Source organism: Rhinatrema bivittatum, chromosome 9 (assembly GCF_901001135.1).
Source record: "Rhinatrema bivittatum chromosome 9, aRhiBiv1.1, whole genome shotgun sequence".
Taxonomy (NCBI): Eukaryota; Metazoa; Chordata; class Amphibia; order Gymnophiona; family Rhinatrematidae; genus Rhinatrema; species Rhinatrema bivittatum.
In genome coordinates, this window is record NC_042623.1 from 71,798,228 (window position 1) to 71,870,316 (window position 72,089).

Sequence of the window (72,089 nt, forward strand, 5' to 3'; positions counted from 1 at the left end):
GGCAAATTCAGCCCATGGTAACAGTTCGGCCCAGTTATCCTGACAGCAACTCACATAGGCCGGAATGAACTGTTTCAGGGTCCTATTCATCCGTTCTGTTTGGCCATTTGATTGAGGATGATAGGCTGATATATAATCTAGAGAGATGTCGAAAAGCTTGCACAAAGCCTTCCAGAATCTTGCCGTGTACTGTGATCCTCAATCTGAGACTATATGCTTCAGTACTCGGTTATTTTCACTTTTGAATAATAGAAGGACTAGGGGGCATTCCATGAAGTTAGCAAGTAGCACATTTAAGACTAATCAGAGAAAATTCTTTTTTGCTCAACGCACAATAAAGCTCTGGAATTTGTTGCCAGAGGATGTGGTTAGTGCAGTTAGTGTAGCTGGGTTCAAAAAAGGTTTGGATAAATTCTTGCAGGAGAAGTCAATTAATGGCTATTAATCAATTTTACTTAGGGAATAGCCACTGCTATTAATTGCATCAGTAGCATGGGATCTTCTTAGTGTTTGGGTAATTGCCAGGTTCTTGTGGCCTGGTTTTGGCCTCTGTTGGAAACAGGATGTTGGGCTTGATGGACCCTTGGTCTGACCCAGCATGGCAATTTCTTATGTTCTTATGTTCTTAAGTAGGCTGTGAAGGCGAAAGATGTGGGTTATGAAGAGCTTCGCAAGCTCCAAGGCTGAAGGTAAGCCAGGCAGTGCCACAAAATGGGCCATCTTGCTGAAGCGGTCGAATGTGACCCAAATGGTAGTCATACCTCCAGAGAGGGGAAGATCGACTATAAAGTCAGTAGCGATGTGCGTCCAGGGCTGTTCCAGAGCTGGAAGAGGTTGCAGTAATCCCCACAGTTGGGCAGAAGGAGGTTTGTGCTTGGCACAGTTGGCACAAGATGCTACGTAGGAAAGTGTATCTTCCTTGATAGTTGGCCACCAATAATACTTCTGTAGCTTCAGCAGGGTATGGCGTTGACCAGGATGGCCAGCCAGCTTGGAATCGTGTGCCCAATAGAGATGTTTCTTCCTGAGATGTTTAGGCATTATGGTTTTACCAGCGAGCACAGTATGAGTAGCCGCCAAGATGACTTTCTTCAGGTCGATAATATGCTGAGGTTCTTCTGGAACATCCACCGAGAGAAAGGAGTGTGACAGGGTATCAGCTCTGGTATTCCTGTCTCCAGGGCGATATTTGAGCATGAAGTCAAAATGGTTAAAAAATAAGGACCAGGAGGGAGAGAGAGAGGAGGACCGGGAAAGCAGCGTTTTGTTACCAACACCCCTGGCTGTGAAGCAGCCCTGCTCCCAGACCAGCTGGAACCGAGAGCTGCCTCTGACGTCGTCGAGGGGGCGGACCCGGAAGCGGCTTTAAGAACAGCCCTGCTGCATTTACCCTTGAGGGAGAGAGAGAGGAGGACCGGGAAAGCAGCGTTTTGTTACCAACACCCCTGGCTGTGAAGCAGCCCTGCTCCCAGACCAGCTGGAACCGAGAGCTGCCTCTGACGTCGTCGAGGGGGCGGACCCGGAAGCGGCTTTAAGAACAATCCTACTGCGGCGCGTAGCAGAGCCGGCGCGCGCTGAAGCCGTGCACGCTAAAGGGGCGTGCGCAGACAAAGGACTTTGCCGGACTTCGCCGGAATCGCCGGACTCTCTGGAACAAGTAAGCCTTATTTTCCAATACTCTTCTCCTTGAGTCAGCAGTTCGATTATAGATTGTTTGGCATATATAGAGTCTTAGTTGGTTTGTTCACTATTTGTTAATATGCCTCCGAAACGCAAAGGCAGAGTCAGAGTGTTCCCTACGCTACCGACTCTGCCAAGTATTCAACAAGAAATAACCAACTATATGCTCTCACCTATACCAAGAACAAGGGATACTGAGGACTTTGATGTATCAAGGGGTCAGGGAGGACTCCTTGATCTTGCAGAGGAGGCGTCCCTTAGCCCTAATTCAGGGCTACCGCCAATACACAGGGCGTTAGAGACCACTATGGGATCATCAGTTAGTGGGATTGCTGATGGAGATCTACGACCCAGAGTGGGGAATATTCGAGCCCTCACTCCGAGTCCAGTTAGGGAGAATGTTACGCAGAGTTCTCCCCTGGTAACTCCAGTAAATGGAGGAGAAAATACGATGCCAAATGTCCAAACAGCAGGAGGATTGACTCGCCCTGATACGGTAACGCTGGAAACGCTGTGGGAAATGATGGCAGCTATGACTACTAATATTAAGACATTGGAAGGGAAGATAGATATGGTTTATAAAAAAAATGAACAAGATTTTCAAAAAATTCAATCACAAATTAAAGAAACCAATGATAGGGTGGTATATCTGGAAAATCAGGAAAATAAATCTTTGGACTTCAATATGGCAGTGGTAAAAGACAGAGAGGCTTTGACAAGGCGTATAGAAATGTTGGAAAATAGTTCTAAAAAATTAAATTTAAGATTTTTAAATTTTCCAAGAGTTGTGGGAGAAGAACCTTTGATAACTCTGAAAAAAATGCTTGTGGAGAAATTTGGGTTTACCCTGGAACAGACTCCTGTAATAAATAATTGCTTTTTTCTTCCTATGAGAAGGGATTTACCAGAGACGGAGTTGTTTCAGGGGGACCTCACAAATTTTTTGGAGGACTCCTCAAACAACGTAATAAGTTGGGGAACTTTGTTGGTCTCTCTTCATTCTACTGCCGATGTTAATATAGTGATGAAAACATACTTTAGTAAATTTCCAATTTCTTACCAACAAAAACAAATTAAGGTTTTTCCAAATCTAGCTTATTCTACTCAGGTGAGACGGAAAGCCTTCTTGGCATTCCGTCCAGATGTGATATCATTAGGTTTATCATTTCAGTTACGGTATCCCTGTAAATGTATAATTAAAAGACAGGATGATGTTTTTATCTTTTTTGTTCCCGACCAACTAAAGAATTTTTTGAACCAGATTAGACAGCCCTCACTGACCCCAGCTACCAGTTAAGAAGAGAATGAGAAGGTATAGGATATGCTAATTGTGTTCTAGAATTAGATTACTTGAGAAATTCTCCCATTTGTTTAGAACTAAAAAAACCCTCCATTTGATTGATAGTTAATGGATCTCCTTTTTTCTTTAATGTGTGTAATATGTTTATTAACTTACTGATATTTCAATTATACAATTTGATGGATGTATAAATAATGAAACTGATAAATAAAGAATAAAAAAAAAAAAATAAGGACCATCTGGCTTGTCTATGGTTAAGACGTTGCACATGGTAGAGATACTCTAGATTCTTATGGTCCGTAAACACGGTAATTTGATGTTGAGCAGCTTTGAGCCAAGGCCACCATTTCTCGAATGCCAACTTAATAGCCAGGAGCTCTTTATCTCCGATCCCATAGTTCTTGTCTGCCGCAAAGAAACATCGCAAGAAGAAGGAGCAGGGATGTAAGAATTTGGAGTCTGCGGTTTGGCTCAATACAGCCCCCACACCGGCATCAGAAGCATCGACCTCCATGATGAATGGCTTGTCGGGGTCTGGATGATGCAGGCATGGTTCGGTGGAAAAGGCAGTCTTTAAATCCTTGAATGCGGAAATGGCCTCCACAGACCATTTAGAAGAGTTGGCCCCTTTCCAGGTCATTGCAGTCAAGAGCACAATTAAAGAAGAATAATTCTTTATAAAGCTTCTATAGTAATTAGTGAACCCCAAAATTCATCTCAGGGCCTTCAGGATGGTAGGTTGGGACCAATTTTTAATACTCTCTAAATTTTGGGGATCTATCTGGAAGCCATCTTTAGACACAATATAGCCAAGAAAAGGCACAGAGTCCTTATGGAATTCACACTTGGATAGCTTGGCATAGAGCTGATATTCTCAAAGTCTTCATAGTACTTGTTTGACGTCCTCTAGATGAGTAGACAAGTCCTGAGAAAATATCAGGATGTCATCTAGGTACACTACGACACTCTTGTACAAGTCTTGTACAACAAGTCCCGCAAGATGTCGTTCATCATGTTCTGGAACACAGCGGGTGTGTTGCACAGGCCGAAGGGCATTACTAAGCATTCAAAATGACCATCTTGAGTGTTGAAGCCTGTTTTCCATTCGTTGCCACTGCGAATGCGAACTAAGTTATAGGCTCCCTTCAGGTCAAGTTTCGAGAATATCTTGGCACCTTGAAGCTGGTCGAACATCTCTGAGATTAAAGGCAGGGGATATTGGTCTTTGATTGTGATCTCATTCAGACCTCGATAGTCGATACAAGGACATAAAGTACTGTCCTCTTCCCCACAAAGAAGAAGCCTGCACCGGCTGGAGACTTTAATGGTCTAATGAATCCTTTCTGTAAATTCTCTCCAGAGAAACGAACTGGAGCAGCCAGAGGTACCGTAGTCTTTATAGTTAATTCAGGTAACTGACCTTCATTATTGGAAACAGCGTTTGATTCTTCTGTGCGTGCAGCTTATGGAACGCAGAAGTGAGTTTCTCCAATGCGTCTTGTTGTTCAGCAATGCGCAGGGCCAGGCCCAGAATGGCCTGCAGGGCATTGAGCTGTACCGGATCCATGGAGTTAGCAATCTGTTATAATTAGTGAGGTTTGGGTGGACCCTTGGACACTGTGGCAGCTGACCATACCCTTGGGGGAAAATCCTGTTAGGGGCCATAGGTCAGGCTCAGCTCCAGAAACATAGAGATTATGGGGCGGATTTTCAGAGCCCTGCTCGCCTAAATCCGCCCAAAACCGGGCGGATTTAGGCGAGCAGGGCCCTGCGCGCCGGTAAGCCTATTTTACATAGGCCTACCGGCGCGCGCAGAGCCCCGGGACTCGCGTAAGTCCCGGGGTTTTCAGAGGGGGCGTGTCGGGGGGCGTGTTGGGGGCGGGCCCGAACCGTGCGGCGTTTTCGGGGCGTATCGGGAGCGTTCCGGGGGCGGGCCCGGGGGCGTGGCTACGGCCCGGGGAGGCCCGGGGGCGTGGCCGCGCCCTCCGGACCCACCCCCAGGTCGCGTCCCGGCACGCAGGAGGCCCGCTGACGCGCGGGGATTTACGCCTTCCGGAGGGAGGCGTAAATCCCCCGACAAAGGTAAGGGGGGGGCTTAGACAGGGCCGGGTGGGTGGGTTAGGTAGGGGAAGGGAGGGGAAGGTGAGGGGAGGGCAAAAGGAAGTTCCCTCCGAGGCCGCTCCGATTTCGGAGCGGCCTTGGAGGGAACGGGGGTAGGCTGCGCGGCTCGGCGCGCGCCGGCTATACAAAATCGATAGCCTTGCGCGCGCCGATCCAGGTTTTTAGCAGATACGTGCGGCTCCGCGCGTATCTACTAAAATCCAGCGTACTTTTGTTTGCGCCTGGAGCGCAAACAAAAGTAGGCCTATTCGCGGAGTATGAAAATCCGCCCCTATATCTTTATTTAAAGAGTTTGAGAAGCCACCAGAGTTGGCAGTAGTGAGTAGAAGATGTAGCCCAGCTGGGCTAGTATTCCCCAGGGCGCTGGAACAGCGGTTCCTCCGGTAGCAGTGCTGTAGTGGAGAGAACTTAGAAAATGAGTACAATAGAACATTCACAGAGTCCCAAATATGGAGAAGTCCTGAGATAGGGAGAGCTGGCCCTCAAGGAGCGAGTATCAGATCCCTGGGAGCAGAGAGATTTGTTGGCAAAGTACTCACACAGTGGTTCCACGTAGGAGACGGCACTGGCGCTGGAACAGAGGCAGGCCCTCGAGCAGCGAGTACCTGGTTCCAGGGAGACAGCTCTGAGGAGTGGATGATAGTAGTACTCACTGATGGTGTCTGTAGCAAATTCTTCCAAGTAGAAGAGGAGATAGAAGCAGGCAGCGGGTCAGGGAACATGGGCCCTCGAGGAGTGAGTATCTGTTACCTGATAGCGACCTGAAAGAAGCAAAAGAGGCCCCCAAGGAGCGGGTACCCCATTAGCAGAATGAGTCCAATGGAAGTTGGAAAGGCAGAGTCGCTGGGTACGGAGAGAGAATCCCATCCGTAAGAATCCCCCTGCTAACTCAACAGCTAGCAATAAACTGAAGGCTTAAATATCCAGGCAGCATGATGTCATCACAGGGGGACGCCCCTGAGGAACGCGCCAATGATGAAATAAGAATGAGGGCCGCGCAGCGCGCGCACCCTAAGGTACCTGTAGAACATGGTGGGAAGCACCGCCCAAGCTAGTCCGGGGACACTGGAGAGGGTGGCAGGCAGACGCCGCGGCAGCCAGGCATCCGTGAAGAGCAGGAAGAGCCGCAAAAAAGGAAAGGTAGGCGGAGTGAAGCCTTCGGGAAGTGACGGTCGCAACAGTCTCCAGACCAGCACACTGAAGAATACAGATTTAGATACCTTCACAGAGAGAAACTATCTCTCTCCTTTAGCTGTGCTTGCCAGCTTGATAAGCATATAAGTTTTAAATTTTAATTAAGAAGTCTGAAGTTACCTTTTGTTTGGGTAGCTAGATATGATTAATCTGAATTAAATTTGTGCTAAGTAGAGGACTAGAAGCTGTAATCTTGCTTAATAAATCTGTTAGTACCTTTAACTTTCTAAATCTCTTAAATGATCATTATATCCATCAATTATATTTTAGTTGATAAAAACTCTCAATAAATGTCTGTTAGATAAACTGAATGAGTTCTTGTTTAGATTAAAATGAATCCTAAAAACCATAGATGGAGTAATTAATAAATGTTTCAATTCTGGGCTTGGCACAGTGGAGATTTCAATATAATAATAACTCTATATTTTGTAGTGTGCCATTTTCCTTACAGTATATGAACACTTTCAGTTAATTTAAAAGTAATATACAAGAAGCAAGCTATACATGTCATAAAAATATGGACCCATATGTTAATATTTTAGTTCCACTCTGTTCAATGGTTTTGCAGAAAGATAATGTATGCCATATAATATATCATTTCTAAAACCTTGTAAATGAAAGAATTTTATATTATTAAGATCTATGTTTCAGTGTTTAGCCTGCATACAATTTATAGCTCAACTATGCTCTGTATATAAAAATATATATTCTGCCTTTGTAATAACTGAAAGCTAATATATACATATGACTCAATTCACCCAAATTCAAGACCTTGCAAAATTTACAGTCAAAAGCTATTCACTGTATTTTGGAGAATAGAATTAATCAAATCCAATGTTTGAAAAGTGGTTCCAAAGTCTTGCATTTGTCAGAAAACCTTTTGATTCCATATCATATTCAGTATGTCTTTTAGATTTATCGCACTGAATCTCTCACATACACAGGGATAATCATTTTCAAATTTACCCTGTTAAATAGTTATTTACTTGGTTAAACTAGCTTAGCTGAAAATTGCCCTTGCCTTTACTGTCTGGTTAACAGTTAAGCATGGGGTTCCATAGTTTGCATACTTTTAGCTGGGTTAATAAAAGACATCCCCATAGGTGTATTAAGGTCGGAGAAGTTAAATAGCAGAAGTACCTGATGTTATTAATAATACACTTAAGCGGTAACTTTCAAAGCAATGTGCATCTGAACATGTACGTGCATTTGATGGCGTGTGCACATGGATGCACTGATTTTATAACACGTGCATGTTTATGTGCGCATGTTATAAAATTGGTTACCCACTTGTACAAGTGAAAGCGAATGCCGTCTGGAGCTCATAAGTGGGAGGCATTTTAGTAGATGCGCGCAGTGACACATTAGGCCTATTTCCCAGTTCCTTCCCAGTTTGCCTTAGTAAAAAAGAGGACTTCCTAAACCCCCTACCAAACTAGCCTCCCTTTCATCCTACTAACCCCGACCCTTAAAACCCTACTAACTGCCTTTTTTAAAATGTATCTGCTTACACACAGCCCATAGCAAAAGCAAGTTAACGCTTGTGGGATTCTGGCGTGCTAGTGATTGTAACTGACTGCATGCTGCAGTCCCAGCCCATCCATGACCCGCCCGTGTCCCTCCCAGACCACGCCCTCATCCCACCCCTTTTTCCGCAAACCTTTTTTATCCACTTACCGGGAGATACATGTATGGTCGTGGACCTTTTAAAATCCATGTGGCACACGGGCGTGTGCGAGTCACACACATACCTTTTAAAATCTACCTCATATGTTATTACCCCATCTCAGATGGCTACAGATATAACAGGTGCAAAGTATGCACTAACAGACACTTTTAGCATGCATGCTTCCCACTTGCTAATTTTCAAAAGGAATAATGAAGCTGATGAGTTAAGAAAGTAAAACTGCAACAACACCTGCACGTGTAAAAGTCCAAAATGGAATGCAGCATGCTGTTTGAGAATATTATTTTGTCTCCATGGTGAAAAACATCTAAAGCTTCATTTTCCACTGGTAAAATTTTATTCAAATGAATAGTTAGAAGTAGATTTTAAAAGTGTTCCTCATGTAAAAATGCCCACATATGAGCATATGTAGGCTGCACGCAGTCCCTTGGATTTTAAAAAGCTGCAAAGTATGTGCGTATATACCGGTGCGTACATAAAAAATAAGAGGGCAGAAAAGGAGCAGGGCATAGGTAGAACATAGGCATTCTGGATGGGCAGACAGATCTAGTGTCTGTCTGCTCATAGTAATATGGTGCCAGGCTCGCTTCGGTGGCAGGCCTGGTTTGGCAGGGATGGGGGAGAGGGGGAGGGGCTTGGGTGAATGGATCCTCAATCGGTTAGGATAGGAGTTAGTGGTTTGAATTCAAACCACAGGGGAAGCAGGGAACGGATCGGTTCCCTGGGGCTGGGGTAGTCGGGTAGGTGGGAGGAGTTTGGGTCTCGTTGGGCATCAGGATCAGCAGCGCAAGCATTACTTGCCTGCCGTAGCCACCGCCGCTGCATCCCACCCACCCGTCCCTAATTTTCTTGTTGTATTTGGGTTTGGATTGTATTGTCGCAGTGGGGGAGGGAGCGAATAGCCCGAGCCGACTGGAATTCTGCATGGTATTGGTCGGCTGACTGACTTGACGGTTGTCATGTCAGGGATTCCTGGGGGAACAACTGGTGCAGTTGTTCCGTATTCGGCTCCTTGCTGGGTGGTGGACTGGGCCCCAGCATCGGGCCTGTAAGCAAGGCTCCATCTTTGGGCCTGAGCCTAGGCCCGATATACCACTTTTTTGTTTTCAAAACTAAACGTGATAACCAATGAAACTTCATCAAATTTTAAATCTTTTCACTTTGAGAATGTAATTAAATTAAATATGAAATTTCATTTCATTTTCTATTTTGTTTCTGCAAAATGCCCATCCCTATTCCAGATAAGAAGTTATGAATAGTTCTCAAAGGATTTAAAATCCATGGTCCTTTTTTATATCCTAATTCATTTTCTTTTCAGACCATACACTCTTGATCTTCCTTCCTGTCTTCTCTGGAGACTCAATTACCATATATGTGGTGAATTACAGCATTTTTTGTTACATGCTGTTGTCAGTTCTTGCTCACAGAGTTGGGTTCTTGAGTTTGAGCCCAGGATATGTACTATCAGGAACTGAATTTACACAATGATCCTTGTACTAAAGAAACAGTCCAAGTTGTAGCTTTTGTTATGAAGGATGCAGAGCTAGCTAAGTTTAGGAATTCCAGGTCCTGTTCAGACGATCTTCAAGAATGACTAGATAGGAGCACAAAGTGATTCTAAAAGATTAGGCATGTGGGAGAAATCTATTTGCAAGGATATAAGGTCTTTGGGTACAGGGGTTCCAGTGTCATTTATTCAATTAAGGGCCTTATTCCCTAAGCTGCATTAGGCCATTTATCATGTGAAAAACTCTTATTTTAACATGGTAACTGTTGCGCTGCGATGGGAGAGACTCTCCAGCATGGGACAAGAGTTGTGTGCTCTTGCGGAGAGACAGTCCTTCTCTGGGAACTGGAGAACTGGGGACTTCCACTGGACCTGCATGCTTCCATGAGGCTACCAATGCAAGCAATGGTGGTCTTTGAGTGGTCCTCCGACCATTCCAAGCCCTTTCAGACCTGCTGCTGGGTAACAGCAAGAAGCGGCAGGTCGGACAGAGGTCAAGGGCGGATGGAGACATCTGGCACAGTACAAGACTCAGGCATTGAGGAAGACAAAGACTCAGACAAGGCAAGGCATGGTCAGGCAAGGCAAGGCAAGGCAAGGCATGGCATGACAAGACATGGCATGGCAAAGCAAGGCAAGGTTAAAATCCAATAGTTGAAAATCTGGAACCTCCAGGCAAGCAATGTCTCTCTGGTGCCCTACACAGCCCAGCTGGGCTGGTCGCGGACCACACAAGAAGGCATCAGAACCACAGAAATCCAGAGACAGGATGGAGCTGAAAGGCAGCCAAAGTCCCTAAGGCGCCCTACACAGTCCAGCCAGGCTGGTCATGGACCATACTGAAGGATGGACCTGCCCAGAGAAGAAAGACATCAGGCTTATGGACATCAAAGCAAGGCAGACATCGGATATCAGGACATCAGGAACATCGGACATCAGGAACAGGCAGGTCTGACGAGGGATGAGAAGACTCCTTGGTGCTATCAGATGGAAAGACCCACCAGTACCCCCAGCGGGGGTGGTCGCAGACCACGAGGGATGGGTCAGAGTGTAGCTGAGGACATCTGGACAAAGACATATGGGACATCAAAGACAAAGGATATCGGGAATGCTGCGACATCAAGAAAATCTGGAACACTGGAAAAATCAGGAAAGATCAGAACATGGAACATCCAGAGAAGAGACCAGGAATGAAGAGGGATCCCAAGAAGAAGATGAATGCCAGAAGGAGCAGAGACCTGGAGTCCTCAGGAGACCAGCTCCAGGAGGTCAAGTTCCAGGGAGGAACTTGCTCCTTGCGAAGGCGGTGATGGAATGACGGCAGAGCCCTTTTGTAGGGCTGAAGGAAGGAGATGCCCAGGGAGGAGTCAGCAGGATCACTCCCTCACTGGCCCTTTAAGAAGGGCAGAAAGGCGCGACCCCACGCTTAGCTAGGAAGCAGGAAGAGGATGCAGGACCCTGGACAATGGCATCCTGCCGGCTCAGTGCAGGAGCAGGAGAAGGGCTGCAGGACAGGCCCTGACGTTAGCGGTGGCATCCGGCCACAAAGAGGAGGACTGAGGAGTTGCTCCAAGCTGCAGTGACTGTGGCCTCCAGACCGCAGTGAAGAGGAAGTCAGCGGTGACGTCTGAAGCAGGAAGCAAGCCTCGGGGTGAGCGGCATCTGCAGCCTCCTGCCGCATTGGAACCACGGCTCGGCTCCTGCCGTGCTGGCAAGATGACGGCCTCCAGCTGCGGATGGGAAGCCTGGCACAGCTTCTGCTGCGCCGGCACGATGGCGGCCCGGCCGTGAAGCTAAGAGCCCACTTGCGGCCCTGCTGCATGCAGGGTTACAACAGTTAGCTACAACTGAAGAGTTGTATCTAACTTCTACCGGGTGGATCAGGACATTAACGCAAGCCCAGATGCATCCAGGGCCCTGTCTTAAAGGGTCTGCTTAGCCCCTTGAAAGACCTCACAAAAGTAGTAAAAAAAACCCAGGGGTCTGCATTGACCCTTTGTCCCACACACTCCTCTCTGCTGCTGTGGTTTGGCTGTTGTAGCCAAAAAAAAGCCCTGCTCCCATATCCTTAACCTTTCCCCTTTACAATGTTCTCTCAACCTAGCTTGATGTTACCCAGGTAGAGAGTCCATCAAGCTAGTTTGAGAGAACATTGTACAAATCTCATCTTTGTGTGAGTTTCCTCACTCCGAAGGACATCAAATCTTCACAAGAGTGTACTATCCTGTTTGTACATCTCACTCTGAATGTCAAAGTGGCCCCTAACCCCTATACTACTACCTAAACCTCACCTCAATTTACTAGGTGAGCCTCATATAGAGGCATAAATACCTAACTACTAGCAGGGCCTTAGTGACTGACTGACTCTCTTTCTCTCTCTCTCTAAAATGCTATTTGTGAAAAGATTGCAAGCTATGATAAAGCCATATCACACAGCTTAATGAAAAAGGTATAGTTAAAACTGTGATATGGCTTTGTGAAGCCATCCCATTTGGACAGAACTCCACCCCCTTTTCCAAAATAGCATCGCACCATGCGTTATGGTGCTTTTTGCATGTAAAAAGCCTATAACGCGGCTTAGAAAATAACCCCCCTAGTTTGGTTTCTCCTATTGACATGTTGAAAACATTTTATACAGAAGTTTTGAATGTGCCCATTGAATCTTTTCCACCTATTGCCAAGATTTGTTATCTTCCTTAGGCTGTTTTTCAGGTCACTAACAAAAATTCAGAGAAGCTAGATATATCTTCCAAAAGTCTAGACTTAACTTTATAAGATTCTCATTTAGAGCTATTTGTGCAACCTTATTTGTTAGCTATGCTTTAGCACCAGACAAAGAATGAACTCTCAAATTGTTTTTTTCTTATTAAAAGTTGCATTTTTCTTGGATATAAAGTAGTGATTTTTCCTGATGTGGCAAAAGCCACTCAACAGAGATAAAAGTTATTTTTGTTGAAAAGGCTGAGAGTCTTTGCCCTTGTAGACAGTTTGTTCTCAGATTTCCCTGTAAGTATCAAGTTAACCTGACCAGCTTGAGATTTTTTTTGCAGAATAGAGAATTGCCCTTAGCTTTAAGCCATGAGTAATGACATATTACTGAATATGGTTACAGTATAAGCCATGTTACATTGACAATGTTTCTTTCTATCCCACCAATATTATGGTCTAAATGTATTGTATTTTTGTTTTCTCTTTATATTTTATTTCTTATAAACATTTACTGGTTTTCAATAGACTCTCTGGCTTGTATTTTTAAAAACTTAAGAACAATAAAACTAAAAAAAAGAATGGAAATAAGTGGCCTCATAAAACTCTTGAACCACAAAATAGTTGGTCCAATTAAAGGTATTACAAACTCTATGAACAATACAGCTACTAGGATGCTCTACTACAAGTTTCTTTAAACAGACTGATATTGCTTTCTTTCAAAATGCATACTCTGAAATTATGACTGATTGTCCAAATGGATGATGCATTCATGTGTCATGGTAGTGAGCTTTTCTTTAATTATGGTTTCAGTAATCAAACTTTAAAAGACAGAATTTTTTTTTTAATCTATATTTATAAACCTGATCAATTTATGAATTAATCTAATGTATACACTAAATATTTTGTATTCATTATGCTCTACATATATGCTGTACAATAATAAGTTTAACATTGTTATTTTCAGAACAGATTTTAATTTCTTTTGAACGATAAAGAATTTGTTGTTCTAATATTCCAACAATCTATTGTATCCAATGAAATTGCATTGCTGCTTCTTCAGCTTGTATTCTACTTCATTAATATCAATGAAAGCACAGAACATTAATACAGCAAGCCACAGTAAATAATGTGGATTTCAGAAATATTTGCATGAGCAACAGTTTATGTTAATGTGTATACAAAAAAATATTAATAGCATTGTCTATATGCATATATTGATTTATTTTATACTATGCAAGTACATTTAAAACAAATTGTATTTGTTCACCACTATTTTATTGTATTAGTCTTATTTTCTACAGTTTTATTTAAATGAAAATAAACTTTCATAAAAACATGATTTTTATTGTCTCATTGAAACTATTAGTGAGGAGCCAGCTCAGATTATAATGGAAAACAATTATAAGACATACAATCTAAAGAAGGGTGCCTGATCTCCAATTCCCCCTTAATTCAGTCAATTTTCCTGTTTGGCACAAATAGATTTTAAGTCAACAGAAGAACCAATTATAAGTTCAAATTGTATTTACTGAAATGTCACTTGCATAAAAAAACCGTCTAGACTGCATCAAACTATTAGATAGGGAATGCCTTGGAAAAGTCAAATACATATCTGGTCTGGCAAATCCCATGGGTAACTTTAACGTACAAACAGTACTGCTGGGACTCAGTGTGCAAAATGTGTACTTGCAGGCTCACTGGTGGAGCTGAACTTGCCAGTAGTTAAGAAAAAAAAGAGGCCTAGGGGTCACTGATGGTGCCCAACCCACTAGTAGCTAAGAAAAGAAAGGGGCAGATTTTAAAACATATGCGCAGGCGTAGATTTGTTCGCGTAACCCGGCGCAAACAAATCTACACCCGATTTTATAACATGTGAGCGCTGTGGCATGCATGTTCTAAAATCCAGGCTCGGCGCGCACAAGGGGGTGCACACATGTGCACCTTGCGCACGCCAAGCCCGAGGGGAGCACCGATGGATTTCCCCGTTCCCTCCAAGGCCGCTTTTTTTTTTTTTTATTTTTTTTTTTTATTGCATTTCAATTATTTTTACACTTAAGTATAAACATAGAATAAGTTACAGCAATTGTTTTCCCAATTCAACATTGACACCTTACATTTTATAACTTCATTCTATACTTAGGGAATAAAATAAGTAAACTAGAGATTCAATTTACTGCTAAGAATCAACTTGGAGCGATCCAAAAGGAATAACTTAAAGAAATACTTATTGCTTGTCCGCATATTTCCCTGCAAGGAGAGGGTCATTGTTCGAGGCCCAGTTTTCCTATTATTTTCTTACCTCGTGGAGCCGGGACGTTGTTTGGAGGCCGGGGCATCTTGCAGCGATCGCTTCCTGCATCCGGGGCCAGCCAGGTGACGTCAGGAGGAAGAGCCGGGTAGGCATAAAAATCAGCCTACGCCGGCACGATGCTGCCGGTGCGCGGCTTGTTCCGGCTTAGCCCGGTGCAGAATGGCCTGAACGGGGATCATCGGCAAAGCAGTCCTAGAGTTCAACAAAGCTAAGTATTGTCTCTTATTGCCCTTCTGAAGCTGATCTGTCTGGTTATTTCTTAGCTATGCCTCATACAAAGAGGAAAGCTAAGATTAGAGATGTTTCTTCTACTTCTTCACCAATAAAAACAGTACAACCCAGAATAGCTGAGTGTTTCAGAAGAGTTTCCGCATCAACCCCGGTGGGGGCCGCTAATGATTCGTTTGTGGAGCGGGAAAAGGATCAATTGGCCACAGAAACATCTTTAACCCCCGGGGCCTCAGAGAAGCCAGAGCCCCCTCCAGCAATGTTAGCTGGAATATCGCCTGTAAAAGATCGTAACACCTCTATGGGGAGGGCTTTGAACAATGTCAAACCTATAAGTTTGGACAGTTCTGGAAACATGGACTTACAAACCCCCCAATTGGTATCAGGCGAGGAGGGACCCTTCAATCCGCATAAACCAGAAGATCAAGCAGATGGACTTGAAGATATATCTGTTATAATACCCCAAAAGTTTTCCCTAGAAGAGCTGGGATTAATAATGTTAAAAATGCAAAAATCAATTAATTGCTTAATGAAATCAGTACAAGATGCTTTAAAAAATGATGTTAGTACTAAGGAGAAAATGACTAAAATGGAGACTAATGTAAATGAGTTGGGGAAGAAACTAGAGGGTGTACAGGAAGTACAAATTAATGTAATAAAACCTATTGAGGAACATCAAGGGAAATTAGAGAATTTGGAAAATTTAAATAGGAGAACGAATTTGAGATTTCTGAACTTTCCCAAAACTCACCTGATAACATCGGGGGAGTTAGTTAATAGTTACTTAAAAAATGTATTATGATATACAGATAACTCTTTGCCAACTATTCTAAAGAGTTATTACCTTCAGCAACCGCAAAATGGAGAGTTAGGGGAGAGTAAAGAAAATTTAGATTTGACAGAATTTATTGAGAAATCTTTTGAGTCAAAAATTAATGTAAGATCTATTTTATTAGTACAATTTCTATCTCCAGTAGAAAGAGATACAGTACTGAGACTACATTTTAAATATCAGAAAATAGATTTCTATGGATCCCCTATTAGGATCTTCCCGGATGTGGTACGCACAACTCAATTACGTAGAAGAAAATTCATTGAAATGCGACGTGAAGTCATCGAGAAAGGTGCTCAATTTGTATTAAAGTACCCTTGCAAATGTCATATTAGATCTGGGAAAGACAAATATATCTTTAATGATCCAAATCAGCTTAGGGTGTATTTGGATACACATGTATAATGATGTGATAAGATTGAAGGCGGGGAAAGTTTGAAATATGTACTTTTTTTTTTTAATCCAAAATCTCCCTAACTCCAGCCCCAGTCATGCCTCTGCTCAGCTAGGTAAATGTATGTGTAAACCACTCTGGTCTAGAATTATCTATTGCACTGTCTTTGTGAATCTGATGTTAAATAGTGTTTCCTCAAAGGTGTTCAATTCCTTAGATGTTAACCGATTGGATCCTGGATGTGTTTACAATTGAGAAAAAAATAATTTTTAAAGAAAGACACTTGTTAAACAGTTACATTTTTATTTTAGAAATTATATTTAAGAGAATTATGCTAGTATTAAGCATAAGTAAAATAAATGTAATAATTCTTTAGGAAATAGTTTTGACAATAATGTTATTGCTTAGCACATAGACTCAATTAATTTTTAGCAATATAGCAATATTTCTGTATGTTTGGTTTTTAAATAAATTCTAGAATATCCCTTAAGGAAAACAACAACAAGCAAGAGAGATCAATAAAAAAATACAAGAAAGAGCCAGTTCTTTTGAAAGATTGTTACTCAGATAAGTCATAATTACTTTTCTTTATATTAAATTACTCTGAGTTGTCAAATATAATTAACACCAATTCTTAAGGAATTGATCCTTTGTATCTTTCAGGATTTTTTAAAGAAGACTATGCAATATTAGTCCTCTGGAAAGTGTTGTTGTTTTTTTCTTTCTCTGTTTAAATATATTTCTACTTTATTTTTATTTATAAAAGTGTATATTCCTCCCTCTCATCAGATATACTGTTCAAGGCACATTATGACATAATAAAAAAACAATTGTAGATACAAACTAAAATAATATTATTATCAAAAAAATTATATGAAATCAAATAAAAGCATAATCAATCAAGAACACAATCTAATCAAAAGCCTTGCTGAACAAATGTGCCTTTAACACCTTCCTAAAACATTTATAATGTGATTGTAGCTGCAAACTTACTAAAAGACCATTCCAAAGAGAGGAGGACACAATAGAAAAAGTCCATAGACAAATACCCTTCAATTGTGTGTTGGAAACTGCCGAATGCAGAGCAACTGCTGGCCCACAGACCATAAAGATCACTGTGGTTTTTATAAAGACAAAAATAAATGTGGGGCTATTATCATAAATAACTTGGTATTCCAAAGACAAAATGTTAAATGTAGCTCTTTGTTCAACAGGCAGCCAATGAAGCTCACGCAGTATTGGCGTGTTATGGTCATGTAAAGAACACCAAACTACCAAGTGAGAAGCTGCATTATGCAAAAGTATCAAATGTAGGTAACACTTTGGCAGCCCAACATAAAAAGCATTCCCATAATCCAACACTAAAAGGACAAAAGATTGGAATAATGTCCTAAAATTATTCTTATCCAAAATGTAACGCAACCGGCATACCTTTCACAACTTAAAAAAGCCTACTTTTACAATCTGCAACAATTAATGCTGAAAAGACAATGATTCATCCAAATATATCCCTAAGTCATGAACCACCTTCCCTGGTGCAATTTCTATGCCATTGGACAAAAATCATCCATAAATGAGACAGGTAAAACCTCTGTTTTATGAATATTTAACACTAAACCATTTTGCTTAAGCCAGCAATTTATCATCTCTACAGAGGTAGCAATAAATGTACTAACGTCTTCTACAGAAGTGTGCATTAGGAATAACAATTGCAAGTCATCTGAATACAGTCGAAAAGTAATCCCCAGCCATCCAACATATGACATAGAGGGCTTAAAATATTTTTAATAAAACTAGAGGCAAGGCAGATCTCTGGGGTATCCCTAATCTAATCAGTATTCAACTTGAACTCTGGTTCCCTGCCCATACTAGTTGTGAATGACCAACTACAACTGATGTAAACCAGTGCCCAACTTTTCCTTCAATTCCATACAATCTTTGTAAAAGCAATATATCAGGAATAGAATCAAAGGCTGCTGACTCATCAAGGAACACCATTATAACTGCAGTATCCTGATCCAATTCTTTCAACACAAAGTTCGCCTCAGAACCTAACACAGTCTCAGTACTATGCCCCTGCTGAAAGCCACTTTGAAACTCATTCAGAAGGGCATGGTCAGCGACAAAATCTGACAGTTGAAACTTTCTATGTCTCATGTGTGTTTCTTTCTAGTTTGCTATGTTCTATAACAAATGTCTCTTAAGGTCATTTTTCAAATCGCGTTATGGCGTTTCTGCATGCGTTAACGTGTTTTCGCATGCAAAAAATGCCTTAACACATGCAAAAATGCCTTAACATATGCAATAAGTACCATAACGCATGGTGCGATGCACATTTTTAAATGGGGAGGGATTGGGGTGGAGTCTGGGGTGAGATTTCTGAAAAAGTGGGCTGTCTTTGCAAAGCCATGGGGTAGATTTTCAAAGGGATACTGCGTACCCCCCGAAAACCTACCCCAAACCCCCCCTGCGCGTGCCGAGCCTATTTTGCATAGGCTCGGCGGCGCACGCAAGCCCCGGGACGCGCGTAAGTCCCGGGGCTTGCATGGAGAGGTATGCCGGGGGGCGGTCGTGGGCGTGGTGGTCGTGATGCGGCGTTTCGGGGGTGTGGCGCGGGTGACGCGACGTTTCAGGGGCAGCGCCATGGGCGTGGTTTCGGCCCGGGGGCATTCCGGGGGTGTGGCCGTGCCCTCCAGAACAGCCCCCGGGTCGGGTGATGGCGCGCCAGCAGCCCGCTGGTGCGCGCAGATTTACATCTGCCTCCGGCAGGCGTAAATCCGGCGATAAAGGTGGGGGGGGGGGGGGGGGTTAGATAGGGCCGGGGGAGTGGGTTAGGTAGGGGAAGGTGAGCGGAGGGCGAAAGAAAGTTCCCTCCCAGGCCGTTCCGATTTCGGAGCGGCCTCGGAGGGAACGGAGGCAGGCTGCGCAGCTCGGCGCGCACAGGCTGCCCAAAATTGGCAGCCTTGCGCGCACCGATCCCGGATTTTAATGGATACGTGTGGCTACGCGCATATCTATTGAAATCCTGCGTACTCTTGTTCGCGCCTGGTGCGCGAACAAAAGTACACGTTCGCGCTAAATTATAAAATCTACCCCTAGTGCACAGTTTTCTTGTTCATTTTAAGTGGTTTACTTTTTTCTTTAAAACATTATTTAGGTAAATCTATGAGGTCCATATTCAAAAGCCCACTGAGTGGGTAAGATATCCAGATAAAAGTGGAGATAAATATACTGTATCTGGATAAAGTTATCTCTATAACGTTAGACCTGCTGTTTGTCTAATAAGAGGTGTCCGAGTAACTTTGATTGGATGGCATTGAATATCAGCGCTGTGTGGCTAAAGATGAAATAGGCCCTGGAAACACCTTAAGTGTCATTTCTTTTTATTCAGCTAGATTTGATATATGCAATAAAATTTAGCTTGACTGCAGGGAAGGCGAAGGAAAGGAAGAGATAATTAAAACAGCAAGCTTTGTCCTATTAACTGCTAAAGTTAGCCAAAAAAAAATTCTGAAAATCATATTCTATGCTTTGTACCCTACTGAAGACACCTCATATTTTTTTTATAGCAGTCGAAGCTTGAGAACAATTTTAAATTCCATCCTTCTCACATAGGGCTGATGTAATAAGATCCATGGTGAAATCGGTGCTAGCTGTCTGTGAGTATTTTTTTTAGGTGTCTCCTTGAGATATAATAAAATACATGTATGTTAATGAGATGCAGGCAGAAAATCCATGCTGATGTGAAACCCGTGAAGAAAAGCATGCATAAACATGCACTCACAGCCCTATTTAATATACTGTGCACAATATACAATATAATATACTGTGGAGAAGCCTTCCCCTTTCAATAAAACCATGAAGAAATTAGTGGTCAGGAGTGGAACTGAAGGTGGGTAGAGCAATGTCTATAGCTTTCAATTTCCGTCGCCAACCAGGTGCAAGCTGTTCCAGCAGAGGCCGGTAGGCATGGGCAATGCAGGAGTGAGCAGAATGAAACAAACATCTGGAAAAAGTGAAGGTAATCCATGATTATCTCAGAGCTGCACAGACAATGACAATAATGCCAGCAAAACCAGTCTCCAGACACACACTTTATTTAACTCTTGCCCTGACTCAGGTACTAAAAACCACGTACAAAAGCCCACACTAACCGATGTGCAAAGAGGTGAATAATTTGCCTTATTCCAATGCAGTAGCACTAAACCAGCTGCGTGTTTTTAAGCAGGTTTCTGCTTGTGTATTTCCTGTATTGAATATGCTATTGCCTACCCGTTTTAAGGCTAGCTTGGGACAAACACATGCAAAAACCAGCGGCAGCTTTAGCGCTGCTTATTACATTGGCCCCATAGAAAGAAGTGCATATGAATCTGAAAGGTATATCACATATTGAGACCCAATTAAAGTTTGCCTACATATAAGAAGTTAGAATTATTGTCGGTGCATGCATGTTATAAAATACGATATCCGCGCGCACATGCGCACCGTACTTTAACATCCACGCGCGTATGTGTGAGCAGCCTACAACTCACGCGCCATGGGGGGGAATATTCTAAAGTACACACGGCAACGCGTTTGGGCCTTTGCCCAGTTCCCTCCCAGTCCGCTCAAATTAAGGAGCGGACTGGGAGGGAACTTTCCTAGAACCCTACCTACCCTTTCTCCCTTTTCCGCTCTCCTCCCCAATCCCTAAACTAACCCTACCTATCCCCTCTTTTTTTATTTCAATAATTACTTCTCCTCTGGAGCAAAAGTATCTTCCGCATGCCAGCAGTTGGCAGCATGTGCTTTCCCGGCCCACTCCTGCCCCTCCCTGCCCAGACCATCCCCCCCCCGGGCCACCCCTTTCAGACAGGCCAGAAATGTGGCACGTACTGGGGGATATGCACATGGCCAGGCCTGTTCTATAATGCACATGGCGCGTGCAAGGCCCAGCAACATGTGTAACTCCCTAATTTTACACATACAGCCCTTTTAAAATCCGGGCTATACTGTATATGCTATATTTTACACTTACAACATTTTTGAAGTTCACCTTTCAGTATGTTATCTGCACAAATAAACATGATTAATGTGTATAAATCATGTTCCCTATACATAAATTCTAAATACAAGACCCCTGCACCACGAACTCCAGGTTCATTCCCATAGACTTACACTGGGCACAGAAACTATAATCCACCTCTGACAAAGATTTAAATTTTGAGAGTTAAGAAAACAACCTATCTGTATTGAGTAGTAGTAGCTAATGTCTTGATTAACAGAGGATTTGTACGTAAGAACATTATTTATTTATTTATTTATTTTTAGTTTTTATATACCGATATTCCTGTATAGTATACATATCACCTTTAAATTTTCAGCTTACCCACGGCAGCTCCAGCGCCGACCACGAGGCTGCCCCGATAAAAACCGCGCCTCTCCTCCGCCTCCTTCCTCGCCGGAACGAATCATCTGTTTCAGCCGCACAGCCAATCGGGGGACAGCCCCTTTGGCTTAAATCGTCGAGCGGCACAAAAACAAAATCCTTTTCGCTGCAAAAGGAGCTTCGGGATCGCTGAGGGCCTGCGCATTCGGCGCCGAGACCTGCCGGGGTAAGGCCTTTAAATTTTCAGCTTACCCACGGCAGCTCCAGCGCCGACCACGAGGCTGCCCCGATAAAAACCGCGCCTCTCCTCCGCCTCCTTCCTCGCCGGAACGAATCATCTGTTTCAGCCGCACAGCCAATCGGGGGACAGCCCCTTCCGCTTAAATTGATAGGCGGTAGCTAGGCGCCGTGCGCCGGGCGTCGCGCGCACGAAGGAGCGCGACAAAGGGGCCTGCCCCTTTGTTTCGCCCCTTCGGTTCACCCCGAGCAGCACCCCACTAAGCTTCCTAAACTGGTTCTAACATTTTCACTAAAGCTAAGAACACCCCACCAGAAGCAGCCGCCAGAGACAACTACCCTCACCAAGAGAACCACGATCTTCAAAGACAAGCCTCAGACCGTTTGCAAACTCAGCCCTACCAACACCTTTGACCTCACATCAAGCGCATCACACCTAACTGTGTCTCCTTCAGAAGACTTTCACATGACCTTATTGACTAAACTCATAGCGTAAAATACGTAACAGTATCTGAATATTACAAACCTCTTTATCCATATGCCAACGTACTCTGTTCTATTACTTTAAGTATGACAAACTGCATTAATCTTTTCTACTGCATTCCTCTGGTAAAGTGCTGTACCCTGTACTCTGTTAAATTGGTTATCTTCCGCTTCAATTGCATTATTCCGGTCAAGTACTCTAATGTTGTTAAACTGCATTAACCTATTCATTTGCACCACTGAAGCTACATCTGTATCAATCTGCTACAACTGCATTATTCTGTTCAATTGCTTTACTGTGTCTGCAGCTCACAATTCTCCTTCTCCACGACACTCCCCTGCTAGCCCTCTACCCAATAATGCCCCCACACGCTCACCCCTGTCCCCCCAACTATCTAATCGGACACCCCTCAAAACTTTCCCTCCCCCCTTTCTCCCACCACAACACTCTAAAAAGGCGTCTGACCTCAATCCCCATTTCTCTCACCCCGCAAGCCCTCACCATCTCCCTCATCTCCCTTCTACTCATTAATGCCCAATCCCTAAGACAAAAAACTCATCTTCTCCATGATATCTTAACTGACTCCAAACCAGAAATTCTTGCTGTTACCGAAACCTGGTTCAAACCCTGTGACACCCCACTTATTAACCAACTTCCTTCTGAAACCTATGACATTTTTTCCATCCCCCGCAAAAAGAAGAGAGGAGGGGGCCTACTCCTCATAGCTAAAAAGGAATTCAAGCTTACCTCACAAACCTGCAATATTCCCAATCAATACGAAGTAGGCCTTTTCAAATCGCAATCTTTACAAATCTGCCTTATCTATACCCCCCCTGGCCTTCTAGAAAAAGACCCCTCCCCCCTCATTGAATTCCTCACCACCTCCCTCTCTCCCGACATCCCTACGATACTCCTCGGCGACTTTAACCTCCATGTTGATTCCGTTCCACAATCCCCACCATGCGAAGCCTTCATCTCTTCCTTAGACGCAATGGGCCTCACCCAACTTATCCACTCCCCAACCCACAAAGCAGGTCACACCCTCGACCTTATCTTCACCAACTCACTCATCAATGTCATCCACTCCCCCACATGCCTCCCCGTCCCCTGGTCCGACCACTCCATCATCAACGCAACTCTCTCCCTACAAACCCCATCTACACCCTCTCCCTCTCAGCCTAAATCATTCCAATTTCGTAAAACCTGTCCCCTAGAAACCCTTGCCACGGCTTGCTCCAACATCCCAAATCACATTGACCTGGAGACAGCAGATAGTGCCATATCCTCCTGGACTGAAACTACCCAAGAAATCGCTAACAAATTATGCCCAGTCATCCGAAAAACTATCACACAACCCAAATCATCCAAAAAACCCTGGTACACCCAGACACTCAAAACCCAAAAAACCAAGCTTAGAGCAGCAGAAAGACTTTGGCGCAAACATCCCACTCCTGCCTCAAAAACCAGCTATTATCAACTCATGCATGCATACAGAAATGCCATCCAAACAACAAAAAAAGAATACTATGCCAAAAAATTCACCACCTCCAATTCAACCCAAAGGCCCTATTTACCCTAGTCTCAAATCTTACTAAACCCATCGTGTCTACACCCCAAGTCCCCCCCTCACAGACACGATGCAATGAAATTGCCCTTTTCTTTAAGAACAAAATATCAAATATCACAGCCAAGTTTAACCCTAACACCAAAAATTCCTCTAACACCAATAGTATAACCCCCCCCACCCCACACACTCCCACCTCTCTCTCCTCTTTTGAACCCTCCTCTACCCTAGAAATAGAAAACATTTTAAAAAAGATGAGACCCTCTTCCCACCCCTCAGAAACTATCCCTACTAAATTACTACTCGCTATTCCTAAAACAATAGCCTCTTCACTCTCCAAAATCGTGAACTCTTCCCTGGAACACGGCCTTGTCCCTATCCCCCTGAAACAAGCCGTGGTCAAACCCATTCTAAAAAAAACCCTCCCTCGATCCCTCCAACCTATCTAACCTCCGTCCCATTTCCAACCTCCCCTTCCTCTCCAAAATCACGGAGAAACTAGTTAACTCCCGTCTCTCTGACCACCTAGAACAAGCCAACATACTCCCTCCAACACAATATGGTTTCCGAAAACACCTCAGTACAGAATCCCTTCTCCTCTCCCTCACAGACACTATCATCAAAGGTATGGATGCCGGTAACTCCTACCTTATCGCCATGCTAGATATTTCCGCCGCTTTCGATACAGTAAATCATAACATCCTCATCAACACTCTCATCAGCATAGGAATCACAGGTACCGCTCTTTCTTGGATAAAGTCCTTCCTCCAAAACCGAACTTACACAGTCCTCACCGACAATTTTACATCCCCCCCTGTTAATCTCGACTGTGGCGTTCCCCAAGGATCCTCCCTTTCTTCCACCCTTTTTAACATCTACATGCTCCCCCTCACAAACCTCCTCTCCAACCTTGGTATTACACACTTCATCTATGCCGATGATGTGCAAATCCTCATACCCTTCACAAATTCTGTACTCACTGCTCTTCAAAAATGGAACACCATTCTCACCTCCATAAACCAACTCCTCACTGACATGCACCTAGCCCTTAATCCGCAAAAAACGGAACTCCTCCTCATCTCCTCAAAACAAGCTTCCATACCCTTTCCCTCCACCCTCCACCCCCCCAACTTTCTCTCTGACACAAGAAACCTGGGGGTTATTCTCGATAACCAACTAACCTTCAAACCATACATCAAATCTATCCTTAGCAGCTGTTACTTCAAACTACAAACCCTCAAAAAACTCAAACCTCTTCTCTACTTCTCTGATTTCCGCACAGTACTTCAATCTATAATTTTCTCAAAAATTGATTACTGTAATGCACTCCTACTTGGTCTCCCTGCTACCCACATCAAACCTCTACAACTCCTTCAAAACGCCACTGCACGCATCCTAACCAATGCCAATAAGAAAGACCATATTACTCCCACCCTCATTAATCTCCATTGGCTTCCCATTCACTCACGAATTATTTACAAGACCCTTACCCTCATCCACAAAAGTATACTAACGAACATTACAATTGGCTAAACCCACCTTTCCTCCCTCGTACCTCCACAAGACCCACCCGCTCCTCTCTCCGTGGTACCCTCATTCCTCCTTCCATAAAATCCACAAGACTCATCTCCACCACCAATAGGGCCCTCTCCCTCGCAGGCCCTTCCCTCTGGAACTCCATGCCTCCTGACCTACGTACCGAAACCTCCACACCCACATTCAAAAGAAACTCAAAACCTGGCTCTTCCTCCAAGCTTACCCCCAATCATCTTCATCTCTCACTAACACCCTAACCGGATCACCACCTCTCACCAGTACTCCCCCTCAGGACCTACACCCGACACCCACCCCCTCCAAGGACCCTCAAACCTAAACAAAAAAAAAAAAAAACAAAAAACAAACCTTGTATATAACCTATGTATATATTAATTGTCCCTTGAACCCCTGTACATATCTTTTCCTTCAGTTTTCCTTTTTCACCCCTCCCCCCCTCCTTTCTGTCCCGTATATCCCTACCCTTCCCTCCCCTACTTATTTATCTAGTTAATTGCCATGTTACTGCATTATGTTAAAAACTGTTCCTTGTAAAGGCCTTGCCTATATATTACTTGTTATAAGTTATCTGTAAACCGGCACGATGTGCAAACGGTTGTCGGTATATAAAATCAAATAAATAAATAAATAAATAAATCACACTTTAATGTATTAATATGTGTGTATATGTTTACTCACATTTGTGCGCAGATTTTTGGCGTGCCAAACTCCTTGTTAAATCGGGAGTAAATTGTGCACACAAAAATATGCTCACAGCCATGTGCCGACATGTGTACATCAGCCTATATGTCAGGAAGTCATTAAAGTGCATGCCTACTGCTACCCTCTAGTTGCTAGAAGAAAAACTTCTTAAAAATAAAATGCAATTTCTAATGAATTAGCAAACCCACAGGGTCATTTATCATTTTGCGATAGGGCCTTAATGCATGTGATACATAATAAAAAAATGCCACACTGAGTATTCCAGCGGGTGGAGTTAATGGAAATGAGGGTTGTTAGCATCTGATGCGATATAGCACAGCATGTTTTAGCGCCAGAAATAACTATACCTATTTTTTCATGTATTGTGCTTGCTATACGGTGAAGATATTTAGCAAGAGAGAGAAGGAGGGAGGGAGAGAAAGAGAGAGAGTGTATAGAATCAGTCCGACACTCTCTATGTATGTACCACTTTAGAGGGGCACTTTGAACCGGGGTGGGTTTCGAATGGTGAGGGGGTTAGGGGGTGGTGTTATAGAAACAATTCTGAGATATTGTTCAAATCTTTAGTGATGTCAATCTTTACTATGAATACCTCAGATTGTGTTTATAACACCACCCCCCTAACCCCCTCCCTCACCTTCTGAAACCCACCCCGATTCAGAGTGCCCCTCTACAGTGGTACATACATAGAGAGTGTCAGACTGACTCTATATAGAGTCTCTCTCTCTCTCTCTCATTTTGATAAATCTAGGGCTAAGAAATTTATATTACAGAAATATATTGGAGGATCTGTTAAGAACATAGTTCCTATTCTCATGCCTTCTTCTTTTACTCCTGCAATCTTTCTATTGACCAAGCACATAATTCAGTATTTAAAAAAAAATGTGCATCTCTATGATTAGAGATGGAAAAAAGACATTTATAAAGCAATTTTTTCAACTGTAAGAGTCAGGTAAATGAAAATGAGTTCAACAATTTGTCAAGCATGTAAAAGACCACTTAAAAATGTCACTATAAGTATTTTAATTTTGCACTATGTATGGAACTGCTGCTGTATTCAAATGTAAAACAAAAGGTCAAAACCATATTGGCTTAAATTAACTTTATTTTTTCTACTTAACTAACCCTTTTATGTATAGCGCTTTAAGATTTATGCTCCATGGATTATGCTGCTGTAAAGAAAATCAAGATTGATTGCTCGATAACTGCAAGGTATTTTAGGAATTAAGCAGAAAGAGACTAATTCATTTGAGGGCTTTTGAACAAAATACAATGCCCCATGTTCTGCAAGTTATCATACAATAACACATATATATACTACAAAAGACAAAAGAAGGCTGATACTAGAGAAGAGTTAAAAAACTAAATAATTATTCAAAAAAGAAATCATTCTCATGAAAGAGCTGTAACATTTACACAAACAATAAAAAATGCTTCTAAGGACAAATAAAACAACAGTGCCTTCACAACAGAAGGGGGAGCATAAGCAAATGTTTTTACTCCACTGTCTGCATTTTAATCATATGCACCAAATGAATGTCTATAAGAATGCTATATTTCAAATTTTTAAATGCAGTAAAATCCAACGGGACTTGAAAATTTGAGTGTCAAAGAAATGTATCATAATTGGTTTTCAAGGAAGCATCTGACATGGGCTATGATACGAGGAAGACCTCTGCTTTGGGGAAATGTCCAACTCTTGGAAATGTTACAGTTTTCACCTAACTGATGTGCTGATTCCACTGAAAAAGAAACAAACTGTGGCAACATTTTGTACTGCATACCGAATATGCTTCCTGTTGCCGAAAATGCAACCAGCTGGGCAAAACGATAAGGAATAATTACCCTATCGGCATGAAATCTGGAGTGGCTTTTCCTATTATTATTTGAATACATTACTTTGACCAACTGGCTGCATTTCCAACACGGGAGGGTATATCCAAGACGCAATATATAATGTCAGTGAGGTGAAAGCTGTCATGTTTCCAAAAGCTGGTCATTTCTCTGAATCAGATTTGTTCCTCAAAATGTGACCCATAAGCTTCCTTAGACATCAATTATGATACATTTCTTTCACACCAGGGGTCAATTTTAAAAGCAGCTCTCGTGTGTCCATATGTGCGCGGTTCAGGCGAGCGTACATGTACGCACCGATTTTATAATATGCACGTGCCTTAATCGGAGCGGACTGGGAGGGAACTATGGGAGGCGTGCGCATATTATAAAATCGGTGCGTACATGTACGCTTGCCTGCACCGAGCAGATATGGACACACGAGAGCTCCCTCCCTGGCCCCTAAACCTAACCTAACTATCCCCAATTTTTTATTTTAGTACTTACTGCTCCTCTGGAGCAGAAGTAATCTCCATGTGCCGGCCAGCTGCTGGTGAGCGCGTTCCCAGGACAGTGTCAAATGGCACTTTCCCGGCTCGTCCCCCCCCCACATTGCCCTCTCTTCACCTAGACCCTGCCCCTGTCCCACCCCCCTGCCCACCCCTTTGGAGATGCCTAGCACTTCGGCGCATACCGTGGCTTACGTGCATGACTGGGCCCGTTGTAAAATGTGTGCAGCGCAAGCAAGGCCCAGCCACATGCGTAAACCCCGAATTTTATACACATTGCCCTATTAAAATCAGGCCGTAACTGTCAGGTCTCATTGGATTTTTCAGCATTTAAAAATCTAAATAATAACATTCTTATAGACATTCATTTGGTGCCTATAATTAAAAAGCAGATTATTGAGTAAAAACCTTTGCTTACACTCTCACGCCTGTTATGAAGTCACTATTGTTTATTTATCCATAGAAGCATTTTTTTAATTCTGTAAGCATTACAACTTGTTTCTGGGAATGCTTTTTTTATTTCAAATTATGCTAAAACATATATTAAAGAGAAACCAAAAATAGACAAAAAAATATGCAGTCAAAATGTACAATGTAGAAATATATTCTACGTAATGAAAATATTCACAATAAAATAAATTGCTAATAAAAAATTCTATTGCATATCCATTCTATATAAATACTTCATATGTTCATTTAAATACTTTGCATTTACAGTTTACCAGACCAGAGTACTCAATAAAGATATAAGTTCATCACAGAAGCATTCTAAATATGGAAAAATTATTTATAAGATATTCTGAACTAAGGGCAATTGAAGGTGAGAATGAGAGCAGTAAATATTAACTAATTATACTTTAAATTTAAAAGAGTAAAATGCATTTCTATAATAAACCATTTGGGTAAAATTAATTTAAGTATTTTCTGCATGAGCAGTAGACCATAAAAACTCATAGCTAGCTAATAAATATAAATAATGACAAAACACTTAAAAAATATAGGTCAATTAAATTATTACTAAAGACTTAAATGTTATTGAATCTATATTTTTCCCTCAACATTTATAAGACAGATGAAATGACTATAAGAGCTATTCATTAATTTACATTAAACAAGAATACCATAAGGAGAATGGACAGAACATCAAGAGAAGGGAAATATCAGAATGAAAATTAACCAAATTATTGTGAAGATTGTGGTTACAGGATCTGCTCAAATTATAGTGCAGGATCCAAGGATATTGCCCAATCTTTACTTTGTGACCAGGCAGATTACATCTCCCACGTGGAAATTCTCAGGAATTCTCAGGAGAGTTAAGAAAACAACCTATCTGCATTGAGGAGTAGTAGCTAATGTCTTGATTAACAGAGGATTTGTACGTAAGAACATTAATATGTGTGCATATGTTTACTCACATTTGTGCGCAGAGTTTTGGCATGCCAAACTCCTTGCTAAATTGGGAGTAAAATTGTGCACACAAAAATATGCTCACAGCCATGTGCCGACATGTGTACATCAGCCTATATGTCAGGAAGTCATTAAAGTGTATGCCTACTGCCCCTGCCCCATCCCCTGCCCAAGTTCTAGGTCTTTAAGACTACATTTTTCAAGAGCCATTTAGCCAGAATAAATGTTTTGCAGGATGAAAAATCCACAGAAAAAGTAGGTTCCAATCTTTGTGGGTAATTTTTTCCCTAGGTTGATTTCAAAGGGAAGGTCTATACATACTTTACCTTTGAGATATGATGCATGAACCTTGCAATTACTAGCAGGGAGTCTTATTTTCAAACCTAACCGCAGCACAGCACTTGGGCAAGTAAGTGGACATGCAAAGATTAATTTTAGTAATAAGAATGCATGTAAAATACAGTGTATTTCTGCTCTGAAAGTATGTGCATATATTTTGGTATGAATATATATTTCTAATGCAAGAAAATACATCCTTTCTCTACCAATTTTATAAACATATGCACATATATTTTATATTTTATATGCTATTGTTCTATACCAGTGTTTACAGTTTTGCTGTTAAATTACTTTAAATGTATCAGGTTGTTATAACTGTAAACCGGAGTGAAGGCAACTCTGCTATACCTCGGTATATAAAATATGCTAAATAAAATAAATAAAAAATAAAAATGCAACATAATGACACAGCATAAATAAACATCCAGAATGAAATGTGGAGGTAGATATTTTATAAGGTATACATGAATACCGTTTTGAAATACTTGCATGCATACTTGTAATCACCAGTTTTGCCTATACCTCTGTCAGTCATTTTCAAGTTCATCTAGATCCTCTAACACTGCTTCTCAACTCAAACCTCCACTAGTTCACCCAGGCTTCCCATCTGAAAACTACAGACAAGTCACTTTCACTGCATGAGTCAATTAGAAAGTGTAAAAATGTTTGAATAAGTGTGGTAATGTATTTGCATAGACCTCTTAAAAAATAGCAGCTATCGCTCTGACTTCAGAACCCCATTCTGGAAAGATCCTAGACTACCCCTGTTTTCACCAGTAAAATGCTACTTATGTGTATATGCTATTTTTATGCATAGAACCCCTCTGAAATTTCACTCCCTAATTTTTAAATTTTCCATCTATGTTGGTATTTTTTATTTTACAAAAATATATATTAATATTAGTGTATTTCATTTATGGTAGAATACCAAAAAATGGGATATTTACTAAAATGAACACCACTTATGCACTGTGGCTGGTAACGTGCATTACCAGCAACTGGGAAAGGGGTCTTTGACAGGTCATCAGCAGGATGATTAACCTGCCAATGTTCTTGGCTATACCTAAGTATACTCTTATGTGACAGATTGGCTGCTGTGTTCATTTTTTCACTGGAAGTTGTTGCATATTTACATTGATTGCCCATGTTTCATGCATGTATTATAGGAAGCATTGTGTTATTATGTTTTCTATGTGGTAATGAATTGTCATTCAGATGTTCAGTGTTGTGTTAGCATGAATTCTTTGATTGCTACTAGCTTTCTTTTCCTTATTTTACAAAATAGTCAGTTTGTTTTCAATATTGACTCTTTCAGAAATGCTGTATTTCAGTTTTTCTTCTCTTAATCTTTTATTGGTTACTTTTCCTTTTCCTGGCCTTTATCTGCATTTCTCGTTTTTCCATAGGTATGATATTTGAAGTAGTTGGTGCAAGTGGTTAGGTAGGGTTTTAAAAATCTTACTTGCAATAGCAGGTAGAAAGCCAAAGATAGGCTCAATTACCTTGATCACATACAGGGACATCCTCTGAAGTGAAGGAGAGTGAGAGAGCGCCTGCACGGGTATTCTTGTCAGCAGGTTGGTACTTGAGCAAAAAGTCAAACCATTAAAAAACAAAGACCATCGGGCTTGTCTATGATTCAGTCACTGTGCATGAAACAGATATTCCAAATTTTTGTGGTCTATGTATATATTTATCTGATGGTGTGCCCCTTGAGCCATGGTTGCCACTCTTCAAATGCTAGCTTGATAGCCAACAGCTCTTTATCTCCTATACCATAATTTCTCTCTGCTGGAGAAAAACGCTGGGGAAAAAAAGATCAAGGGTGAGGTGTATGGAAAGCACTGTTCTGGCTAAGAACGGCTCCTACTCCAACATCGGAGGCATCAACCTCGACTATAAATGGTCGTCGAGGGTCCAGGTGGCGAAGGCAAGGTTTTTGAGAAAAGCCTCTTTGAGGGTTTGAAAGGCAGTGACAGCTTCTGGAGACCACCGAGAAGGGCTGGCTCCCTTCTTTGTCATGGCAGTAAATGGTGCAGTCAAGGTAGAGTAGTGGTGGATGAATGTGTGATAATAATTGGTGAAGCCAAGAAATTGGTGAAGTGCTTTGAAACCAGTGGGTTGAGGCCAGTCCTGTATGCTTCTGGTCTTTTGTGGATCCATTTGGAAGCCCCTGCTGGTCACCATGTAGCCCAAAGAAGGAACTGACTCTTGATGGAAGACACACTTTTCAAGATTAGCGTAGAGACGGTTATCCCGAAGTCTCTGCAGGACTCTGGCAACATCTACATGATGACTCTAAATCTTGCGAGAAAATTAGTATGTCGTCTAAATAGACAACCACGCATTGGTATAGCATATCTCACAGGATCTCGTTCATCATATTTTGGAATACGGCCGGAGCATTACACTGGCCAATGGGCATGACCACTCATCCCCTTGATGAATGCAGTCCAGATTGTATGCCCCTTTTAGGTCCAGCTTTGTGAAAAGTTTGGTTCCTTGGAGTCTGTCGAATAACTCTGAAATCGAGGGTAAAGGGTATCAGTCCTTTATGGTGATTTCATTAAGTCCTCTGTAGTCTGTACATGGGCGAAGGGATCCATCTTTCTTGCCAATGAAAAGGAATCCGGCTCTGGCAGGTGACTTGGAAGGCCAGATAAATCCTTTTTGCAAATGTTCTTGAATATTTATTTATTTATTTATTTATTTATTTAAAAAAATTTGTATACTACAAATTGGGCAGGGACCTGACCGTCTAAGCGGTTTACAATAAAAACATACATAATTAAAATGACAATATAAACAATGTGCAATATACATCATAAAACTGCATTGGCTAGAGCATGAATACATGGCAGTCGAGTTCGACAAATGTTGCCATCAGCGAAATTGTTTGCACTGCGATAGGTATTGGTTAAGTGATTTTGTATGCTACGGTAAAGAGATCTGTTTTTAAAGCTTTTTTAAATTCTTTATTGTTTGCTATTAAATGAATTTCCTCTGGAATGGCATTCCAGAGGACCGGGCCTACAACCGAAAAGGCTCATTTGCGTGTCAATTCTAAATGAGCTATTTTTTACTGATGGTACTTCCAGAATGCATTTATCCATTGAGCGTAGTTGCCTGGTAGGTTTGTCAATTCTTAGAAGTGTGCAAAGCCATACTGATTTGGTGTTGTATAGAAAATTATGAATTATGTGAGAATTTTATATGTAATGCGATAGGATATTGGTAACCAATGTAAGTGTTATAAAGTTAGAGTGATGTGATCTCTTCGTGAAATGTTGTACAATGCACGAGCTGTGGCATTTTGGACAAGTTGGAGAGGGTGAATAGTGGAGATGGGTAAACCTAAATATAAAGCATTGCAGTAGTCTAGACTTGTTAAAATTAGAGCTTGGGTCACAGAGCGGAAGTCTGATGGCAATAGCAGTGGTTTTAGTTTTTTTAGCATGTAAAATTTAAAAAATGATTTCTTTATTAATGTCGATATCTGCATCAGGGGGTCCTCTTTATATATTGGAAACTCTTCTCATCTTTAGTCAGCAAGACCGCTCTCAAACAGAAGCTCCACGGACTGCTACCTATTGCATTTTTTAATTTTCACTCAAAATAACACGGTGTCAGCTCAGCATCTTCCCACGAACGGAAATAACATCACCTTCCAAAACAGCTGAAACTACTTTGTCTTAAGGAACAGGTTCCAAACATTCAATCATTTGTTATTCTACTATCAGATTAAAGAGTACCAATTGATCACCTCATTAAGCCCCTTGGGTTGCACATAGTTCAATTTGAAAATCCAAAATTGATCACGACAGTTCAAAAATGATTGAATATCCTCCCCTCTCACTGGTGGCATGACAGACTCCAAAATTGTCCATTTAAATTCCTTAAACTGATGTGTTTTCTCTAGACAATGGGTCACCATCGGAGCAGTTATTTTTTATGTTTTAATACAGCTTTTGTGTTCTATTAATCATGTTCTCATTTTCCTTTTTGTGTGTCCTACATAAATTAAATCACATGGGCACTGTAGAACATAGATCACTGAACTCGTATGCTTATTTATTTATTTATTTATTTATTAAGTTTTCTATACCGTCACTGAGACAAATCATCGTAACAGTTTACAATGCATAAAAGTGAGAAAACAACAAATATAATTCAGACAAAAATGTTTAAATAAATTACAACATTTTAAAATAGTTACAATTTAGATCAAACAATAGGTCCTAAAATATATTAATATAATCAAGTAAAACTGCTAAAACAAAATATCAGTAACTTATACTACTAAAATAGACATTAATAGTGCACATAAAAAGGACTTAAAAGCATAAAATAAGTAATAAAAGGTCATAAAATAGATAATAAAAAGGTCTCTTCTTTACTCTGTATATGCCATACCAAATAACCAGGTTTTAAGATCGTGTTTAAACCTTTTAAAATGTGTTTCTAGCCTCAACTCCTGTGGTAATGTGTTCCAGAATTTTGGTCCTGCTAGAGATACTGCTCTTTCCCTAACTTGATTCAAAAATGTTGACTGGACTGAAGGTAAAGAAAGGAGGCTCTTATTAGCAAACCGCAAGTTTCTTTGCGGAACATGAAGCCTGATGGCAATATTTAGCCAGTCTACTTGCTCCCAATATATAAATATTCTACAAATAATCCTGCATCCAACTCAGTGGGAGGTATTGATGAACTGGAAGGGAACTCAGGTTGAACAAACAAGAGGGTCTTCATGACCTAGAGAAGAACTGGGCAAACTGATGAAGTAATTGCTTATGTCCCATTGAAATGTGCAGCTCTGAGGCTGGCAACTATAGCCACCAACCATTTCCTGAATGAAGGAGCTGCCAAGCTGGTCCTGAGCAAACACTCACCTAATCTTCGTCCAGCAGCCACTCATCCACCCTTCATCCAGCAGCCACTCATCCATCCGTCATCCAGCAGCCACTCATCCATCCATCATCCAGCAGACACACTTCCGGATTTCAAACAAGGATCACAACCCCGACTCCCAATAAGGACACAACCCATCACACAAGCACCTCATCATGCACCCTATCCCTATACCTACAATACCTTACACTCCCAAACTCACATCTAACAAACCCAGGATTCTAGGTCTCCGACAACAGAGATTGATTCCAATTATGATCTCCCCCATATCTCAAATGCTAGGATTAACACTATTCATGCTCACTCTATTTAACGCCCAATCTATCACCAAAAAACTCCACCTCCTCAACGACCACCTGACAGACAACAGCCCGGATATCTGCGCCATTACGGAAACATGGCTCAAACCCACAGACACAGTTCTTTTAAACCAACTCCCCAATCACCTCTACGACTTTCATTCAATCCCCAGAATCAAAAAAAGGGGTGGAGGGATCCTGCTAGCCACAAAAAAGGGCCTCGGACTCGCACTTCAACTATCTACTACTATAAACAACACTGAAATTGCCTTTTTCAAATCGGACCATCTACAAATAGCCCTAGTCTACTCACCACCAGGAACCTTAGCCACAGACCCCTCACCTTTAATAGAATTCACAACAAAACATTTCAAGCAGGACAAACCAGCTATATTGATGGGAGATTTTAACATACAAGTAAACAGCGCTCGTCCAACCAATAACTGCGACATACTTATCACAGCACTCAATCACCTTGGCTTCAATCAAATTGTCAAAGACCCCACGCACAAAGCGGGACACACCCTAGACTTAATATTTCTCAACAACGGCATAACTTTCAATAATAACCCTAAATGCGTCCCTGTCCCATGGTCTGACCACCACCTCATCTCTGCCGAACTTCATATCAAAGATCAGCCTCGTCCCATCTACCCAACTACCACTATACGATACAGGAAACCCTGCTCCATAGACAGTCTCAATAATCTGCTCTCTAAAGAACTTGACAGACTGGAACTCACAGACGCATCCTCAGCAATCAATTCCTGGCTCAAGATTACAAACGAGGTCGCAGACCTATCCTGCCCCTCCATCTCCAAATCCTTGAAATCACCCCAAACCAACAGACGTCCATGGTACACTCCAACACTCAAAATCCTTAAACAAGAACTTCGGAAAAAAGAAAACAGTTGGCGCAAGTCCCCTTCCATCATCACAACCCTAAACTACAAATCCCACCTCAACTCATACAGACTAGCCATCCTCAAGGCCAAAAAAGACTTCTTTGCAAAAAAAATCCACAATTTCGCATTTGACTCCAAAGCCTTATTCTCATTTGTATCATCTCTAACTAAACCCTCTCCACCTATCATCCCAGACGAACAAGCAGCCAACAAAGCTTTGGAACTAGCAATCTACTTTGATAAAAAGATCACCAATCTCCTTAAGCCAATCTCCACCCAACAGCCAACACCAACACCCCTCAGCACCACACAACATAATAAGGATACAGCCTATCATCGTTCGAGACCCCATCATCACTGGAAATTGAAACCATCCTCAACAAGCTTAAACCCTCATCGCATCCACTGGATACCATACCCTCCAACCTTCTACTATCAACTCCTAACACTATATCCAAAGCACTAGCAGATATCATCAACTGCTCTTTAACTCAAGGAAAGGTCCCAGATCAACTCAAAATAGCCATTCTGAAACCCTTATTAAAAAAACCTAACCTTTCCACGGCTGACCCCGCAAACTTCCGCCCCATCGCCAACCTTCCCCTTATCTCAAGAGTGATGGAAAGATTCGTCAACAAGCAACTGTCTGAATACCTAGAGGAGAACAATATACTCTCCCCTTTCCAGTTCGGCTTTAGGAAATCGCAAAACACAGAAGCCCTACTGGCATCGTTATCTGACACCGTACTCCTCAATCTTGAAAAAAACCAACCATACCTTCTCGCTCTTCTCGACCTATCTGCCGCATTCGACACAGTCAATCATGCCATCCTTCTCGAGCGGCTATCCGATATAGGAATTCAAGGAGAGGCTCATAGCTGGTTTCAATCGTTTCTGGAGAATAGATTCTATAAAGTCAAGATCAACAACGAAGAATCACCTCCCATTAAATCAATCCGAGGAGTACCACAAGGATCATCTCTCTCCCCTACCCTTTTTAATATCTACCTGCTCCCACTCTGCCACCTACTCTCCAACCTTAAGCTAAAGCATTATATTTTCGCTGATGACATTCAGATACTCCTCCCCATCACAGAATCACTACAAAAAACATGGGCACATTGGAACAATTGCTTACAATCCATCAACACTCTGTTATCCAGCCTGAACCTCATACTCAACTCAAATAAAACAGAAATCCTCATCATCTCACCTGACGAAAAAAACCATACTCTCATCAACTCCCAAAGCGCATCTCAATTCGCAAAATCATCCATTAACCACTCCCCTTCCGTCAGAGACTTAGGGGTGCGTCTCGACAATCAATTCAACCTTAAATCCTTCGTCTCCAATACAACAAAAGAATGTTATTTTAAACTTCAAGTACTCAAAAATCTGAAACCTCTCCTCCACTTCAGTGACTTCCGTCTAGTAGTGCAGTCTATAATTCTATCCAAATTAGACTACTGCAACTCGCTCCTGTTAGGTCTACCGATCACAGCTACAAAACCCTTACAGATGGTGCAGAACGCTGCCGCGAGGTTACTCACCAACACAAATAAAAGAGCCCACATAACACCTATTCTCTACAGTCTGCACTGGCTACCCATAAAAGCCAGAATCACATTCAAGACATTATCAATGATCCACAAGGATATTACGGGCACCGCACACCTAAACCTAAACTCGCAACTCCGACCTCACACATCACAAAGACCTATCAGATTCAACTACAAAGGTTCCTTATACGCTCCCCCGATCAAAACTTCACGATCTAAACGAGCACTTTCCTCAGCTGGGCCCACCCTCTGGAACTCATTACCACCGGATCTACGCCAAGAAAACCTGTCATATAACTTTTAAGAAAAATTTAAAAACATGGCTCTTCCGGCAAGCATTTCCAGAATCGCAGGAAACACTCTGACACGGGCCAAAGAGCAAAAGAGTAAAATTAGTTCACTACAAGTTCCATGACCACACCTCAAGTTCCACGACCGCCCACACCTCTTCAAGGCCCGATTACACCTCATCTGGACAACCCACTTACAACCCACTTGTAGTGAAAGCCACCTCATCTGGACAACCCACTTACAACACACCTGTAGGGAAAGCCTCCCGCATGGATGCACTAATTCTTTAGTTCATGCATTACTGATATCTAAACATAAACATTGGTCACTGTTCAGCTCATCATTTATTTTTAGTTATCTCCACTGTTTTTTTAGTTATCTCCACTGTTCAGCTCATCATTTATTTTTAGTTATCTCCACATGAATCCATGTTATTTGACAGCCCACCTGTTTGATTGTTCCACTTGTGGATGCATTAATTCTTTAGCCCATGCATTACTCATAACCAGGCACATAAACATTGGTCCCTGATACCTGTATATCCCAAATTAACACATCATTTATTCTTAGTTATTCTCTACATGTTTCACGTATCATAACGAGTTACTGTTGTCTTTACATATATATTTTATACTATTCTATTTATTATTTATTTTATTTCAAGTTAGTTATTTACACCATTATCTATTTTATTACGTTATTTACTATATAGATTCTCGTCATTTGATGAGTCACTGTTGTTTATTTAATATTTATTCTCATGTTCTGAAACTCCGTTTATTGTAACGCCTCACCGCGATTGTTTTGTTTTATGTAAACCGACCTGATTTGATATTTGTATCGAGAACGTCGGTATATAAAAATGCTAAATAAATAAATAAATAAATAATAACAAAAAATAAATATAAAAAGAATAAGATTGGTGCATACAATCAATGGTATAAATTTTACTGGGTGACTTGCAGTTGGAATTGTGGTGTTATCATGCAACTATGCACATTTGGCTGGATTTTAAATTCCCTGCGCGCGCCCCGGTATGCGCGTATGTCCCAGGGCTTCGTAAAAGGGGCATGTCAGGGGCGTGTCACGGGCGTGTCAGGGGCGTTTCGAAAATGACGCGGCATTTCGGGGGCGTGACGCGGCGTTTTGTGGGTGGGCCAGGGGGCATGGTCGAGGCCTCTGGACCAGCCTCCGGGTCGGGTGATGGCACGCCAGCAGCCCGCTGGTGCGCGCAGATTTATGCCTGCTTTCAGCAGGCGTAAATCTGCCAACAAAGGTAAGGGGGGGGTTTAGATAGGGCCAGAGAGGTGGGTTAGGTAGGGGAAGGGAGGGGAAGGTAGGGGGACGGCGAAGGAAAGTTCCCTCTGAGGCCGCTCCGAAATCAGAGCGGCCTCGGAGGGAACAGGCAGCGCGCGCTGGGCTCGGCACGTGCAGGTTGCACAAATGTGCACCCCCTTGCGCACGCCGACCCCGGCTACACGCGTATCTTATAAAATCCAGTGTACATTTGTTCGCGCCTGGTGCGCGAACAAAAGTACGTGCTCACGCAAAATTATAAAATCTACCCCTTTGTTGATTACTCCCCGCATGCAGTGCTCCATCAATGCAGAGGCAGCCATGATGGACGATATGTCTGGGGGAATCCTGGTTCCATCACAGCCTCAGTTCCACTCCCAACACCCCCAATGAGTCCTGAAAAAAGGAGGGGGCAGAAATCCATTGTCCTTTCCTTTCACCCCCACCCTGCACCAATTCCAGTGGCCTGTAGTGTTGATCTCCACGAAGAGTTTAGCCTTCAAACTCCCTCCTCCCCCTAGCTTGAGTTCACGAACAAGGGGGCTGCCTGATGAGGCCTTGCCACTGCCTATGGGGAGGTGGGGGGAGGGGGAAGGATGGGCTTCCCATTACTGGTGGCTCCTGCCCAATCTACCAGTAGTCTATTTGGGGATAGAAGCCTCCCATAATAACAAAGGTCAACATATTGTAGTTGAAACATATTGTAGTTGAATTTGAAAAGAAGTTGGCTGTAGAGGCAAAAACTCACAGTAAAAACTTTTTTAAATATATCCGAAGCAGAAAGCCTGTGAGGGAATCAGTTGGACCGTTAGATGATTGAGGGGTTAAAGGGGCACTTAGAGAAGATAAGGCCATCGCGGAAAGATTAAATGATTTCTTTGCTTCGGTGTTTACTGAAGAGGATGTTGGGGAGGTACCCGTAATGGAGAAGGTTTTCATGGGTAATGATTCAGATGGACTGAATCAAATCACAGTGAACCTAGAAGATGTGGTAGGCCTGATTGCCAAACTGAAGAGTAGTAAATCACCCGGACTGGATGGTATACACCCCAGAGTTCTGAAGGAACTAAAAAATGAAATTTCAGACCTATTAGTAAAAATGTGTAACTTATCATTAAAATCATCCATTGTATCTGAAGACTAGAGGATAGCAAATGTAACCCCAATATTTAAAAAGGGCTCCAGGGGCGATCCGGGAAACTACAGACCGGTTAGCCTGACTTCAGTGCCAGGGAAAATAGTGGAAAGTGTTCTAAACATCAAAATCACAGAACATATAGAAAGACATGGTTAATGGAACAAAGTCAGCATGGCTTTACCCAAGGCAAGTCTTGCCTCACAAATCTGCTTCACTTTTTTGAAGGAGTTAATAAACATGTGGATAAAGCTGAACCGGTAGATGTAGTATACTTGGATTTTCAGAAGGCGTTTGACAAATTTCCTCATGAGAGGCTTCTAGGAAAAGTAAAAATTCATGGGATAGGTGGCGATGTCCTTTTGTGGATTGCAAACTGGCTAAAAGACAGGAAACAGAGAGTAGGATTAAATGGACAATTTTCTCAGTGGAAGGGAGTGGACAGTGGAGTGCCTCAGGGATCAGTATTGGGACCCTTACTTTTCAATATATTTATAAATGATCTGGAAAGAAATACGACGAGTGAGATAATCAAATTTGCAGATGACAAAAAATTGTTCAGAGTAGTTTAAATCACAAGCAGATTGTGATAAATTGCAGGAAGACCTTGTGAGACTGGAAAATTGGGCATCCAAATGGCAGATGAAATTTAATGTGGATAAGTGCAAGGTGATGCATATAGGGAAAAATAACCCATGCTATAATTACACAATGTTGGGTTCCATATTAGGTGCTACAACCCAAGAAAGAGATCTAGGTGTCATAGTGGATAACACATTGAAATTGTCGGTTCAGTGTGCTGCAGCAGTCAAAAAAGCAAACAGAATGTTGGGAATTATTAGAAAGGGAATGGTGAATAAAATGGAAAATGTCATAATTCCTCTGTATTGCTCCATGGTGAGACCACACCTTGAATACTGTGTACAATTCTGGTCACCGCATCTCAAAAAAGATATAATTGCGATGGAGAAGGTACAGAGAAGGGCTACCAAAATGATAAGGGGAATGGAACAGCTCCCCTATGAGGAAAGACTAAAGAGGTTAGGACTTTTCAGCTTGGAGAAGAGATGGCTGAGGGGGGATATGATAGAGATGTTTAAAATTATGAGAGGTCTAGAACGGGTAGATAGGAATCGGTTATGTACTCTTTCGGATAGTAGAAAGACTAGGGGGCACTCCATGAAGTTAGCATTGGGCACATTTAAAACTAATCGGAGAAATTTCTTTTTTACTCAACGCACAATTAAACTCTGGAATTTGTTGCCAGAGGATGTGGTTAGTGCAGTTAGTATAGCTGTGTTTAAAAAAGGATTGGATAAGTTCTTGGAGGAGAAGTCCATTACCTGCTATTAGGTTCACTTAGGGAATAGCCACTGCCATTAGCAATGGTAACATGGAATGGACTTAGCTTCTGGGTACTTGCCAGGTTCTTATGGCCTGGATTGGCCACTGTTGGAAACAGAATGCTGGGCTTAATGGACCCTTGGTCTGACCCACTATGGCATTTTCTTATGTTCTTATGTTCTTATGATACTAGGGATGTGTAGAAGGAAAACTTTTGTTTCGTTTCATTTTTTTGTTTCGCTGGGACCCAAATTTGTTTCATAGGGGGGAAAGCCAATTCATTTATTAGTTTTATTTGTTTTTCGTTTTGCCATTAAAGTCAATGGGGGAAGTATTTGCAGCCTATTTTTGGCTGCAGAATTGGGGTTTTCTTATCAATTTTAATGAAACTTCTGGGGAGCAATCATCAGTACGAGAAAAGAGCTCCAAGGTACTTAGACTGTGGCAAAGTGGCACCAAAGTGGCATGAATAGCCTAAGGCACTGTAAAGGGGCAAAGGGGTACCAGGAATGGTAAGAGTGCTTTAACAGAGGTGCAAATCTGCAGCGAGAGTGTCAAAAACACACCACAGCTTCAAAAGAGAGCACTGATAGTTGCATGAACCCTCGAAGGCGGCACGACAGGCAAAGTGGCAAGCAAGTGGCATCAACATCCTACAGCACAATGAAGGGGGAACATAGCAAGCAAAAAGGGTGTCAGAAAAAAACACAAGGTGCCGATAAAGGGACAAAGCAGCAGAAAGACTATCAACAACACACTGAGGAACCATGATAGTGGCAAGAACACAACAAGGAGTAGAATCGTTTGGTGTATGGCAGCAAGACAGAGTGGCAGAAAGTTGATAGGTACAAGACGGGATGGCAGACTGGAGGTAGTCTGGTCCCTGTGGTTTTGATAGGGGCAATCACAAAAAATGCCCAGTAACTAATGTATTAGGGATGTGAATCGTTTTAGGACGATTAAAATTATCGTCCGATAATTTTAATATTGTCTTAAACCGTTATGGAACACAATACAATAGAGATTCTAACGATTTATCGTTATAAATCGTTAGAATCGTGAGCCGGCACACTAAAACCCCCTAAAACCCACCCCCGACCCTTTAAATTAAATCCCCCACCCTCCCGAACCCTCCCCAAATGAGTTAAATAACCTGCGGGTCCAGCGGCGGTCCGGAACGGCAGCGGTCCGGAACGGGCTCCTGCTCCTGAATCTTGTTGTCTTCAGCCGGCGCCATTTTCCAAAATGGCGCCGAAAAATGGCGGCGGCCATAGACGAACACGATTGGACGGCAGGAGGTCCTTCCGGACCCCCGCTGGACTTTTGGCAAGTCTCGTGGGGGTCAGGAGGCCCCCCACAAGCTGGCCAAAAGTTCCTGGAGGTCCAGCGGGGGTCAGGGAGCGATTTCCCGCCGCGAATCGTTTTCGTACGGAAAATGGCGCCGGCAGGAGATCGACTGCAGGAGGTCGTTCAGCGAGGCGCCGGAACCCTCGCTGAACGACCTCCTGCAGTCGATCTCCTGCCGGCGCCATTTTCCGTACGAAAACGATTCGCGGCGGGAAATCGCTCCCTGACCCCCGCTGGACCTCCAGGAACTTTTGGCCAGCTTGTGGGGGGGCCTCCTGACCCCCACGAGACTTGCCAAAAGGCCAGCGGGGGTCCGGAAGGACCTCCTGCCGTCCAATCGTGTTCGTCTATGGCCGCCGCCATTTTTCGGCGCCATTTTGGAAAATGGCGCCGGCTGAAGACAACAAGATTCAGGAGCAGGAGCCCGTTCCAGACCGCTGCCGTTCCGGACCGCCGCTGGACCCGCAGGTTATTTAACTCATTTGGGGGGGGGGGTTCGGGAGGGTGGGGGATTTAATTTAAAGGGTCGGGGGTGGGTTTTAGGGGGTTTTAATGTGCCGGTTTTGCGATTTTTAGATTTTTAGATTTTTCACGATTTTTCACGATTTTTTACGATATTTTACCCCCCAAATGGCAACAATACGATTCCCTCCCCCTCCCAGCTGAAATCGATCGTTAAGACGATCGAGGACACGATTCACATCCCTATAATGTATTCCAGAAACCCTCACAAAGTGAAATCCACTCATAAAGCACAATAGGTTTCACTGGTCAAAATTATTCCATTTAAGTTATGACCACATTTACAGCAATACTCAGGTATTCTTTGTAGGACCTACACTCAATGAGTTTGTTTATGGATCAAACTCAAGATAATGGTTATCGGTCCATTTGCTTTATTTAATTAATAACTACTTTTTTAGTTTAGTTTTCTAATACAAAAAATATTCATAAAAACAGACCAACTGAAGCTAACGTGCTGCAATATTAGGGCCTCATTTTCCAAGTGTGATAAATTTGTGCTAACAGCTGTTAATGCAAATTTGGTATTCAGGGGGCAGAGCATATGTAAAGTGGGAACCAGTTTATTGTGGCTGCTAACTACAACCCTTTGATTTGCAGGCCCTGGAGAGAGAGAGAGAGAGAGAGAGAGAGAGAGAGAGAGAGAGAGAGAGAGAGAACCTTCCTATAATGCCTATGCCCTAGACAATTATTTGTATCCCTACGGGAGGGCCACCTAGTAACTCGAGGTGGGGATTAGGTATGAGCGTCGGGGGTTGGGGGCCACTTTCGCATTCCACATGAGACGTACGGAAAGAACAGTGGTCTCTAGTGAAGATTTTGCTGGCCGTCGGAGTGAGGAAACTCACTCCAAGAGGAGATTTGGGCAACGTTCTCTCCACCTAGCTTGATGGACACTCTACCTGGGCAACAACAAGCTAGGTGGAGAGAATGTAGCCCAAATCTCCTCTTGGAGTGAGTTTCCTCACTCCGACGGCCAGCAAATCTTCACTAGAGACCACTGTTCTTTCCGTACGTCTCATGTGGAATGCGAAAGTGGCCCCCAACCCCCGACACTCATACCTAATCCCCACCTCGAGTTACTAGGTGGCCCTCCCGTAGGGATACAAATACTTGTCTAGGGCACAGGCATTATAGGAAGGTTCTCTCTCTCTCTCTCTCTCTCTCTCTCTCTCTCTCTCTCTCTCTCTCTCTCTCTCTCTCTCTCTCTCTCTCTCTCTCTCTCTCTCTCTCTCTCTCTCCTGACACAGGCCACGATAAAACAACCAATGAATCATCACGGTGCACAATGTTTTCACAATTTGCAACTCCAGTTCCACAAATGGCAAAAACATCACGTGTGGTGATGTGTCCCCACTGCACAAAAAACTGCCTTATTTGCATAGGACACACCCCCTCATGCGTTAGTGCTGCGATATTGGAAAATGAGGCCCTTAGTCCCCAAACGGATTAATGGTTGCAGAACAATCCATGGAGAAAAGTACTTGAGATACTCAGCAAAACATCAATATTTTGAGAACAATTGCATATAGATAGTCGAATATAAATTTAAAATTAGTTTTTTGAGCTCTTCAAGTTACGACCGGTTGAGGACTGAGGTGTGATGTATGCACTTCCGGTTTCTAGATAAAAAGCCGGAGGGTTCGCCATGTTTTTGTGAAATGGCAGTACTGAATGCAGACCATGAAGACAAATTGTGGATTTAGCCATGGATAAACATCTTCAAAATGAATGGTGCTCAACTGAATGCGTCACTTGATATGGAGTTCAGCTTTTGAAGAGCGGTTTCCCTTGAAGCAGGACCAAATGCTCCAAAACACAATCGTGTTGGGACTTTTTGTGTGAACAGTACAGATGAGTATTACTACAAAGATTTATATTCGACTATCTATATGGGATTGTTCTCAAAATATTGATAAGTTTTGCTGAGTATCTCAAGTACTTTTCTCCATTGATTGTTCTGCAACCATATATCCGTTTGGGGACTAATATTGCAGCGTGTTAGCTTCAGTTGGTCTGTTTTTAAGAAAATTTTGCATTAGAAAACTAAACTAAAAAATTACAAATAGTAGTTATTAATGAAATAAAGCAAATGGACCGATAACCATTATCTTGAGTTTGATCCATAAACAAACTCATTGAGTGTGGGTCCTACAAAGAATGCATGAGTATTGCTGTACATGTGGTTATAACTTAAATGGTATAATTTTGACCAGTGACACCTATTGTGCTTTATGAGTGGATTTCACTTTGATAGGGGCAAGACAGGCTGGCAGAGCTGAGGTAGTCTAGTAAACAACCTTCTCAAATAGAACCCAAGAAGAAAGTACACTGTGTGCTGTGCTTGCTTAAGTTAGAAATACAGTGGACCATTGACTTACAAGCTCAATTGATTCCAGAGGGCTGTTTGTAACTCAAGTTGGTTGTAAGTCAAGACTATTTTTTCCATTGGAAATAATGGAAATATTCATAATGTGTTCCAAACCTCCCAAAAGTACCCCTTATCTAACCATCAGCTATATAATTGAGCGGTGACTGACGTGCAACGAATGTGCAGTAGAGAGCAGCACTCACTGATGTGCCGTGCTTGCGTGGATGAGACAGCTCTCACCGATGTGCCGCGTCTGCGCCGCAAATGCGCAGAAGAGAGCTCTGACCGACGTGCCATGAACATCCAGAACTCTGACCAATGTGCTGCAAACATCTGGCCCATTTTAATGGGCCCATGAGCAGCTGTGACTGCATGGAATAGACAGCTTAATGGCTTGTTTCTATAATAAAAAATGGTTGTATAATGTCTGTAATTACCAAAAACACCAATAATTTCCTAGTGTACTCACCAAAAAGTTATAAAATGTGCCTAGTCTACCAGAAACAACAATTTCACATTCTCCATAATATTAATTTTTTTTATTTAGATTTATATTCTACTTTTCACAGCACTTCAATCTGGATTACATTCAGGTACTGTAGGTATTTCCCAGCCCCAGAGGGCTTACAATCTAAGGCCTGGATTTATCAAAATGTGAATTGCATGTGATAGCAAAAGGGGTGTGTTTTATGCTAATAGACAGTTTATCACAATTTGTGCTAATTATGTATGTGAAGAGCTAAGTTAGTGCAAATTGCAATGATGTTTTCACCCTTTGTGATAAGTGCCAGATCTGCATATAACCACTAGGGGACCATTTTAATGTCTCCCTAGATAGGTATTTATATCCCTATGGGAGGCCCCCCTATTAACTCGAGGTGAGGTTTAGGTATTAGTGTAGGGGGTTAGGGGCCACTTTGACATTCAAAATGAGATCTACGAACAGAACAGTGGTCTCTTGTGAAGATTTGATGACCTTTGGAGTGAGGAAACTCACTCAAAGATGAGATTTGTGCAATGTTTAATAGTTTATTAGGTTTTATATACCGACACATCGGACAAGCCTTCACATCGGTTTATAATGTTCTCTCCACCTAGCTTGATGTTACCCAGGTAGAGAGTCCATCAAGCTAGGTGGAGAGAACAGTGCCCAAATCTCATCTTGGAGTGAGTTCCCTCTCTCCAAAGGTCATCAAATCTTTACAAGAGACCACTGTTCTGTTTGTACATCTCCTTTTGAATGGCAAAGTGGCCCCTAACCCCCTACACTAATACCTAAACCTCACCTCGAGTAACTAGGTGGGCCTTATATAGGGGTATAATTACCTACCTAGTATAAAGGAGCTTTAGTTAGTCTGTCTGTCTGTCTGTCTCTCTCAACAAATAGGTTCATATTGATTGCACATCCCTAGTTGATACCTTTTTATTGGAGAAATTACATTCATTTGTGATTAGCTTTTAAGATCTATATTCTATTCCTCAAGTCAATAAAAATTACAAAATGTAGCTAAGGATATATTGCTTGAATGTACAAATTGTTTACAAAGCTGTAAAAAGTGGGGAGGGGGAGGAGGTGATATCATGCCTTACCTCTCTTTACAGCTTTGTAAACAAGCACTGATTTTATAATCTAATCTACAATTTACTTCTACATTCAGGCAGCATCACTGATTTTGCACTGACCTGATGAAGAAAGCATAGCACTTAAAAGCTAGGCATAAATGTGTTAAGTTACTATGGTTAAAAAGTTAACACCTACTTATTAGTTGACCTTTCCTGCTACTACCTATCTAGGTGGACTTTCATGACAACCACATTTATTCATCAATTAAAACCAAGCCTTGATTTATTTTGATCACAACCATTCCTTAATTGTTTAATGTTTGTAGATTATAATGTGTGCAGTCTTAATGACCCTAATTTCAGCAGGTAATAAGAATGATTGTTAGCTAGACATCAATAAACTCTTAAAACAAATTAGTTTTGGATCACTGATTGCATTTAAACACACAAAGAGTATCACATCTACTAACATATTAGGATGCTTTTGACTATGCTATATTATTCGCAAGACCTACAGGTCAAGGTGATTGAACTACAGCAATATGCATCATGTAGAAACCCTACATATCTTTGACAACTTTTCTGCAGGATTTATTTTTAATTATAATTAAGGTGCAATGATTCATTTTTCAAATGGAACTGGTAAATATTGCTTTGCATTGTCTGATATTGTCTTGCGTTTTACCCAGACACTGTTATTTATGCATATAAACAACAGTAGTACTGTTCTATAGACATTTGTTTCCCCATCAATTTTTTAGTTATTTATAAGTGAAAGGTATGTATGCACCATAATTAAGGCATCATGAGACAAATGTACCAAGATATGACCAAATGGGCTGTCATCATGCATGAAATAATGCATAATTGTGACTCATGAATATGTCATGCCAATGAGATTTTATTACACAATATTCACAATAAAACATACTGAATGCATTTAGTGCATGCTACTTGCAAAGCTGGATATTTGTTTAGAGAAGATATCTAGCACTGCTCCATACTACTAACCATTTTGAAAGCACTCCTAGACATACACAGCAGTGTACAGATATATGTAAACAATAATCCCTGCTACATGCACCTTAAAATCTAGTACAGTATTTCCCAACTCTCTCCTGGAGGCACACCTATCCATTCAAGTTTTCAGAATATCCATAGGGGGTAATTTTCAAAAGGAGTTACATGCGTAAATGTAGCTACTATTGTAGCAATTTTCAAAAGCCATTTACTCAAGTAAAGTGCACTTATGTGAGTAAATCCTATAGACAAGTCAATGGCATATATTGTAGCAATTTTCAAAAACCCACTTACTCAAGTAAAGTGAATTTACTCCAGTAAACCTGGTTTTTACTCGAGTAAATGCTTTTTAAAATCAGGCCCATAATGAATATACATGAGAGAGATTTGCATACATTGGAGACCCATTTTATGTAAGTCATGCTTATTCATTGTGGCAATTATGAAAATCCAACTGGATAGGTGTGCCTACAGGAGAGGAATGGAAAACACTGATCTAGTCAAGACAAACATGCATGACAAGCGTCTGTGGGAAGTGCTTTTATTATAGAGAAGTGTTTAAGATTTAAAAGCAGCTTCAAAAAGGTTACAGAATTTTCAAAAGGATTTACATGTATAAATGTAACTACTATCATAGCAATTTTCAAAATCCTTTTACATGTGTAAAGTGCACTTACGTGAGAAAATCCTATGGACAATTCAATGGTATATATTGAAGCAATTTTCAAAAGCCAACTTACTAAAGTGCATTTGATTGAGTAAAAATCAGTTTTACACATGTAAATGCTTTCTAAAGGATAGCCACTTAACCGGATATTTTTTGAAGATATCCGGTTAAGTCGCAAGCTATCCGGCCAAAAAAGGCTAGATAACTTTAGACCTGCTCTGAAGCAGGTCTAACATTATTCAGCTAACAGCCAGATAGAGTTTAAAATAGGCTAAGTTAGCTGGAGAGCTTAATTCTTCCATGGAACACATCATTTTATCCAGCTAAATTATAGCATTTAGATCTGCTCACAGACTTATACATGCTTATATTCTGCCACACACATTTGTTTGAAATGTATCCTTTCTTTGTACAACAGTGGACATGTGGATATCTATGCAAACATATTATAAATTTTGCAGTACCCAAAATTGTTTGAAGTTAATTTTTTTTATCTCAAGAACAATCTGATTTTTCATTTTCTAGACATATAAAGTCTTCATTGAGATATCTCAAAGACTGTATTTTTTAACCTATTCTACATTGTCAAAAACAAAAATAAAAAAAAATTTCAAAAGTGTTGAAGTATGGTGGTATAATATGTTTTCAGTGGAAAGATATTTTTGTGCTGAGTTACTGAAAAAGCAACTACAGGCCACCAGATAGAACATTATTCGATTACAGCAAATTGGTTTTTTCCGCAGTCCCATAAGTCATGTCTGAACTGTAGTTATAAAAGCAAATTCAATGCAAAGCCATGATTATAAATACAACTGTAAATATGACAAATTCTGAAAAATATACTGTACTTAATCTTTGTAATACTGAGTTTTTGACTTGTACCTTCGACCAAATGCAGTTCTCTGAAACACATAGGGCTGTATTTTAAAAAGGTTACGCATGTAACCTGTCTTACGCACGCCGGGCCTATTTTAAAAAGGCCCGGCGATGCGCGTAAAGCCCTGAGTGGCATGTAAGTCCCGGGGCTTGCAAAAAGGGGTGGGAGGGGGTGGGGCAGCGGTGGTCCTGGGGCAGGATAGGGGCAGGGCCAGAGGCTCCAGGCATAGCCCCAAGGTACGCCCGTGCACACCCTTTTAAAATCTACCCCATATTCTATAGTAATAAAGTTTAATGTTTGCTTCTGGCTGATCACATTTTATATGTTACTTGCAGATCTTATGAGAAAAAAATGTTAACACATTGGTCTTGATTGGGGTCCAGCAAAATAAAATCCATAAAGAAAATAATGTAGCAATTATTAATATTCATCAGAAAAATACCTAATGAAATCAAATTCAAAACTGTGTACATTTTTTAAACACGTTAAAGATTCTCTGTGTCCAAGTGCATTTGAAAAGCTTCTGTGTATTTACAATCCCATTTCCATACCTGGACAAGATAGTTGGACAATAGGGCACACCTAGGAACTGTTGGGCTATTATACAAACCATGGGGCTCTCTGGAGTTTCTCCAGCAGTAGAGGGAGGAAGGAGAAACTTGCCTCAGGGCCCTTAGGGCTAGGGACACCCTCATGTTGTTTAAAAATAAAGAGAGATCTCTACACCAGAATGAGTTCTTACAAAAATAAAACAAAATCATTGAGAAACTTGCTGAATAATAATCTGCCATCAAAATACATGTCTTTATGGTGATGACTTCAGAGTTCCTGTGCCTGCTAGATGAAAGAAGCCTGCTGGGCCCGTCTGGACTACAGAGTTCCTGTGCAAGTTAGATGGAAGAAATCTGCTGGGCCATCAAGACTACAGAGTTCATATGCCAGCTAGATGGAAGAAGCCTGCAGGGCCCATCTGAACTACAGAGCTCCTGGATTTGCTTGATGATGGGTATAGTCTATTGTGAGCCACTGTTGTACTCCAGGCAACTTCTAATGCCCTCCTCGATGGTCTACCCATAATCCAGTCTCCTTGAAGCCATCTCCAGTCATGGCCCAGCTGCTGTCTCTTCTCATCATGTCTCATTTCCTGCTCCAGATGCTGGTGTCTCATCTCACCTCAGCCTGCTGCCACCTCCATGCTGGTGTCTCATCTCATCTCAACTCATCTCATCTCTGCTTGTTACCGCCTCCATTCTGGTGTCTCATTTCATTTCATCTCATCTCATCTCACCCTGCTGCCGCATCCTTGCTGAAGTGTCTTCTCCTGGAGCTTCTGCCTTCATGCTGCTGTGTCTTCTCCTGGTGCTCCTGCCTCCATGCTGTTTTCTCTTGCTCCAGTCCTCAGCCACCATAAAGTGCTCTTTGGTCATGGCCTGCTGCTTCTTGCTGAGCTCTACTGCCAAGGCCCTTAGTGACCCTTAAGAACACTCTATCTACATGGACTGTCTGGACCTTTACTTGAACTCTGCTGCCTTTGTTCTTAGGCTGTACCCCCTGAGTAAACTCTTTCTACATGGACTGTCTTGGGCCATTATCTTGCTATCACATTGTTACTGTAGCTATTGGGGTGCCTCTTCATTTTCTGTGGTCTTTGCTGTAATCGTGATTGTGCAAAAAGCATAAGATGTTAAGCCCTCCCTCACTCCTCCTCAGTTGTCACACAACAGCTGACACCATCTTCCAGCAGCCTGCAACTAAACAGTAGTGCATAATGCAAAGATTGGTTACTGCACAAGTTAAATGCCAAAATGTTTAAGCCAAACCTGTACTCTAGATTCTACAACAGATAGTGCCACCACTTCTATATATGCACAGTAAACATATTGAGCTACATATGTGTTAATCCAGGTAGGCCTACCCTGCTAGTATATACCGACAGCAGAGTAAGTATGAAATGATATGCCCTGGTGTGTCAGCCTTGATGAAGACTGTTCATGATAAGATCTACAGAGAGGAGACTAAGGAGGCCACTGTCATGAAAAAGGAAAACATAAAATTGGAGTGCTGGCAGGCCTCAGGCCCCTGCCCCCCCACCCCCACAACCCCCCCTACATATTGGCAACATGCTGGAACTACACCCCTCCCCCAGTGAATTTCTCTGAATAAGCCCAACATCGATGGCATGAGAGGGCCATTCTCACTCCTCTTCCCTGCCATCCCTACATCCACTTATTCAGTGGACAACTTCTTTACACCCAACTCCCTACCTCTAGAAACTGCTAGGCCTCCCTGGCAGCTGAACTTCAGAAAAACATGCACACCTCCAATTTGCAGGACTATTAGGCCCACTCCAGGTACTAGGTTTAAGAGCCTCATGGATATGGGGGGGGGGGGGGGGGGAGGGTAGCTGTCCACTAGAGGCTGATATCAGCTCATCCCAAAATGTGAGACTGCATATTGGTGATCTGATGTGGGCAACTGCCACACCCTAGCCCACCCCCTCTCAATGCAAAGTATTAACAGTGAGAGGCCTAGGTGGAATGTATTGTACTGCACATAGGCCCATTCATATAACAGCCCATACTATCATATCTCTGAGGCGCTCCATGCTTGTAACAAAACCTCTCAGTTCTTTAAGTGAAGATCAACTTAATGGTGGTTGAAGAGGATTGGTAAGTATAGCTTTGGTAATTCTTAGGACTTAAAAAAGTTTGGAGAGAGGTTTAATAGTGGAATATATTCTTTAGAGTTTGTATGTTTCTGAGATAATAAGCAAGCCAGAGGGAGTTAATTCTAGGGTATGTCTTTTCCTCCCACCCACCTGTAGCTCAATCCTTGATTTTTAGGCAAGAGATACTTTCTCAGTAAAAATCAATCAGGCACTTTTCTAAATCATACTGTTGCACCAGCCCTTATTGAGAGTTTAATCATCCCCTTGTAGGTCACTAGCAGATTAATTAGTGAAAGCACCTATAAATTTAAAGTACCCTAATTCCAATTCCTTTAGCAACCTAAACTTAACTAGGAACTCAACAAAATTAGGATGAAGGCAGAAGTCAAGCAGCAAGAGGGGAGCTTTCCAGTTTTTTGTATCAAATGTCACTTGTATGATTTTTTTACCCGCCGGAGAGAGATTGTATATGTGTACCCGATACAAAGAGCTCCTGGCTCTCAGAGAACAAGTTCGACATAGTAGCCAAGTCCCAAATCCAATTTGGCAGCCCTGGTGCTGTCTTGGATCATAAAAATCTCCCAGTTGGAGAGTATTATCCTGGTGTAGCAAGGACCTGGTCTCCAGGTGATGTGTTGTCCTGTCGCACTAAGGACAAGTCTCTTAGGGCTACTGGCCAGGAAGAAAGGGCTGGGTCGGCCATCAAGGCTGGTGATTCGATTATTAGAAATTCAGAAAGCTGGGTGGCTGGTGGACATGAGGACCACCTGATAACTTGCCTGCATGATGCGAAGGTGGAGGACTTCACGCATCACCTAGGTAGGATTATAGACAGTGCTGTGGAGGAGTCAGCTGTCATGGTACATGTGGGCACCAACGACATAGGAAAATGTGGGAGGGAGGTTTTGGAAGCAAAATTTAGGATTTTAGGTAGAAAGCTGAAATCCAGAACCTCAAGGGTGGCATTCTCTGAAATTCTCCCTGTTCCACATGCAGGTCCCCAAAGGCAGGCAGAGCTCTGGATTCTCAATGTGTGGATGAGATGATAGTGCAGGGAAGAGGTTCAGTTTTGTAAGAAACTGGAAAACCTTTTGGGGAAGGGGAGACTTTTCCAAAAGGACATGATCCACCTTAACCAGAATGTAACCAGGCTGCTGGTGCTGACCTTCTAAAAGGAGATAGAACAGCTTACACTAGAACAAGGGGGAAAGCTGACAATCACTCAGCAGTGCATGGTTTGGAGGAATGTATCTTTGAAGAATACTAATGAAACAAGACAGTTAGAAAATCCCAACAGAGAGGTTCCAATAAAAGCAAAATGTAGCCCATGTGCCTATAAGTAAAGAATCACCTGAGCTAAAGAATTCCAAATTAGCCATATCAACTGAAAATAAAGCTGTTAATACAACATAAGAAAACATAAGAAAACATAAGAAAATGCCATACTGGGTCAGACCAAGGGTCCATCAAGCCCAGCATCCTGTTTCCAACAGTGGCCAATCCAGGCCATTAGAACCTGGCAATTACCCAAAAACTAAGTCTATTCCATGTTACCATTGCTAATGGCAGTGGCTATACTAAGTGAACTTAATAGCAGGTAATGGACTTCTCCTCCAAGAACTCATCCAATCCTTTTTTAAACACAGCTATACTAACTGCACTAACCACATTCTCTGGCAACAAATTCCAGAGTTTAATTGTGCGTTGAGTAAAAAAGAACTTTCTCCGATTAGTTTTAAATGTGCCCCATGCTAACTTCATGGAGTGCCCCCTATTCTTTCTAATATCCGAAAGAGTAAATAACTGATTCACATCTACCCGTTCTAGACCTCTCATGATTTTAAACACCTCTATCATATCCCCCCTCAGTCGTCTCTTCTCCAAGCTGAAAAGTCCTAACCTCTTTAGTCTTTCCTCATAGGGGAGCTGTTCCATTCCCCTTATCATTTTGGTAGCCCTTCTCTGAACCTTCTCCATCGCAATTATATCTTTTTTTGAGATGCGGCGACCAGAATTGTACACAGTATTCAAGGTGCGGTCTCACCATGGAGCGATACAGAGGCATTATGACATTTTCCGTTTTATTCACCATTCCCTTTCTAATAATTCCCAACATTCTGTTTGCTTTTTTGACTGCCGCAGCACACTGTACCGACGATTTCAATGTGTTATCCACTATGACACCTAGATCTCTTTCTTGGGTTGTAGCACCTAATATGGAACCCAACATTGTGTAATTATAGCATGGGTTATTTTTCCCTATATGCATCACCTTGCACTTATCCACATTAAATTTCATCTGCCATTTGGATGCCCAATTTTCCAGTCTCACAAGGTCTTCCTGCAATTTATCACAATCTGCTTGTGATTTAACTACTCTGAACAATTTTGTGTCATCTGCAAATTTGTTTATCTCACGCGTCGTATTTCTTTCCAGATCTTTTATAAATATATTGAAAAGTAAGGGTCCCAATACAGATCCCTGAGGCACTCCGCTGTCCACTCCCTTCCACTGAGAAAATTGCCCATTTAATCCTACTCTCTGTTTCCTGTCTTTTAGCCAGTTTGCAATCCACGAAATGACATCGCCACCTATCCCATGACTTTTTACTTTTTCTAGAAGCCTCTCATGAAGAACTTTGTCAAACGCCTTCTGAAAATCCAAGTATACTATATCTACCGGTTCACCTTTATCCACATGTTTATTAACTCCTTCAAAAAAGTGAAGCAGATTTGTGAGGCAAGACTTGCCCTGGGTAAAGCCATGCTGACTTTGTTCCATTAAACCATGTCTTTCTATATGTTCTGTGATTTTGATGTTTAGAACACTTTCCACTATTTTTCCTGACACTGAAGTCAGGCTAACTGGTCTGTAGTTTCCCGGATCACCCCTGGAGCCCTTTTTAAATATTGGGGTTACATTTGCTATCCTCCAGTCTTCAGGTACAATGGATGATTTTAATGATAAGTTACAAATTTTTACTAATAGGTCTGAAATTTCATTTTTTAGTTCCTTCAGAACTCTGGGGTGTATACCATCCGGTCCAGGTGATTTACTACTCTTCAGTTTGTCAATCAGGCCTACCACATCTTCTAGGTTCACCATGATTTGATTCAGTCCATCTGAATCATTGCCCATGAAAACCTTCTCCATTACGGGTACCTCCCCAACATCCTCTTCAGTAAACACCGAAGCAAAGAAATCATTTAATCTTTCCGCGATGGCCTTATCTTCTCTAAGTGCCCTTTTAACCCCTCGATCAGGGGAAAAGCCTGTGAGGGAGTCAGTTGGACCTCGAACGGTCCAACTGACTCCCTCACAGGCTTTCTGCTTCGGATATATTTAAAAATGTTTTTACTGTGAGTTTTTGCCTCTACAGCCAACTTCTTTTCAAATTCTCTCTTAGCCTGTCTTATCAATGTCTTACATTTAACTTGCCAATGTTTATGCTTTATACTATTTTCTTCTGTTGGATCCTTCTTCCAATTTTTGAATGAAGATCTTTTGGCTAAAATAGCTTCTTTCACCTCCCTTTTTAACCATGCCGGTAATTGTTTTGCCATCTTTCCACCTTTCTTAATGTGTGGAATACATCTGGACTGTGCTTCTAGAATGGTATTTTTTAACAATGACCATGCCTCTTGGACATTTTTTACTTTTGTAGCTGCTCCTTTCAGTTTTTTTCTAACAATTTTTCTCATTTTATCAAAGTTTCCCTTTTGAAAGTTTAGCATGAGAGCCTTGGATTTGCAAACTGTTCCTTTTCCAGTCATTAAATCAAATTTGATCATATTATGATCACTATTGCCAAGCAGCCCCACCACCGTTACCTCTCTCACCAAGTCCTGTGCTCCACTGAGAATTAGATCTAAAAATGCTCCGTCTCTCGTTGGTTCCTGAACCAATTGCTCCATAAAGCTATCATTTATTCCATCCAGGAACGTTGTCTCTCTAGCGTGACCCGATGATACATTTACCCAGTCTATATTGGGGTAATTGAAGTCTCCCATTATTACCGCACTACCAATGTGGTTAGCTTCCCTAATTTCTCTTAGCATTTCACTGTCCGTCTCACCATCTTGACCAGGTGGACGGTAGTATACCCCTATCACTATAGTCTTCCCCGACACACAAGGGATTTCTACCCATAAAGATTCAATTTTGTATTTAGTCTCATGCAGGATGTTTATCCTGTTGGACTCTATGCCATCCCGTACATAAAGTGCCACACCTCCTCCCGAGTGCTCCTCTCTGTCATTGCGATATAATTTGTACCCCGGTCTAGCAGTGTCCCATTGGTTATCCTCTTTCCACCATGTCTCTGAGATGCCAATTAAGTCTATGACATCATTTACTGCTATACATTCTAATTCTCCCATCTTACTTCTTAGACTTCTGGCATTAGCATACAAACATTTCAAAGTTTGTGTTTTGTTTGTATTTTCATTCTGCTTTTTAATTGATAGGGATAAGTTAGAATTTTTTAGCTCAGGTGAGTTTTTAGTTACAGGCACTTGGACTACTTTTCTAATTATTGGAACCTCACTGTTGGGATGCTCTAATTCTAATGCATCATTAGTATCCTTTAAAGATACCTCTCTCCGAACCATACGCTGCTGAGCGACTGTCGGCTTTCCCCTTTGTTCTAGTTTAAAAGCTGCTCTATCTCCTTTTTAAAGGTTAGCGCCAGCAGTCTGGTTCCACCCTGGTTAAGGTTCAGCCAATCCCTTCGGAAGAGACTCCCCCTTCCCCAAAAGGTTCCCCAGTTCCTTACAAAACTGAATCCCTCTTCCTTGCACCATCGTCTCATCCACACATTGAGACTCCGGAGCTCTGCCTGCCTCTGGTGACCTGCGCGAGGAACAGGGAGCATTTCAGAGAATGCTACCATGGAGGTTTTGGATTTAAGCTTTCTACCTAAGAGCCTAAATTTGGCTTCCAGAACCTCCCTCCCACATTTTCCTATGGCGTTGGTGCCCACATGTACCACGACAGCCGGCTCCTCCCCAGCACTGTCTAAAATCCTATCTAGGTGACGCGTGAGGTCCGCCACCTTCGCACCAGGTAGGCATGTTACCAGGCGATGCTCATGCCCACCAGCCACCCAGCTATCTACATTCCTAATAATCGAATCACCAGCTATGATGGCCGACCTAACCCTTCCCTCCTGGGCAGTAGGCCTTGGGGAGATATCCTCAGTGTGAAAGGATAATGCATCACCTGGAGAGCAGGTCCTTGCTACAGGATCCTTTCCTGCTACACCTGGTTGGTGCTCTCCCATCATGAGACCTTCTTCCTCCAAGGCAGCACCAGGGCTGCTAGTCTGAAGTTGGGACTTGACTACTATGTCCCTGAAGGTCTCATCTATATACCTCTCTGTCTGCCTCAGCTCCTCCAGGTCTGCCACTCTAGCCTCCAGAGATTGGACTCATTCTCTGAGAGCCAGGAGCTCTTTGCATCGCATGCACATGTACAACTTCTCACCATTGGGTAAAAAAATCATACATGTGACACTCGATGCAAAAGACTGGGAAGCCCCCCTCTTGCTGCTGGACTGCTGCCTTCATCTCAATTTTGATCAGTTCCTAGTTAAGTTTTAGGTTGCTATGGGAGTAGGAACAATCTGACAAACCGATAGCTAAAGCCAGAAGAATGCTTGGCTGCATAGAGAGAGGAATATTGAGTAAGAAAAGAGAAGTGATTATCCTTGTACAGGTCCTTGGTGAGACCTCACCTGGAGTACTGTGCTCAGTTCTGGAGACCATATCTCCGAAGGGACAGAGAGAGGATGGAGGCAGTCCAGAGAAGGGTGACCAAAAAGGTGGATGGTCTTCATCGAATGACTTATGAGGAAAGATTTAAGAAACTAAATGTATACACCCTGGAGGAAAGGAGGGGCAGAGGTGATATGATACAGACTTTCAGATACTTGAAAGGTTTTATTGATCCAAAGATAATGACAAACCTTTTCCGTTGGAAAAAAATCAGCAGAACCAGGGGTAACGATTTAAAACTCCAGGGAGGAAGACTCAGAACCAATGTCAGGAAGTATTTCTTCACGGTGAGGGTGGTGGATGCCTGGAATGCCCTTCCGGAAGAAGTGGTGAAGACCAGAACTGTGAAGGACTTCAAAGGGGCATGGGATAAACACTGTGGATCCATAAGTCTAGAGGATGTGAATGAAGAGTGGATGGCTCGTGGGAATTACGGCTACTACCTGGAGATAATACCATTATTCAATAAACATACACATGGTTAATGCGACTCCAACATTGCTCTAAGCTTCAACAGCAAGAGGAAATGTGGAAAAAAGGATTTGCATTCACAAAAAAGCGGGGAATAGCTTGCTTTACGGCGGTTACTATCCCAAACCAAATGAGCCCGATACTTCACTTTTAATGCATATCAAGCATAGCTCTCTGCTTCAATGGCAGGGGAGAAAGACTGATACTTCACTTTCAATGCATATCCAACATAGCTCTCTGCTTCAACGGCAGGGGGGAATGAAGAAAAGGGGATCTATACAGACAACAACCAAGGACTGAATTCCATAGTCTGGGTAAACAAATAAGCTTGGGTGTAGCTTGCTTATTGTGGCGGTTAATACCCCTAACTAATTAAGCTATTTCACTTAGATGCAGTTCCAACACTGCTCTCTACATTAATAGCGGGGGTAGAAGGGAAATAGAACCAAAAGGTTACTAAGGCCAAGATTAACAGATAAGTATGAGGAAAAAAAAAGTGTGAAACCTTGCTGGGAAGACTGGATGGGCCGTTTGGTCTTCTTCTGCCATCATATCTATGTTTCTATTTAATATAAACACTGGAGAATGTTAGCTTTGCTATAGCACAGTTCGTAAGAGAGACCAAGGGTGACAGAAGAACTAAGAAAAAATAAATAATAATCTAGAGTCAGTTTACTCAGATGTCAGGAAGCCCTAATCAAGCCTTTAGCCAATTTCAAGGAGAGGGGTAATTGCTATTTCTTAAGTTTAAAGTTATTGACCAGAACATAGTTTGAGAGAAGCAAGCTCAATCTTATAGGCAGTAGGAAGGCTGAGCAATGCACACACAGCATACTAGAATGAGCTATCTTAATCTGTGTTGCTGTACTTTGCATGTGTGTTAATTGGTTAATTTGTGTTTTGAAAGCTCTAATGTTTTGACTGCTGAATTCATACAGTTAAAGCTCAGCACTTTAGAACCATACTAAATTAGATTTTGTTGCAGGCTTTTGTGGAACTGTGGCAATGGAAGATCCTAAACATTTAAGCTTGCAATGTCTCCTATTATTAATTGGCTATTATTACCTGTGCTGCACACCATATATTCAGAACTCCAGGCTGTAAGAGTTATTCTAACCTATCTCTTGAAAACTCTGGACAGGAATTCATTCAATCTCTGTAAACAAATCCAGAAGTATTTTTTTTCTTGTTCATGGGACTGGTTGAGAAAATTAAAAGATGAGCTGTATTATCAGGGCTAATACATGCTTCAAACTGTTGCTCCTGCTATGGGTGATGGTTAGATAACACAATTCAGAATACACAATTTGGGAACTGAACTGTGGTGTTCTGAGTTACCATTGAGAGCTGGAATTATGCAGGGGTTATGGAGACACTAGTATGACATTAAAAGAGTTGATACGGAGGGACAGGAGTCCAGTTACAGATTATTATTATTATTATTATTATTTTGTTAAAAGGGAGAAATCCTGGTACTGTATCAAAGACACAGTTAATATTGTGTTCGGGGGTGGACCCCTGACCTGTGGCGATGCGGGAACCGACCACAGGGGCGGAGCATGAGAGGAGACAGAGGCAGTGTTGATCTTCACCACTGGAGGCCCGCGGTTCCCCCGGGAAGAGCCAGTAGGGACCCGGGCCTCTGGGACTTAGGTGGGCCTTGCAGGGTCTCCTGGGAGAGTTAGTCCAGCGTGCCCACAGAGGCAGGAAGAGCACTATCGGGTTCTAGGCTGGTAACAGGTTGAAGATAGGAGAACCAGAAGAGCGTTGGTGATGATAAGGCTAGGGACAGAGCCAGAATCAAGCAAGGTCAGATGAACAAGGTCAAAGTCCAGGAATCAGTCCAAGGAGTGGTCAACGAAGCAAGGGTCAAGATCCAGAGGTCAGGCAAGGTCAAGAACAGATCGTAGGCAGGCAGCAGACGGGCAGGCAGGTCAGGAACAGGCTGTGGTCTTTGGCAGGCGGCAGGCAGGCAGACGAGTCAGGAGCAGGCTGTGGTCTTTGGCAGGCGGCAGGCAGGCAGACGAATCAGGAACAAGCTGTGGTCTTTGGCAGGTGGCAGGCAGGCAGACGAATCAGGAACAAGCTGTGGTCTTTACCAGAAGTCAGTCCGGGATGAGACCAGGGAGTCGAACATGAACACTGGAACAAGAAGGGCAAGGAAGCAGGTACAAGCAGAAACAGAACTGGAACAGAAGGATCCTGGAATGAGACTAGGAACAGGCAAGCAGGAACACAAGCAAGGGGAATCTCAGGAACAAACCGACCTGATTGCCAAGGCAAGGAAGTGAGGCCAGGAACTTCCTTTTAATTTCCCTTCAATCAGGATGTGCCACGGAACTAGGACTCGACCTCGAATCCATATCAGGGTAGCTGGTCCGGGCGCACGCACGTAGGAACATGGCCAGCTTTTGGGACGCCGAGGCCCGGCATGGGGCCCGGCATGCGAGAGAAGGCCCTGCGACTGCCCCCACGGGATGCCAGGGCCTAGCCAGGCTCGTGAGGGTCATGGGGGATACAGGACCGGAGCCTGCTGGATGACCCTGAATGTGATCAGTCCCGCGGGTGGAGCGCGTAACAGTTAAGTTTGAAGTAATGGAACTTGGTTTTCTGCTCGGAGCCTTAGTTACTGATCGAGACTGGTTCTAGGTGCATGATACTAAGACTTTGCAACATGCTAGGGATCTGAACCCAGGTATTCACCCTTTTCAAGGAGAAAGGAGGATTTACCACCCTAACTGCTTACCTGAGAGAACAAATGAAAGCTTTGAGACCCCCTTTGTCTTATTATTGGAGATTTAGGATCCATGATTAAGGAGGATTCTGGCAATAGAAAATCCATTGACTTGAAGAGGGTGCTCTACCTCCTTAGAGTCCTAAGACCCATAGCATAAAACTGTTCACTCTAACTGTAAACATCAGCCCCACAGATGTACCTAGACCATGTTCACATCACAGAGTCCATAATCTGCATGGAGAGTGTATATTTGCTTTCATTCTTCTGAGTTCAGTAAGATCTCAAGACCTCTTTCCAGATATTTATCTGGGCAAGATAATGAATGGACCATTTCTGGTTCACAGGTAGGGTGGGGAGAATTATTGTTCACAATTCTTGAAACTGGTTTCCTTTTCAATGGAATGAAATAACTGCTGACACTCCTAAGAATCCAAATGCATAAAACCTTGGAGGCACTCACTAGTAGAGATGTGCAATCGTTTATCACGAATTAGGCAATTACAACGAAATTGCCTAATTCATCGTGGGTCGGGGGCCCCGAACCTCGAAAAAGATTTTCCCCGAACTTCGGGAAAAATCTGTTTTTTGGATTTGTACGGGGAGAGGGGCACATATTTTTTTAAATTAAAAACCACCCCAAGCATTAAGATTAACTATAATATAACCCCATCCCCCATCCCGATCCCTCCCGAAGACTTACTAACATCCCTGGTGGTCCAGTGGGGTCCCGGGAGCCATTTGTCCCTCCGTGCCCAGCATGCCAGTCTCGCTCAAAAAGGCACCATCTTAAGCTCCTACCATGTGACAGGGGCTGACCAATGGCGCTGGTAGCCCCTGTGACATAGTATGGGCAAAGGCTATCGGCGCCATTTTGATTACTGGAAGCCGACAACGAAATCACTCCCGGACCCCCGCTGGACTCCCAGGGACTTTTGACATGCTTTCTCAGCCATGCCCATACCTCTGAAGGACTCCTTGAAATGTATTCTGGGGTGAAAGCTTCACAGCTCCAATATAAAAAATGGAGGAAAAGATAGAGGGTGGACAACTACATCCTACTGCTTCTCTTCAGTCACTTGATTAGGTAGAGTGAACTAGTGGCATATTATGGACAGAAAATTCTCCCACACTCACTGCACCTCACTTAAACTTCAGCCTGCAATCTAACACTTTCTGCACTTCTGTGTTTAGATGGGGTTCGTGACTTCTGGGCTCCTCAGAACTTTATGAGGTTCAGGTTGTTCCTCCATGCACAATGTACGTAGTTGAAGGCATACTTCCTGGTACTATTCTTATTGCCATAAAAGGTAAAGGGAGTTGCAGCATGATCTGTGGCTTCAGCTTATATTGGTAAGCCCTGCAGGCCATCCATTAGAGGTGCACAGGAGTTGGGTCCTATGGGTATCAACCATCTGGGCACTTCACTCTGCCCATTTTGTCTCCATCCCCTATGGTGAGTCATATTCTCTGGTTCTTGGCCTGATAAGGCAAGTTTGTCAAATGCTGTATGTAGTTGTAGATTGTGGAACTAAGCCTAACTTGCAGGACTTAGTACTTTCAGTGGCTTTTTGCTCATTTTCTTTGCCTTCCAGTTGCATTCAACAAAATGATGGTGGATATCTTTGGAATCCATTTTCTTCATGGTTTTTTTTTTCCCCAAAAACTGCTGTGGTAATATTGAAGGGCACATGACTAGCAACATTTATATTGACATCCATCCCACAAGGTCTATAGAACTCTAGGATCCTGCAATGACTGCTATTTCTGTATGAATCTTTATACCTGGACCAGACAAGAGGGCAAATCTAAAAGCTGCTGAGACATCATGTAACCCATGGGATTCCCTTGGATTCCTCCAGCAGGGAAAAACAGTTTGCCTCATAGGGCTAGGATCGCTCTCTTGTGATTTAAAAATAAAGCCCCCTCTTCACCATGTTGAGTTCTAACAAAAATAAAATAATTTACTGATAAACTTGTTGACTTGTAACATGCTGAAAAAATATGTTTCTTTCTGGTGATGATGTCCATGAAATAAATCCAGTCACATTCACGGGTTTTCCTTGACTCCACATCCCTTTCATTCCACTGCAAGGAATTTTCTAAACTTTGAGAATACCCTTGTCGGTACCTGAGTGAGTCTTGCAACTCTCCTCTTCTTCTGAAACCTCTGGCTGAACAAGGTATGGTTCCTGGACAAGAATGATATCCTTTCCAATTATGTGGCTCTATATTGAATTTCAACTGTTGTTTCTCCTCTGGAGAAGTTCCTGCTGACCACCCTCTGGGTTAACAGAACAGTTGCAGATATCCCAGGTCTTGCTCTGTGCCTTCATTTGTTTCCACTCTTTCACAAACACAGTTGAAGAAACTCATAATAGAACCAGGTGTATAGAAAATATTCTGCCTTAAGAAAATTCTCTCATATGTTCCCACTTAGAGCCATTTAGAGCTACTTCAAGCACACCCTCTTTCTTTATTCCCAGGGACTGACACCTGGACTACTACAGAAGAGAGAGTCCAGAATTTACTGCACTCTTAGTTTTATTCGTTCTCCAGCCCAAACATAGAGTGTGTCTGGCCAGCACCACTCCTTCAATGACCTCATAACTATGTGCCCCAATGGAAACACATGAATTCTAGTAAGGATAATATGGGTATCCTTACATTTAAAAAGCTGTTTTAATTAATTATGCCATCAGGGCCAATGCAAGCATACTAGGCACCCTAGGTGAACCTTCTATTTTGCGCCCCTTCCCCCATCTGCTGCTCACAGCCCGCTGAGTCTCTATTCCTCTCGGCTGCGAGCAGGATAGGCTGCACTTGCGGCCTGCTGAGTCTCTACTCCTTTCAACCGTGAGTGGTATGGGCTCCGCTCATGGCTCCACATAGCTGTTTTTTGTGTATCTTTGCCACCCCCTAATGGCTGGTGCCCTAGGCGACTGCCTAGTTCGCCTATTGGGAAGTGCCAGCCCTGTATGCCATCAGAACAGTGTACCTCATACCTTGGTTTATTGCCAGGTCTAGCTTTTCTTTTACAGCAGTTTTGCTAAGCTAATATTAAAGGAGTATGTGTCAGATATAGGAAATTAAAATTTTCATGGAATCCAAAGTTAACTTTTGAAAAGAGTTTAAGAAGCTGGTGATAATTTGACAATGTTATATCAGTCTCTCTCCCATTCTGCCTCTCTTTTACTTGTAACTCAAGATCCCATTTCTGAAATTTTCATTTGATTAGCTTAATTTAAATGTACTTGTAGAAGATGAAGTAATAGCAGTGATTCCATGATGCATTCAGGACAAAATTAGTCCTGCAATGTCAATTTAATAACATTTTTCAAGACAATTGAAGCAATGTTTATGTAGTGGATTATTATTTTTTTTGCATTTGGAACATCTTGATTCACCCAAGTTTGGGACTTCAAAAGCACTTCATATTCTCCCTTATCCTATACAAGCACTACATGCAGTTAGACCCCTTTACATATATATGTCTTTCATCTACTCATATATGTAACACATATCCATGGAGCCACATATAAGGGATATTAACAAGCACATACAGGACTGGTACTCTTTACTGCCACACTGCAAGCAGGATTATTTTTATAATATTCAACAGGGACTACTACATACAATCATTTCTCAATTGTACAGGCTAATGTATACACATATAATTAAAATCCCTTCTTCATGTAACACACAAAATACAAGGTAATGGCACATTTGTAACCAAAAAATAAGACAGTCTCCTCTAGCATGAGTACATATGGTCATAATCCTCAGGACCCAGTCTTTTGGGGTAGGTGCAGAAGAGAATAAATATTATAAAGGATACTGTTATTTCGGTCCTGGGCTATGCCCCGGTCCCTCCACTTACCTCGGGGACGGCCTAGGCCGCTGCGACGACTCCTCGGGCCTGCACGATGCTGACCATGGCATTCCCTCCTCGAGGGAGACACCATCGATACTCTGCGGCTAGCCACGCCCCCTAGCTGCACACGTGCGCAGGGGTTCAGCCCTCTCGTGGTTCAGAACCTTCCTCAGCAATAGAGGATTGAAGAATAGGCCGAGCAGATAACCAAGAATTCCCAGATGCCTCTGCTGTAATGTGGCCTGTCAGAGGTGAATGAACTCTGAGAGACTTTCTGATTCGAAGGATGTAGAAGATTTAGGAAACTTGTAAGTTCTGCACAGAAGGCCAGAAAAGCATCAATGACTGTTTGCACCACAATACAGAGATACTGGGTCCAGGCTGCAGGCTTTTGTCTTGCAGATGCCTATTTCAACTGACAGGAGCCAGGTAAATGAAGATGCCCCTGAGGGTGCAGCTTTAATTAAATCCTGGTGCCACAAAATGGAATTCATGCTGAACTTCTATTCAAACACCAGACTTGTTACCTGTTTATACAACAAAGAATATCAAGAGAAGAACAGAAGAACAAAGCCAGCAAAGTCATGATTGATAAAGGAACTTTTTTATGGTGGGAGGATATACAGGTTTAGTTGGTTAGGAATTCTCAGAATGGGGGGAGTGATCCTCACAAGCATTTCCTATACATGATAGATTGTCATGACAACAGCATAAGGTATCTTTGTAAAAAAGTCTTTGGGCAGTCACGTCATTCATTCTGGAAGCTTCGGGAATGTTGTATTTTGATTATATAAGTCAGGGCATGTCAGAGATTCACTGAGATGCAAGTTATTACTAATAGAGGGCAGTCATATTGCATCTCCCAGAACACTTGTCTTGGACTTTCTTATAAACAGCTGAATAAATTATATTTTAAAATCTTTTTCTGAATCGAAGTGTTCTGATTGCCCTGTCCCTGTGTACAAAAATTATATACATTTTGGCACCCCAGATGGGACATTAATAGCTGTTGTTATTATAATTATTAGCCGTAGTGCTACGTGTGGTGGACACACTCGCACTAGGTTCTTGGGTATTTTATCCAAAGATTGAGTTGCCCAGGTAGACTGGAGGTTATCCTGAAATATTATGAGTTCGGAGCAGATGTGGAATGAAGTAGGATCCATTTTGTGAGTATGTACCAAAAACAAAAAAAAAAAAAAAAAAAGGAAAAATCTGTAAGTATCAATGTTTTTATTTTATTTGTTGTACAGTGTATATAGATTGTGTGTTGCATCGGGTTCAGAATACTTTTTGCAAAATGTTTTTTAATGTATGTTAGGGAGACAGGACATGAGTTGATGATTTGATTAAAATCTAAACTAAGTTATGCTATTTTCAGATTGAACAGTTGAAAAACAGAGGGGTAGCCAGCACTAGTCAGTCTGGGGTCTTTTGTCCTCAGACCGCATGGCTTTAGGCTCGGCAGCAGTTTCACTTTACACCTGGGGAGCGGCTGAGTAGAGCAGTTGTGAGTGTGTAGATTCAGAAGGAGAAGGAGGGAATAAATTAAAATTGGTAAGTTGAAAGTTATAATTAGTATGATAAGGAGTTTTTAGTTAGTGGATTTTTTACCAAAGGTTAGTTGTTAAACAAAAACAAATGCGGTGCTTTTAAAACTAGAAACTGCATGGCTGGATATTATAGTTTACAGCTGTCTGTGCTCAGAGGTACATAAATGCATCCAGTTTATTTTAGTCTATGAGATTTATTTTTATCAGTTCATATTTAAGTTTGCTTTGGAGTTAACGTGTGATTGTTGTTAGGGTATCATTAATCAGAGAAAGGAATCTTTTAGTTCTATGCTGTTTTGCTTCTCCCCCCTCCCCCTCAAGGTACAGGGCTGAATGATGTAGCCATGGCTGGCCACAAGGATTCTTATGTTTACTGTAAACGTAGAAGAAGAATAATCAGCCCAGCAAGCTTCACACATTTTTTCTTATACTTATCTGTTTCTCAGTTAGTTTTTGGATTTATTTCCCACCATTAATGCAGAGATGCTTTTAGAATTGTGTGATTAACGAGAGTTTATTGTGAAGAGATTTTAGCACTATGTGCAGTGTGTTTTATTTCATTTGGTAAGAACGAAAGCATGAACCTGTGTTTATTTAAAGCCATTCATAATTAGATTTGATTTATCATTGGAGAGGGATGTATCGTTTTTTCTTTGGTCAGGGGTATAGGCAGAGAGATAGAAAGGAAAACAATCTATAGATATACTACATGAGAGCGATGCCAGTTTAATGAAATGATCTGTTTAAGTGTTTTTATCACTTAACAAACCGATTCATTGAGTGTAACAGTTGTTTGGCGGGAGAGGAGGTGAACCCCCCCTTAGGAATGTGTTTGAGAAGAAAAAAAAAAAAAAACCTGGGAGTGAGTCACTTTTAAAATGGATTTTACAGGTCTGCTGAGGTAAGAGGTTTGAGATTTAAGTATGTTATAGGACTGAGTGCAAAGGTGATAGAAGAGGGACTAATGAATTGATCTGTTTAATGTGAAAACAGAAATTTGTGTTGAAAGTATGGGGAAAGTGAATATTAGGGATGAGAGATGACGTAATGTTAAAGAGGGAAGAGAATTCTTTTATGTTGATGTAGGTAGGTAAAGTGCTATGGCAGTATGTTAACTGTGCGTCACAATGACAGAATGCATATGCAGAAGGTTGTGAGGTGGGAAATTTAGAATGTTTTGGGTAAAAGTAGAGAAAAGATGTAAGTCAGTTGCATTTAATTGTGTGAAGATATGATTTATTTTAAATTAAACACAGGTCAGAAATGAACGGACGGCATTAATATGCATGACCTTTATGCGGCAGTATGTGGTAATTACAGTATTTATGTTATATTCTCAGGATGATAGATAGTTCCCAGTTTTGATTATATTTTACTAGCGGCTAACTTTTAGAAGAAAGGGAATGAATTAGGTTGTTTATTTTGATGGGAGTTCAGGTATTACATGTTTGTATTGTGGACTGGTTAGACGATATGTAAAGGAGAAAGATTGTGAGACGGTGAACAGCAGAGAGTTAAGCAGCAATGCCTATTATCTATTTATGTGCCAGTAAGAAAAACTTTTGGTTAATGCATATTAGTATGTGCCATCCTTTTATTTTGCAGACTTCCAGACTCCTAGCTGATATGTCTGTGCTTTTGGAAATGATTCGTATTTCTATTTAGGGTATTTACAGGATTTGGTAGTAAGAACTTTGTGGAACATATGCATATTGGATGGAAATAAAATGACTTCTAATTAAATGCAAAGTTGTCTGTTTTAAGTTTCTCTTTTAAAAGGCGAGTTAGGAGTTTACAAGCATAGGAAAACAAAAAGGTTTTAGTTTTGTAAAAGGAAGTAGCTCATATCACAGGGGACAGCGCCTCCTAGAGGTGGACCATCATAGAAAGGAAAGTAGCTTTATGACTGCTTTTTGCTGAATTAAGGTATAATAGCAGTTTGACTTTTAAGGAACCTGTAATGTCATTTTTAAATTTAATTTTAATCATTATATTAACTGTTATATATTAGATTTCTTTTCAGGGTACCAAAGCACAAAGTACATCTGTCTCTATGCTATGGGAGATGAAGAATGCAGTTTATTCCAGTTTGATTCCTTTTCAATTTTTGAATAGATCTATTTTAATTTTCATCCTGAGTTTTTGTTTTCTTTTGTGGATCGATCCGATTCTTTTATATTTTTAAAGTACTTTTTTTCTTTATGAGCTCAAAAGTTTGTCATGTTGTCTGGTCTATGTTACATGTGTACAATGAGGAATGAATGAATGCATGCATTATGTGGTCAGTGCTGTGACATATATGTTTTAATGTAAAGTCTGAGTATTTATGTTTGTGGTCTGGACCATTGCATGATGTTTTGAAATAATGTGGGGATTATTTGGCAAATTAAATATAGGGAGTACGTGACATAAAAGTATTTTCTTACTACTTAATCGGCTTTGTTGCACTTTTATTTAGGTTTGACTTCAAACACATGCATCTAATCTAAGGAGTTAAGAGATTCTGCCTTGCCATCATCACTGAATCCTACTAAAAGTCTGCATGCAGACTGAATGCAGAAATTATTCTTGGTCACAGACTTTCTTATATATATTATATGGACTGCAAGGCTTACAATTTATACCTGATTTTTGCTTTTTTCTTTGTTCTGTGGGAATGACTTTATGCAGAATTTCGGTTCTTTCATTCTCTGTCAGCACTTAGGTGTTCAGGTTAATGATATTATTTGAAGTGATACTGTTTTTATTAGTTTGTATGTTCCAAGTTAAGTAGTATTTTCCAGTCTTAGACTTTATAATACTTATATGCTGAATCAGCTAAATGCATATGTACTAGGTTTTTTTTTATCTTTATCTATGGAAGCTGCTTTGATCACATAGAGGGTGCTGTGTCTCAGTGTGATTCAAATATGATAATGTAGGGTTCAAGTGGGAGATCTCTTTATATTTCTCTTCCACACTAGCCTAAGTTATAAGCTATTCCTATTCTTTTGTTTTGCAGCTTGCACTTAGGATAATCACTTTGCTGATCTTTAATATCTCAATATTCTATCTCTTATTCTAATGTTTTCGCTGAACCCGTCTTTGAATATCTTTTTCCTATGACACTATTTACTAGATTTTACCTAATGACTGTTTCACTTTCTTTCACAAAGATTTTTACTAGTGTAGCTTGTGATATTTATTATGAGATTGTTCTCCTTGAAACAAATACATACCTTACACATGAGGAGCTCTGCTATGGGGATCTGTAACATTTTATTACTATATCTTTGGGTATATTAATTGCTCATTGTTCTTTTCTTCTTATCTTGGTCCTTTCACTATAAACTCTATCTGTGACTTATAAGCTAGTTGGTTTCTATTTAGGATTCCAAAAGGGAAGATATAATTTTCCTTAGTTCTGTTTTTTATTTGTATTACATTCCTTCCTTCCCTGTGTAAAGTCTTACACTGATGGTTTATCAATTCTGCAAAGTAGTTCACATAATATGTTAAAGACTTTCTCACAGAGTCAGCTTTCATTTATTTTTATGATTATCCCCAATATATTTAGACTTACTATCATTTGAGAAGGGTATTAGCCCCATTTCCCCTAGAAGTATCTGAAGACGAAGCAGTATTACTAGCCATCATCTACCTTAATAATTAATACTGGCCATACACAGATGTATTATCTCTTGGACATATGACTGTCACAAGTGAATTAGGACTGTCCATACAGTGAGGGTTTTTACTGCTACGGGTTGTTGTCATAATACTGGATAGCACTATAAATACCCTACAGAATTAAGTATGATGTTTCAGACTTTGGCTATGCCTTTGCCTATCATGCATATGCCTTTGTATTTGATCTTCCATCACTACAGCATATGACTAGAATATGTCTTATGCTTTGCAACACTTTTATACTTTATCCCACATCATGTATGCACAACACAGTATGAGTTCTTCTATTGATTCTTGTTTCTTCTATTCTATTGGTTTCTTTACTTTTCTGGTAAGGTGCATTGATTATATCCCTGTTTGCCATTTTAATGAATATTATCCTGGGTAGTTGTTCATAATAAGAGTACTTCTTGAAAAGTTTTGCCCAAGATATCTAGTATTATATGAGAAACACAGTACTTTCATACTAGTCTCTCTGTGTACTTATCTTTACATGTTATACCACTATTATGTACTCACTTGATTCTGACAGATAACATATGTGATTATGTTATTATGAAGTAGGTCCTTTTTATAATACAGGTATCTGTATAGCTCCATTATAGAGCTAATAGCTACCTAGTGAAAATTAGTTTTGCTGTTATTGTTTGATTAACTAGTGAATGCTTGTGGGAGTATCATTCATATTAAGTAGGAATCTAGAGGGACACACACCTATGCACTACACCTGATAAGTACCAAGGTTAGTGGTTAGGACACATTTTAAGTTCCTTTATCATGGCTCATCATCGAAGATTGATTGATGTGACACCTGTCCATTAAAGGTGTCCCATAGAGGGAAATGAAGAATAGGCCGAGCAGATAACCAAGAATTCCCAGATGCCTCTGCTGTAATGTGGCCTGTCAGAGGTGAATGAACTCTGAGAGACTTTCTGATTCGAAGGATGTAGAAGATTTAGGAAACTTGTAAGTTCTGCACAGAAGGCCAGAAAAGCATCAATGACTGTTTGCACCACAATACAGAGATACTGGGTCCAGGCTGCAGGCTTTTGTCTTGCAGATGCCTATTTCAACTGACAGGAGCCAGGTAAATGAAGATGCCCCTGAGGGTGCAGCTTTAATTAAATCCTGGTGCCACAAAACGGAATTCATGCTGAGCTTCTATTCAAACACCAGACTTGTTACCTGTTTATACAACAAAGAATATCAAGAGAAGAACAGAAGAACAAAGCCAGCAAAGTCATGATTGATAAAGGAACTTTTTTATGGTGGGAGGATATA